Consider the following 72089-nt stretch of genomic DNA (forward strand, 5'->3'; position numbering starts at 1 on the left):
GTGAATGGAATTAATAACACATGTTATTTAAGTCATATTTGTTGATTGAATTGAGTGCAGCATTTAAACCGACTACAAAACTCTGACATTTGCCTAAGTTGCCTCATTATGTAGCAGCCTCTGTGAAACATTAGCATTCAGTCGGAGCCGCGTCAGTATCTGTGTCTCCAGCTGCTGAACGCTGCTCCGTGTTCACTCACCTTGTCTGTCTGCAGCTCTGGTGCGGAGCAGGTGGCAAACACCGGGCTTTTTTTTAAAAAAGGCAGGACACAAGGCGGCTGCTGCTGCTGCTGCTGATGATGATGATGATGATGATGATGATGATGAGAGCAGTGACACCGAACCACAACAGCCGAGTGAAACCAAACAAGGAGGAGAACGAGGAGAGCTAGAGAAGCTTCGTGGAGCTGCAGTCGGGTGATAAGTGTCTGCGTCATTCTATCTGTTCTGGATATAATGAAAAGCATTGACGGGCCCGATGAATATCCTGTAAATACACGCTGAGGATTTACCCCCGATCAGGCAACTTCTTTATATTCTGTCATTTTGCCATTTCAGATGATTTAAATCGTTCTTACCACGTGATCAATAATTGTTTTGATGTATATAGGCTTCAGGTGCTGCCTGTAGTCGTATAGGAAGCAGGGAAACCTCAAAATATCCATTTTTGAAATATGTATGATGTCGTTTATCATATGACGTCATATGATGGGAATAATTTTCCGATAAATATTAGTTTTAGATCTTGGAAAAACTTGTGAGTTATTGCACACACACACACAGACACACACCCACACACATGACTATGCATTAACCATATGCCTTAAAAAAAAGATGGACAGGACGGCTCCCAAAAGGTGGAGCCAAAGCATCTCGACTGCCCCCTGGTGGCCGGCTGCAGTATAGCTCATCAACCTCTGTCTCCTCCATGTTAGTGGATGGGACATAGACCGAAGTCTATGGTAAAAACTGACACTGAGGTCGCGATCTGACACTGAGGTCGCGATCCCCCCCCGATTGCTCCAGCACAGATTCTGACTCTTTGTATCTGGGTTATTTTAGCTTCATCTCTGGACGGTGGGAGGAAGCGGAGTTGACGTAACAAAACACTTAAAACGTCCTTTTTCGTCCATATAAGCTGAGTAAATAATAGCATCGTGTAAAGGATTGATTAAATGTAACTACAGTGCACATAAATAAAGGTATCCAAGCCATCAAAGTCTTTCCAGTACAGCGTGAAGGAGTTTGAAGAATGTGTGCTGGTAATCACCTACAGTATCTGGCTCACAGTTTACGTGTTTATCTAGATCTGTCTTCCCTCCTGATGAAAAGCTCCTTATCTTAATGGCTGCACAGACACATTCACACGCAGCGGACAGTTTATCACCTTCCCCTTCACCCCCTGCTCGCGATTAACAGATTTATCTGTTTTCAAGTGTCTGAACAATGTCTGTTTTTCTAATGCACGGCACATTATAGAAACGCCGCGCTGTTAAATCAACAAGACAAATACCTCCAGACAGGCTGTCTGTCTCTGCTATTAGCCAACACATGAATCACATTTGTTACAGATTATATTGAATTAACCTTGTGTAGTGTTTCATCACTGAGGTCATCTGTGGGGAACTGAGCCCTGATTTATTCCACGGTGCGTCCGCGGCCGTAATGTGGGAAAGGACGGAGGTTGAAGAGGGAGGAGAGGTCACACACAGGCTGTAACAGAGATGCACTGCGGTGATTGTGTTTACATTGATCCACGGCACCTCCACTGTGTTTGTCAGAGTGTGTGAGGATGGTGCAGCTACTGTAAAAAACAAACAAACAGAGAAAGGTTCCTTATCATATTAAAAGGTCCCTGGATTTTAGACAGTGCATCATAAATCTCACACTTGACTCGCTTTCTGATCCAAACGGAGAATTTCTCCCTTTTCCACAGGTTGAAAAATATCATGTACCAGTTCACTGGAAAGCAATTTGGAGCTGAAGAGGCAAACCTGACCTGAAACCTTCCACATCCACACAAATAACAGCTCAGTGTTTCCAGACTGGACCGACACTGTTCCTGCTTTACTGCCGCAATTACAATCTGCTATCAGCTGATTTTGGAGTGATATATCTGTGAGGGGAGCCTATAAAATGTTTAATACTGTTTTCTGATCACTGGTTCAATCACTGATAGAGCACACACACACACACACACACACACACACACACACACACACACACACACACACACACACACACACACACACACACACACACACACACACACACACACACACACACACACACACACACACACACACAGGTACGAGCACATTGAGTCCAGCCCAGAGAAGATTACTTTTCCTTTACTGTGGAAATCAATGAGAGCACTCCATCGCTCAATTTAATGCTCACACCTTCCCAACAAACGAACACACACACACACACACACACACACACACACACACACACACACACTCCGAAAGATGACAGTACGTGGCAGGTAGGCTTACTTGTGATCGTGTTTAGGAAAGAGGATTAGAAATATTCTATTAGTGTTAGAGAATTAATTAATTCACACACACACACACACACACACACACACACACACACACACACACACACACACACACACACACACACACACACACACACACACACACACACACACACACACACACACAAACTCCAATTTCCTCCACTACTCCTTTGACGCAACTTTTTTCTCTATTCTGCTCCATCACTTCTTTCATTCTCTGCCCTTTCTCACAGAGTGTGTAGAGGGTCATGTGATATTCCGAAGTCACAGCAGGTCACTGTTGTGTCGTGAGTCTTGAACGTGTGTGTAAGTGTGTGGGTGTGTGTCTGTGTGTGTGTGTCAGAAGCACTGAGCCAGAGTAATGGGTTTGTTCAGCCGTCCGTTGCAGTTGTTTTGCTGTTGAATGATCCAGCAAACTGGTCAGAATCCCCAATTACACACACACACACACACACACACACACACACACACACACACACACACACACACATTCAACTTCCCCCTTTTTCATACAAACATTGAAAACTTACGGGCACAACATGCAAATACAAGTTGCCCCTCACTGTCGCTCGGTGCGTCTCACACAGACCCGTTTGTTCCCTGAGAGGAAGAGGAGCGCTGGAGAGGAACCGCTCCGCGTGATTCACATTCCGTCCAGACTCCGAAAGAAGTTTTTAAACACCTCCGTCTCTAAGCTGCATACAGAGTCTCCCCTCGTCCGCTGTGCAGCTGCAGCGGCGAGGAGGTGAATGGAAACAGGCACATCCAGGGTCTCGTCCCTGTGATAACAACTGAGAGAGACAGACAACGCTGGAATCATACTAAACACGGGGACCACAACCTGCTGCAGGAGTCAATGAAACTCAATAGATGATTAAAAAGTACTGAAATCAAACTTTTTCATCACTTTTTCCTGAGTAAACACTGAAATCATAAATTGCCAACGATGTCTAAATATAGAAACATGAATCAAATATCTCTGAAGTTAATTGAACGATGTACATTCTTTCAGTTTTTGAGATGTGCTCATTTTCCTCTACTCCTCTCCTCTCTTGTGCCACCGTGTATAATCAACCCGTTTCCCCCCTGCACGTCACGTGATGATGTCATGACGAGAGTAAAACATAATGAGGTAGAATGTTCAAACTTGTTGTGGTTTTTATTTTGGATCGATTTGAACAGGATCATGAAAACAATAATCATCCAGGGAGGTGGGTTTTCAGAGGCTTATTTATGAATCTTGGTGTCATGATTTATTTCACTATCAATTATCGATTGATGGTGAAAAGTTGCTGCGTCAACAAAAGCAAAACACAACAATGTGCGATGAAAAGCAAAGTTAAATATTAAAACACGATGCACGTGAACAATGTGCGTTCAAGTGCAGGGATGGAAAACTACTGTTCGTCAACATGTTTTATGAAACAAACATTAGATCCACGTTTCCATTGTTTTTGTCCATTTGAAGTTGGACTTGTGTTCTTTTAATTACTTTACTTCGTCGTGACACAAATCTCAATATTTTCACAACAGAGATAGAAACAAGCAGTCATGTTGTTGTTATTTCGCCGGATGTTTGATTAAATTCTGTTGTCAAGATGGGAACTTAATTAGTTCTTAAACCCAGGAAACACTTAAAACCCTTCTAACATCAATCAGTGTCTAATGCTCCTCGGTTGCTTTCACACTTTTCTTTTATTTCAAATAACTCCCATTAGCAGACACAGTGGCTGATTCTAACTGGGGAATATCTGTGTAAAAAAAAAAAAAAAACTGAGCAGGACTTGTGACCAGAGGCGTCTCGCTCTCTTTCTGTTCCGCAGCAACTTTTTTAATGAATTTGAGCCCATTTACACTTTTTAACGCCTCTTTTATCTGCATAAGATCCACATGAGATTCATCCACATTCAGCTTCAGCCCAGATTCTAGAACATGTGCCCTGACGGAGGTGGTGAGCAGCAGTGGAGGGAAACATGACTTCAAGTCTGAGTCGTGTCCTGATCTCCCCTTTTATTTTAAACACCCTGGGACGTACGACACACAAACAAACACGTGAAAGGTCAGAAGTAAAGTACAGGTTGTCATCAGATCAAGAGGCTTAGACACCAAACTATACATCACATGTAAACGAAGGATTCATTTAAACTTAAGAATCAAATTAGAGCAGAAGAAACAGAATCAGACACGGTGATGTTGAGATTGAAACAGATGTGTTTCGATGTGAGATTTGAACCAATGGGCGGGGGCGGTGCTGTAGTGGCTTCCTCACAGCAACAAGGTTCCCGGTTCAAGTCCCAGCTTGGACACAACCCTTCTCTGTGGAGTTTACATGTCCCCCCCCGTGTCTGTTCAGATATTTTTAATTAAAAACCCACCTGTTCAGTCTGGCTTTTTTCTGGTTGTATTGTTTATATAAATATATATTTGTGTCAATTATATTTAGCTTATTCTATTTTGTTTTACTAAAATGTTACTGTTACTTACATATATTTCCTATAACTTTCTTTTATTGTTGTCTTTTCTATTATAGATTACGTTTGTTTTGCACTACTCACTAAATCTAACTCAGTTTTATGTCATTCTATGTTTTGCCAGTGACCTGAAAAAAGCATTTTCCATTTAACCCCGGCCACGTTGACGCATCGCTAACAAACCAGACAGATTCATGATCACTTCACTTCACAACCTGCTCCGTAGAGTGCATTGGTTTTTCCATGAACACTTGTTCAAGTTTAAGGCCTCAGTGCATCGTGGTCGTCGGCAGGATGAGATTCAAGTGTCAGTCTCTACAGACGCAGCTCCGGTGGAAAGAGGTAAAAGCTTGGGAGACGAAAGCCAGCGCCTAGCAACCCGTTCCCCGACACGTCTCCGCGCTCAGCGTCATCACAGACTCTCCAGTGACGACCGAGACGCTGCACAACATCTCGCTTGGCCTCAGAGTGCCACTCTGCACACTGCTCCAGTAATGATCCCCGATCTGGAGGAATAACAGCGGAGGAAAAAAAACTAATCCAGGCCTTTACGTTTGTGGCAACAAGTGCACAGCGCACATTACAAAGCTATTAAGAGTTTTAATTACTTATTAATTTGAATTGATGGACAAGATATGGTGTTATCGTGTTCCCCAGAGGTTATAACAGTCCGTCAGAGTTATTCCATCATCTCCCGCTGGTGTGATATTAATTCCCAGAGGAGGGAAGGTCATGTAACGTTTTATTCAAGGTGATTATGTGTCTGAATTAACTCCGTGTCTCTTCCTGATTAATAGTTGGGGAGTGTATTACAATTGCAGTGTGCGTTTTCCCTTGTGTGCGCGTGTGTGTGTGTGTAAGCCCGTCTGAGGAGGTGTTGACTTGTTTGTTTCTGATGTAGATGAGTAGGTGTTACATTAAATACATTCCCCGCTTCACTCACTTTGTGTCTCAGCTCCACTCAGACATGTCACTACATATTACATCCTGTGTGTGTGTGTGTGTGTACGTGTGTAATGGAAATCAGAAAGGGGAAAGTCTCTCGCAGGTATCTCGGTTTTCATCTGGAAAAAAAAATAAGATTAATGTGCAGAAAAAAGACACATTCAGCAAATGTGTCTCTGATCCTGTTCACATTAATCCAGGTTAAGACACGATGACAGACACAGAAAAATACAACACAACACATTTTAAAGTGATACTGAATTTATATCTTTGAGCTTTTAAATAAGTTTTTTGATTGTTTAAATTCACATTTGTTATCAAATTTATAAAAATATCTACATTTATAGATCGTAAAACGCCACCTAGTGTTTCAAACAATGCTAACGGGGCTAACACTTATGTAGAGTCAATATGTATATTTGAAAAAGTACACACTCTTTCACAGATTGTGTATCTGGAAAGCTGCAAACATTTTGCTAGACCCCTAAACCCCCATCAGGCCTTCACTCAGAGACCTGTCCACACCTCTGAGTGTGCAGATACACACATTGTTGTACTTGTGTGTACCTGCGGTTCTCACACACACAACGCAAGTCAACACAACCTGCTCAGATTTGCCCGATCTCCTCTGCTAAAGACTGAAGTGACAACAATGGCTGCATTGTACTTGAGCAGTGAGCTCTAAATGCATGTTTTGATTTTCCAGGGACATTTTGGTCAAAACTTAGAGGTGAAGTTAAACTTTGGCTCCTTCATGGAATAACTTCAACTGCACCTTTATCTCACTGCAAATATCTCACAGGGTTTCTCATGCAGAATGTGTTATTTGTGCTCATTAGTCAATTCACTGTAAATTACAACATGGCTGACAACGTACAAGAAGACCTTCGAACCTTGAAACACTCGTCACGCGATCGTCGTCAAACCTCTTGATTTATGTTCAAATTTGCAGCCGACTGGTTTATGGACTTCTGTGAAAGCCGGTTCAAGGCTCGATTGGAAGGTAGAAATTAAAAAGCCCCTCACTCCGGAGATAATGTGCGTCGCCGGGGCCAAGGTGACCTTCCATCATTCCTGCAGACCGGTGCAGACTCCACTCCGCGATGTTGAAAACCAGTCGTCACGGCCAAAACAGGATTATAATTGGGCTCTAAATCGTGTGATGTGTTCCGAGCTTCAAACAGAAACAAATCTTGCGGACCCGTTCTTCCCTTCTCTCTCGCGCTGCTCGCGGCTGAGAGGCAGCGACGGATAAACATCGTCTCGCAGACATAAACAGGAGAGAGCCACAGAAACAGGTGCTTGTGTTTGGCGTTTGTTTTGTCTGTTCGCTGGTTTAACAGGAAATTTACCAAAACCCCCGTCGACAGATTTCAGTGACATTTGGTGGAGAGCCGGGCCCGAGAGGAACGGATTGTTTGTTTTGGTTCATCTCCAGATCCAATGTGTCCAATTACAAAGAACATAACTCCTGAATTAATCCACGACATCTGACGATAAACAGAAGAATCTGTCTGTTTGCACAACTGCTCGTCTCTTTGAATACTCACCTGTGGGTGTGGAGGAGGAGCAGTGTCGACTGTCACGTGTTTTATTGATGAGTGGTTCTCCAGGAAAACTTCAAACATCACTTTTCCTAATGAATCACTTGATGGAAAAAGGCGGAACGGCACCACGAGGGGAGCGAAGCACCCGGACACGGGTTTGTTTTCACTGTGCAACACTGGATTTAGTCTATTTGTTTATTTAACAACGGCCGTGCTCAACACAGCCGCGGAGCCGGAGTCTGGTCCCTGGGCAGCGGAATATAAAAGAGAATAAAGTGCAATACGACAATTAACAGCAAACAACAAACAGAATCCACAAACAGCGCATCGCATGTAAAACATCATTAAAATATACATGACGCCGTCTCTATGTTAGAAAAACGCTTCCAGTGGATCAGTGATCACATGACGGATTCGCCTTGAAAGATTTACAGAAAAATAAGTGTTTTAAGTATTTATTGTTTATGGTGTTCATGGTGTTCATGGTGTTCATGGTGTTTATGTTCTATACACGTCCACTGATTGTGTGATTGTTCTTCTGGCTGCACGACAAACTTCCCCTCGGGGACAGTAAAGACAGCTTGACCTCGACGTCCACGTCGTTCAAACATTACACGGTCGGAGGTGAAGACTACGATCGATCCTGTGAGCCACTTCTTCTCCTTCTCCTCTTGTTTCACACTGTCGCAGCTGTTCAGAAAGTCCCAACTATCCCATTGTGCAACATGTTTACTGTTCCAGGTCACATGCACTGCAAATCTGAGAGCACGGCTTATTAACTCTGCACATTTACACTTCTAAATTTTTCAGCACTTCTGTACATGCAGTGTTTCTGTGGAGGCCAATTTGGACGATGCTCTCAAGGAGGCTGCAAACTGGACGTAGACAATCAGCCTCTGCGGGAAGGGAGGGAACATCTACATGCAAAAAATAGCATCTGTGTGTCCGCTACTCACGAGATGCACAAACAACATGCACGTACGCACACACGAGACAGGGTGCACAAAATGAAGCAGAAAGCACACGAGGAGTGCAGACCCGAGAGGTAATTAGAGGATGTACGAGAGCTCTTAAGGCCGATTCATGGTTCTGTGCCAAAGCTACGTCGTAGGTACGCACGGGGCCCACGTCGTTGTGAGCATTCATGGTTGTGTGTAGGTCTGTGTGTGTGTGTGTGTAGGTCTGTGTGTGTGTGTGTGTGTGTGTGTGTGTGTGTGTGTGTGTGTCTGAAACCTTCCCTGTCACTTTTGTTCTTCTCACGCGGACTTTCTTTCTGTTTGCAAAAACACAAAGTTGTGTCTCAGAGGTTATGCTTGTATTAGAAAGGGCTGAGGAATAGTAACTTTTTCCACTGCGGCTCTGGAGCTGAACCCAGACAATGAACAGAGCTTCAGTGTCTTTAATGAACGAGTGGGGGAATTAGCTGGAATCTGTGGTGACGTTGAAACACACAGAGAGAAAAGCTCTGTTCAAACAGACGGACTTTGAAAATGAAAACTTGATTTGCTGAAGCAAGTCGGCCTCTTACTGTATTAACACAGAGCAGAGAGACAAACGCTTTCACAACTGTAGAGTATTCTTGAAGATGCATATGCATACAAACATATTTATATCCAAAACCACTGCATATTTCCATTTAAAGATCTGAATCAGGTGTCATATCTCATATAATATCTCAAGGGTCAGGAGATGATTAAAGAAAGAACTCCTCAAATTCTGATTCTCGTTTTTCGTGACCTTTTCATAAACTTTGCTTTTTTTTCTCCTGACAAAATTAGAGATAATTCAACCTCATCAGGCCTCCAGCAGTTTTTTCATATGAACCAATTTGAGAGATTAGGAGTGAAACACTTCAAACCTGTGATGAGGTGGCGTGATTTCATTTTAGTCAGGAAGAGATCTGCTTTGATAGAGACACAGCATGTTTACATTTAATAGAAACCAGGATCTTTACCGGACCTTTAACACCGAGGGATTTTGTTGCAGAACCTGAATCGCAGACACGAATCTGGGCCTCGTGTGCTTCGGTCCATCTGCGCCAACCTCAGTGACCTTCTGACGACTCCAACACGGGTCGTTAGCGTTTATTCACTCAGAGAAACGCTGCCTCCGAACATGATCCAGTCACCGATTACGTCTGTTCTCACAAAGTCACCGTAAAAGAGTCATTTGTTCTACAGTATATAAATACAGTTTATAGGAGACAAGGTGGTTTTTATATTGTTGAACAAAGACACAAATCTGCGAATAAAAGTTACAAACACAACGTTCGCCGGGTTCAATATGTTGATAAAGGTGTTATTGGTGGAATATGATTTACAAGAACCTGGTCACGTGTTCTGTTTAACGCTCAGTTGGGATTCACAAGCGACTGAGGCAGCTCAGAAGCTCTGAAAACCAAACGACGTTTTGGCGAAGCTGATCGTCGTCTGGTGAGAAAAAGGTTACACGTCCATTTATCCCCAAAAATAGAAGAGTGGACACTTTGAATGAAACAGCTCAGTCATTATAAACTCACCCTGATTTATTCCTCGGAGCAACTTTTTTACTTCCACTTCTTTTCTCCAAACAGCTTCAGCAACAGCATCGTGCGGTCACGTCACCGAGCGAGTTACTTACAGGATATTATGTCTCACACACACTTATGGCAGAAAGCTGGGATGTGACCCCAGGGGTTAACTCGCCATTTTCCAGGTGTTCCTACAAAACTTAAACAACTCTGACATGTGGGAGACTGAAAAACGGCTGATTCCCCCCCCCCCCCCCCTGAGCTGAGGGGTTTCTTCACAGCTGTGTGTGTGTGTGTGTGTGTGTGTGTGTGTGTGTGTGTGTGTGTGTGTGTGTGTGTGTGTGTGTAGGAGCATATTTAGCCAAGCCTGCAGAGACAAATTGTTTTATGGAAATGTACGTGACCTTGTTTGCTGAGCAATGTCAGCCATTAACACACTACTGCTACTCCAGCAACGTTTTCCATTTACACGTCCAATCTTTTAAAAAAAGAAAGAAGAAGAAGTTCTCTCCCGCCTCCTGGTTTTTTATTTTTAAGTTAATCAACACCACCTGGACATGTGTGAAAATGTATTTGCCCTCGATATTATTAAATCTAACCGAACCGTGCTGATAATTGGGTTCAGCTGCAGTAACACGCAGACGGGCCTGGATACCAGCTTCCATCAGCGATCATCATTAAACCTTTTTCTGCAATGAGGAGATAAAATAACCAGCAAGAGAAACGCCACAGTGAAAGAAAATTCAAGAGAGACGAGGAAGAAGGTCAATGAGACACATGAATCTAGGAAGTGGACAAACACAACACTCTGTCATGTTTGCTTCTCATTTCAAACCAGTGTTCACTGTCGTCTCCATCCTTAAGCTCATGCTCAGTACTGTAACCATGGCGATGAAGGTCCTCTGACCTGAAGGAAGTACTTATACCCAAACTACGTACTTATACCCAAACCTGATCCTGTAGGTTTTTATAACCAAACCAACATGTGACTGTGACATGTGCTGACCCTCACCCAGCAATGTTTGAGGAGAAGCTTCTCTGGGTCGTATCAGAAGGTGGAGACAAAATATCTGCCCGTTCAGGGGTGTGTGTGTGTGTGTGTGTGTGTGTGTGTGTGTGTGTGTGTGTGTGTGTGTGTGTGTGTGTGTGTGTGTGTGTGTGTGTGTGTGTGTGTGTGAACGGCACTTTTCAGTTTGCTCACTCGAGTTTTCAAGTAGCTGACATTATCTCTTAATAGATTTTATTCTGAACTTCAGTTTTGTCTCTTGTAAACTGAGTGAGCATCTCTCACAAGCACCGAACAAGAGAGTTTCAAGTCAATACGGATGATTTTATGATTAACGTGCACTTTATAAATATTTATATGTCTTTTAGAATCATTTAGAATTATTTTCTTGATAAATAAAATTCTGATTAAAAACTGTATTTTGTGTTTAATCAGGTGACAAGTTTTTAAATCAAAATTAGACCTCTCAGTTTGAGATGTATACATCTTGGCTCTTTTTATACAAATGCACACAAAACACAAACTTTCATGCTCCTATTATTTCTGTGTAAACATCCAAACATCAACCTGCATCAGCCTAAAACCACTCACTCTCTGGTTTGTGTGTTAAACCTCCTCCTCTCTTAACTTAAGGCTGCAGCGAAAAGACCAAGGAGGACGACTTTCAGATCCTCTGAACGTCAGCTCCACCTCCCGGGCCTCGGCCTCAGATCATCCTACAAGATCTCTCTGTGTCTAAATTGTGCGTGTGCATGTACGTGCATGCTCCTCCTTCCTGTTTGGAGAGCAATCTAACGTTATCCACAAGCAGCAACCTTCTGTCCAATTAGATCCCCCCCCCCCCCCCCCCCCCCCCCCCCCCCCCCCCCCCCCCCCCCCCCGTCTTACTGTGCATCATTCCAGCTGCTGTCGTCTCCGCTCTGCTTTGCATTTAAATTACTAAAAAACCTTTCCACCATGTTTGTCAGTACTCAAACTATGGACACACACACACACACACACACACACACACACACATTGAACGACGGAGCATAAACTGTTGACGAAACACACACGGTACTTATTGTGTGTGATATCGCAGCAGAGACTATGATTCCTAACAAAGTCCTCATAAAGAAAAGAAATCTCTCACTTCACAACTGTCGACAACCTCTGATCTGCTGAGTGTGTTTGTGACATTACAGAGAATCAAACCGACAATAACTCTTTTTGCTGATTTTGTCTCAGAGGACGACTTTACAGGGAAACTAACAATTGTGACAACAAGGAGCCTAATTCTGTGCGAGAGAAGGTGATGTTTATTGGGATCACAAGTGTTCTCATCAGGGAAATAGCTGCTTCTCGGAGAAGAACAACAAGCAAGTGTTACATTATTCTCCTGGTCTGGACTGAAACAATTTTTTATAAAAAATGTCTAATAACGACCAGTTTCTGTGTTCTATACTTTGTTGACTCGTACAGGAACGCTGGATAATCCATATAATTACATCATCTTAAATGCTTTGCAGCAGCGTCGTGATTGTTGTGTTCATTTGAATGTCCAACAACATTTTAAACCACTTTCAGAACATTTTATATAACAACAGACTGCAAAACAAACAAAAACACATCACTGAAAGTTATCACATTGTGCATCAGATGGGCTGCACACAAAATGTACACAAATATTTGAAATCAAATATTATTCATAAATATCTGCAATACTACTCCAAAATACAATTACAGTAAATTAAATGAAAGTTTTGAAGTCAACTTTTTTTTGCCTTGTAGTTACAGCCCCTTGCCTGTGGGGGTGCTGCAGCCCCTTCAGCCTCCAGCATCCTCGCTAGCTTGTTTACATTTTCCAAAATGTTTCCAACAACGTTTTCCTTCCACTGTGGATTTTAATCGAAGACAACAACTCCCTCGATTCAACACTGCTTCACGACGTCATCAAACTAGGTCTTTTGTTACTGTGTTGATTGAGCGACCCCTAGTGGCCGAGGTTACATATCGTACATTTAAACGCTTTTGTGGATTTCTTCATTTAGACTTGTTTTGATATGAGTCGATTTTTTTTTACCTGTCTTTCAGTTGTTTGGACTTTGAGCTTATTGATTCCTGTTTTAGTTTTAAATTATTTACCTTGTGTGTCTTTGCTTGATTTACTTCCCGGTCCTACTTCCTAACTTCCTGATTTACTTACTACAGTTTTTCCCGCTCCTGTGATTTCCTGCACCGACCAGATTGTGTTTCACCTCTGCACATTGTCCTCGTACCTCGTATTTAGTATTTATTCTGTGTTTAGCCCTGAGGTGGTTTCAGTGTTTGCATTGCATTTCAGTTCCCCTGCTTCTCTGCCTCCAACAAAGACTCTAAGTTAGTCTTATTTTAATTAAACTCACTGTTGTTTCCACCAAGCGAGTCTCAAGTGTTGATCCTGTGGTTTTTTTAATAAGCAATGCAGTGTGGCAGTACATTTATGATTGTACTGCATGTTTAAGTTTAAGTAAAATTTTTACTCAGATTGAATTTCCTCTTTGTAAATCGAACTCTTCCACTTTCAGCTCGAGCTGTGACACCGCGATGGAAACTGTGGTTTTCTTTGGATCAGCAGCAGCGGGTAATTCCAGCAGTCGATGTTTGTATGGGAGTTGCGAAGGTTAAGGCTAAATGAGATTTACTGAGTGTTGCTCTAAGGTCATCAATAGTCAGTCAATCAGCGAAGGCAAACAAAACCCAAATAGGGAGAAAGCAAAGAGGCGAATACAGAAAAAAAACAGACAGAAATAATGAGAAGGAAGAAGAGAGGATTGAACTCTGCAGCTACAGCAGACAACTTGGCAGAGGAAGACAGAATAAAGCTGCGTTCATGTCACATCTTTTAAATCACGAGCAGGCGAGTGGAAGAAACTTCCACATCAGTCTCAGTGTTGTAATTTTGACTCATGGGCTCGTACGTTTCTGTTCTCGTGTAGTTAGGATGTCTCCAACTTGGCAAAAACAAACTACAACAAGATTCTACAACATCTTGTTCCTGAAAATGTCTGAAGCAAGTGACTCTGAGGTTTGCGTTCTAACCCAGTCTCATCTCAAAACGTGTAATAGCTACGTTGGTCCACTGGGCAAAACGTAATTTGAGAGGCCAAATTGTGCGATGCCTACGTTTTTGTCTGCCCATAGTTTTGCATCGGCCTGTGCCCACGTCACGTGACTCTTAAATTCCGAAAACATGTCCGACATTCTTTGTATTTTCAGATTAAAATGTCATTTTATAAACATAGTTTGGGCATTTAAATACATTTTGACAACATTTCTAGGGAGAAACGTGCTCTTTACTTTCACAATCTTCAGCCAGTTCACGCTCATGCTCGTTATTTTATCAGTCATCACGAATGTCTTTTCAGATCTCGCCAGAAAATTGTAGGACTGCAACGTTTTTACCGTCGCTACGGTGGTTGCTATGGACGCTGCCATCCCATAAACCCACATGTAATATGTGTTTTTACCAGTTGAGGTGGTGTTCACGTGAGGCTGCAGCACTTTGTCACAGGCTTGTGTTTGCACCTTGATGTTACTTTTCAAGGCTAAATTTGACTTCAACCATTTCATGACTCACTCTTCTTCTGTTCTGCTTATTTATCTTTTTATATCCCATTAATATTTGCCTGCCGTTCTACACAAGCTGCTTTAAAATAACTTTTTCTTTTCTATGATTAATACCTAGTTTAATGTGTCTTTCACACAAATCAAATAGCTGCTTATCTCATGAAAACACACGAACACACACACACACACACACACACACACACACACACAGGTAAGTTTGTGTAAAAGCAGAGTTGTTCACTTGTGAAAAAAAAAGATCGAATCCGAAGTGCTTCTTCAGGAGAGAAAAGAACACACACAGACACGTGCACAAATATCCCGCTTCAATAAGTAAGTGGCTAATCGCAGAAAATAGAAAAGAATAATCTCTCTGCTATTTACTATTGACACAGTTGTGAACATGAAAGCCCGACTTGACACACATACACACATGCAGAGAGAGAGAGAGAGAGAGAGAGAGAGAGAGAGAGAGAGAGAGAGAGAGAGAGAGAGAGAGAGAGAGAGAGAGAGAGAGACAGAGAGAGAGAGAGAGAGAGAGAGAGAGAGAGAGACGGAGAGAGAGAGAGAGAGAGAGAGAGAGAGAGAGAGAGAGAGACGGAGAGAGAGAGAGAGAGAGAGACCGAGAGAGAGAGAGAGAGAGAGAGAGAGAGAGAGAGAGAGAGAGAGAATGATGTTTTCTTGTTTTGCTGCTCGCACCCTCTCATTTTCATGCTGTTTTTATTCTGACTCATCAAGAATTCTGTCAGAAGTCGTCTTTGAAGACTTTGGCTCAGCACCGTGCTCTCTTGTCCTGGTTTTGTTGATATTTTTCTTTCTAAATGTTAATTTGATGCTTATGTGTGTGTGTGTGTGTGTGTGTGTGTGTGTGTGTGTGTGTGTGTGTGTGTGTGTGTGTGTGTGTGTGAGTGTGTGTGTGTGTGTGTCTGGAGTCCTCAGGGTGGCGTTTGCAAATAAAGCCTGAAGCTGCCTGACAACAGTCGTCGTGATGCTCCGGCACTAATTAACTAATTAAAAACACAGAAAGAGGAAAGCAGAGCGTGGTGAGTGGACACACTGACTCACTGACAGACAGACAGACAGACAGACAGACAGACAGACAGACAGACAGACAGACAAAGTTACAGCGCTGGTTTGCAGAGTGTAAAAGTTTCCATGTCGGCTCTTTCAAAGTAAACTGGTGCAAACACTGCAGCCTATATTCCAAAGTTATTACATGTGCCAGACAAATTGACTTAATACTTGTTATTATTTCCAACATGTAGATGGGGATCAGACCAGTGGATTAATAAGCGGCTTGGAGAGTCACGTCAGGAGTTTTGACTTCACCTGGTAAAAAAGTTGTGTTGCAAAGAAGCCGTTTGATGAAACACAGTTTTCTGATGTCAGATAACAAGACGTCTGCGCGCGACTATTTCTGTAACACTTCAAAACCCCCCACGATCAAACATCACCCTGTCATTGGGCGGCTGTGCAGGGGCGAGAGACACGTTCTACTTAACACTCCGGCTCTCTCTCTCTCTCTCTCTCTCTCTCTCTCTCTCTCTCTCTCTCTCTCTCTCTCTCTCTCTCTCTCTCTTTTCATTTCTGTCACTTTCCATGAAAACAACAGTTTTTGAGCGCTACCTCATAATTTTCCTCGTGCAGAGACGATGTGCATCTTTGTCTTTGAAGCTGTTATGAACCCCCCCCCCCCCCCCAGTGAACTGTGGGTTCATGCACACGTGATCTCCTTCATGCACGGCTCACAGCTTTGTTCTGGATATTTCAGCCCTTTTCACACCTGCAGATTAACGGTTGTCACACCACGGAGGCTGTGAAAGCTCAATTTCAGAGCAATAGTTAACCTATTGCTGACTTCAACGGGTTCTATAGGAAGACACCAGCGTCATTAGAAGAAGCCAAAGGCCACTATTCTCACCTATGACACTGTAAGACTCATAGGTTAGCAACAGCCCTGACAGTTACTCGTTGATTAACTCACATACATCCCAATCAGTGTTGAATATAGAATATGATAATCACGAATAATTCAAATCTCTATTTTAGGGGTTGAAAATGGGGACAGTTTGGTGGTGAACTTCAGAAACTGGGACGTTTTTAGTGTTTTGCTGATGTTTTGTCGGGACTCAGCTTCACACGGGGACGATCCGGGACAAACGGGGACATCTGGTCACTGCGCGGTCACACGTTCAACAAACACAACTTCATAACTTCTAACTTTTTCCCCAACTCCCTCCTGCAAACTCGTGCTTCCAGCAGCGGGAGTCCTCCTCCTGATATATTATCAGTCTTTGAATGTGTTTCTTTCTCTGTTTGTTTGCCTCCCCTGACAGAAGCGGATATAAAAAAAAAACAATCTCTTTCAAAAAAGACCTCTCACGTCCTCACACCTGCATATTAACATTCACCATGGGACTTTAAATTGTAATTAAAGTGTAAAGGCTCCGGTGTAAATACGTCTGATATGCAGTTTACACCATATTCTGACATAAAGGGGAGGAGGATAGAGAATGGATGAATGTATTGTGATTGCAGCGTTTGGTCTTGACCATTATGTCCACTCAGAATAACAAGTTGTTATAATAGATTTTCATGAGGACAATAGAACAGTTAGTTCACAGGAAGTGGACATAGGGTGAACTCCGCCGGGGGTGGACACAAGAAATCAGTCACACTAATACATTTATATAACTAAACTCAATATATCACTAAAACAGAACTTTCATTCATTCAAAGATTAAAACCTGGTTTATCTGATGAGGTTTTTGTTATTGATGTTTGATTAATTAATTTCATTCATGTAATATTTTATTTAAACAGATCTTTCCCTGCGTGTTTAACAATTCATTTTCACAGGTGACTTGAATACACAAAATATAAATATCACATAGAACCACAACTTAGACGTCAGCAAATACATTTCTGTAAAATTCTTCTTGTTGGATTTTTTGAAAGTATATTTTTGCAGATAAACACGCTCAAGTCTCAGCTGTCAATCATTATATTTCACCTCGTTTTTATAGCACAATACGACTCATTGAAACCATCTCACTAGAAAAATCAACACGAGTTTGATGAACTACCTAAAGTGACAGAAACCGTCTTTAACAAAAAAATGTATTTGACGTGTACTCTGTCCCATCTGCTAACATGGAAGAGGCGGCTTTCATGTCCTATTCTACAGGCAGCCACTAGGGGGCGATCAAGAGGCTATGGCTTCCCACTTTCCCATTTCTCACTAATGCATCAGTAACAGTGATATTTACTGAAACATTTGAATCATCATGTTTGATTAGAATCCAGACACCACACACCCTCACCACGTTTCCATGTGGTGTCACCTGTGCTGCGTTTCCTCACATTAGGATAATTTGCCTCATCGGGAGACGACGTGTTATGTCACTCGCTAAAAAAATCCATGTTTGTTCACATTTTAATTTTCCTCTAATGACAGTCTCCTCTGTTCAAATGTCATCAAATATGAAATAAAGGTGGAGCAAACGAGGTCCTGAGTTGTTCTGGAGCTTTCGACCACATCACATGATCCTTGACAGCAGGTGGGAAACATGACGGAGGAGCCACATAAACAAAATGGAGGTTTTTTTAAAAGCTGGACTTGTGCTGATGAAGAAGAGGAGAGATGAGTGAGAACGTAACATCTGCAGGCGGCTGGTGTGACTTCTATAAAGCAGGATTTTCCAAATTGTTAACTAAATGTTTTTAATGAGTGTGATTTGAAGTCGGTGTGGTCACGACGCGCCTGTGTGTGTGTGTGTGTGTGTGTGTGTGTGTGTGTGTGTGTGTGTGTGTGTGTGTGTGTGTGTGTGTGTGTGTGTCTGCAGGGTTAAGATCATCTGTGAAGATAATCACTTAAGACCGGCCTGAAATTGGGTCGTTTTTTGTGTGATTATCAGGAGGCAAATTGGGTTCAAGATCGACCTGCTGATCCCCGAGTGTGTGACAGGCAATAACGATCAGTGGGAAGAGACACTTTATTTGCATTTCTACCCAAAAATACTTTCAGCCACTTCACTGCTCTGACTCGAAAGTTAGTGGTTAATAGTGTCTGATGGTGATTTAATGTCTTGAATATAAAGCGTTGAGTTGAAGTGATTCATCCATTTGTCGAGTCAACGGCTGATAGAAAAATAATCGGCAGCTCTTTTGCTAATATATTAATCGTTTAATTCGTTTTTCAAGCACAAATGTTCTTTTAAAAGTCACATTTGCAGATTTCAGCCACTTTTTGCTGCTTCTTCTCTGTCAAACATCAAAGTAAATTGAATTCTGAGTTATTCTTTTGAGACTCGGTGAAATAAAACAAGATATGAATGTGTCACCTACAGTTTAGGAAAAGTTTGAGAAGTTTTTTAATAATTCTTCCAAAAATATAAAATCAGATTAATCATTTGGTCGCTCACATCCCTTCAAGAATAACCAGTATAGATAATGGGTCATAAGCTGGAGTCTTAACATCCGATTTGTCTGATAAGTAAAAACATTTTGAATGTTCGTACTTTTTATATCGTCACGTTTTATCCTATTGCTCAAAAGTTTGGCAGTTTTCATCCCTAACATGTTTGTGTCTTTGCTGTGTATGTGTGTGTGTGCGTGCGTGCGTGTGCGTGTGTGTGTGTGTGTAGCCTGGCCGGCGACAGACACCAGTAACAGACATGTAGGTCAGAGACGGGTGTGTTTTGGTTACTTGCACAGATGCATTGTGTGTGTTCATTCATGCAGGAAAGCTGAAGTCTTTGCAGGGTAGACAGGGGAAAGAGGTCATATGTGTTTTAATATGTGGCACATACACACAGAAACAGACACACACACACACACACACACACACACACACACACACACACACACACACACACACACACACACACACACACACACACACACACACACACACACACACACACACACACGTCTCGACAATGCACACAAAGAATGCTCTCGCAGCGTTATTAAAGACGAGTATTAGGCTGTCACAGAGGAGACGTTTGCAGGGGAAAAGCGAAAAACTCATTTGTTCAGCTCAAGAATGAAAATGTCAGATTGCTTAATGAAAACAAATACCGTCACATTTCATCCATATAAATACATACTGCCACAGCACATACAGTATTTAGAGAGTGCAACCAGCGCACACACACACACGTGTGCACGTGAACGCACACACATGCAGGACAAGCTGAGCAGCGAGCAGCCACATTAGAGAACCATTGTTCTCTGCGAGCTTAGATGTGTGAGGAGAGCTTCCGTGCAAACTGGGGAGAGTAAATTAACATTTGCATAGATTATGTCATTTGGAAATAATTTTCTACACCTTCACTGGTTATATATCAGGTTATATATCAGGTTATATATCAGGTTAGGGCAGCACAACCTGTGGAGCTCGTCTCTGTGGGAATCTGCAGCGTCAGAGATTTGAAAGTAGATTTCCTGTCAAAAAGCCACCGAAAGAAAAACTGATAAGACGTCATAGATGTTCTCCGGCTCAGCTATGTTCTTTTTTTAAGAACTGTTGATACGCTTACTGTTTTTTAAAAGGAATTGTGACTGCTGCAAATGTGACTTTTCTCACTAGGTTTTTATGGAAAATGCAGCGTTGCAGTTCAAACTCATGATGTGCAACACGAGACACCAGAGCCACAGCAAACACACAAGATAATTACACCACCGATATTTCATAAAAGGTCACTTAATTCCAGTACTTAATATGTTATATAAAGACAAGAACCATGCAAATGCGAGGTTTAAATGAGCAATATGTTTTATTAAAAGCAGTGAGACGGCCGTGAGGGCAAACTCTAGTGAAATAATGTCTTTCAGAAGGAAGTTACAGTTATCAGCAAGGTTCCCTCCAGGACTGATGGGGTCACTGGGTCTGAAAATATTACTGAATTAAAAAAGGAGAAACCTCTTCAGTGATATTTTTAAATTGTATTGAGAGTATTCGGTGTATGTTTCTAAAAGTGCAGGTGAGTAGACCTGGTGAAGAGGCCAGATATCAGCAGAACGATGGGTTATACTCACAGGACCTCAGTGTTTTACTGTTTGTTACTGATGATGCACGTTGCCTGACTCCGTGCTGCTGTCGTGTTAGTGACAGATATTAAAGAACAAAACTGGAAAAGATATCCAGGAGGGAAAATTAGAGACCACTTGCTCTCGCTGGTATAATTTCCAAAGTACTAGAACCACTAATAACCACTGACAATCAATTTGGTTATAAGAACAAACTGCAAATTTTAAGTGAAATCAGGAAAAAACTTAGACAAACACAAGGCTCAAAGTTTCTTTTGCTTAATTTCAGGTTTTGGCAACTCTGTTCAACAGGTGTGAACTAGACAGCATTCGTTTAATTTATTATTCATTAAACTTTGCTGCTTTCACCTGTAAAATCCAACAAACCCTCAGAGTGGTTATCGTCTTCACAGTGATCAGTTTTATTTTTATTTTGGTTAATCGGAGGCAACACAAACTAAAGTTCAGATCACGATCATGGTCCAAACAAAGCAACAACTCACCAGCCATCTTAAATCTCACTACTCCCAGTTTTAGCTCTTTACTTTTGCATCTTTTGACTTATAGGTATCAGGGAGTCTGTTTGTCCTTCCCTTTCCTGGCCTGTTGATAACTGTGTGATCTCTAATTTGCTTTATATTGATTGATACCGACCACAGGAAGACACCCAGGCACTTTAATGTGGATCAGAATAAAGAAATAAAAACAAAAAAATGATGCTGCAAAAAGATCCTCAACCTCACTCATTCAAGTACCAGACGAACACCTGAGTTGTAATCCAGGATTAGTGCGATTGAGATCTTTTCCTCGGATGTGTGTGTTAAACGATTAAAGCCAGACTTTTCACAGAGGAGGGAAGATGATCAATTCAACAGGCGAGAGCTGCAAAAAACAAAAAAACTGCTAGTGGAGCAGAGCGAATTTGTTAATGTGCTCGTCTCTTGTTCTTTCATGCAAAACCAGTGTTTGCTCCTCCAGTGAGAGAGGCAGGAGGAAGAGGAGGAGGAAGAGGAGGAGGAAGAGGAGGGGACCGAAATGTAATGAAACTAAAGGAAAAGATGACAGAGGACTGCTCTGTGCAGCCACTGATAGAACCTGGATGAATGACAAAGAGTTGTAATTAATAAAGTCAAAGGATAATCAGGAGCCTGCATGCACACGTACTTGGACATGCAGGCTTTGCTCGCTCTGTGTCAAGCTGCACGCACTCACTCACACACACACACACACACACACACACACACACACACACACACACACAGACACACACAGTGAGTATATCGCTCTGCACAGCCGAGAACCAGAGGCTGCTGCGGCGTGATGGAGAAGCCGAGAACAAATACAAAGTGAGGGAGCACCTAATGAAGATTTTAAATGAGGACGATCCTGTGAAAATATGATAACCCCTCTCTCCTCACCCACTGTGTCCCTCCCCGCTCTAATGCCGCCACTTCTTCATCGCCCCCCCCCCCCCTCCCCCCGCCGCTCCCCTCCTCCCTCTCTGTGTGTCCTGAACCCCATAAACTCTGTATTATTTTAATTAGGATTTGTACACTCCAACACTTTAATTTTCTCTTACTTATTTCCCCCAGAAATCTCAGTTTTATTAGTTATCAAACCATTCCAGAGCCAAACTCATAATTACACTCAGTCCCCGGGGGATTGAGTGGACGTGTGTGAATGTGTGTCTGTGTGTGTGTGTGTGTGTGTGTGTGTGTGTGTGTGTGTGTGTGTGTGTGTGTGTGTGTGTGTGTGTGTGTGTGTGTGTGTGACGGGGTTTATCTAAACTTGGGAGGACTCACCAGAAAACCTAACAGCACATAGTCTCAGAACCTCACTGAGAAAACAGCAGATTGTCGAGATGAAGAGTAAAAGGTTAATTTTCCAATGTAAAAAATGTAGGATTGTGTTACGGGTAATGAATGTGACTCTTAAGAATATAACACAACCTCTGTGTGTGTGTGTGTGTGTGTGTGTGTGTGTGTGTGTGTGTGTGTGTGTGTGTGTGTGTCTGTGTGTGTGTGTGTGTGTGTGTGTCTGTGTGTGTGTGTACGAGGTTTTTCCTCTCTTTAAATTCATCGTTTGGTTAAATCTTAGAGCGACGGGTAATGTTATTTACCTGTTGTAATTGGTTTTCCCAAATGGCAGCTTCCCTCATCACACACACACACACACACACACACACACACACACACACACAGACAAACACACACACACATACACATGCACACGCACACGCACGTACGCACGCACACACGCACACACACAATTGAAGGTTAAGACAATGAAAATGCTATTTCAGATAGTGGAGGCACAAAGTCAACATTCTTTTCTCACACAGACTTGGACGTGTGTGTGTGTGTGTGTCTGTGTGTGTGTGTGTGTGTGTCTGTGTGTGTGTGTGTGTGTCTGCGTGTGTGTGTGTGTGTGTCTGTGTGTGTGGTGAGCAGAGCAGTGAATTACTGATGAAGAAAAACAAAGTGAGTGAATGAATCGATCACACAGACTCACCCACAGTGTCACAAACACAAACGTTGTGCAAAAAATCATGATCTGTTTGCTTTTGAGCTCACAATTATCTCAACTGAATCTTAACAGATGGAAAGTGTGTGTGTGTGTGTGTGTGTGTGTGTGTCTGTGTGTGTGTGTGCGTCTGTCTGTGTCTGAGGAGCCAGATGTTCTCTCCAAGGTGAAAATAAACCTGTCATTTGTCCGTCTCACTTTCCGTCTTTCCCCCTATTCATCACCTCCCGCTCACCTCCCCGTGATCCACGTTATCGTCCCCGTGCGTCTCTCGCCGTCTCCTCCACGTTAACTCGTGCCGCAGCAACCTGAAGGTCACGAAAACAACATTCTCAGCTTGTCTGGATGAGCCAGGAAAAAAAACGTGAGAGGATGAGGTGTTGAATTCAGTCAAAAAACACTGGATCACAACCAAGCGTCAGCGGTTAAAAGTCAAACCAACATATAAAAAAGTAATTCCACTGAAATACACAGTAAAACTATTGAAAACGGACGTTTTGTTTCAGCCGAACCAGCAAAATCTTCATCTCTGTACATTCTCACTGATTTTAGAAACAAATATAATACGTTTGACCTTCTATTCACACTGAATCTTCACAAACGGATCCTTTTCACACGAGACATTTTGACACGTCCCGGTGGTGAAAGCACAGGAGCATCGAACTAAATCACTGCGGGACTATTTGGCTGCTTCAGGTTCAGGCTCCTGGTTCTGTGCGAGTGACGTGGCTGAAGTGGATTTCAACAGGTCCTTTGTCCATTTGAATGACGAGTCAAATGTCTGCTCTAGTTACACTGGGACAAACGGCTGGAAGTTCTGTAATGTAGCATTGAAATGTGATTAAAACAATGTGTAAGTCAGATACAGCAGCAATATTAAAAGAAGCAGATATATTTTATAAGTCTTCAGATGAGATGAGACGAGATCTATTGAATCGAAATAAGTAAAAAGACTCGAGCAGGAAGGTCACGGAGTCGTGGAGTTATAAGATTGTATCGTTTAAATGCATTATTTTTTGTCTTTATCATTGTTTTACTCCATATGCATTCGTCATTCCATCATTTGTTGAGTGCTAATTGTTCAAAACGCTCAAAGAGATCATGTGTACGAAGGTTTTTCACTATTCATGCAAACAACTGCAGCAGAAATGTAAAAGAAACTAAATCAAAATGCAGCGTTTTCACACACAAAGTGATTTTATTACTTGTTCAAAACAACGAGTTTTTTTCCACATGATATATGAAGATATGTAAAGTTATTAAAAACACAACATGCTCCCTGGCTGATGTAACTCCACCGTGTCCGACTCTTAACCGTCTGCTTTTAAATTTCCGACCTTTCCCATCAAATGGAGTCGGGTCGATGCCGATCGAGCACGTTCCGCACGCGGCCTCGTTGCCCTTGAGCAGGTCTAATCAGTCAAAGTAAGAAAGAGCCGTGTGGTTTGTGCGTCTGTCAGTGAACACACATAATGGAGCTGACACACTTTAACAAATGTCTCCGTCTGAACAAGGAGAAAACAGCTAAATTGACCCAAATTCAAAGTTATTCCTGGAAAAGGCCTCAGTGTGAGAGGTCCCGTCATTAAGGCCCATGTAATATTAAAGACCCTGCTTTCAATCCGTCTGCCTGAGTAGACGTCTGCTCCGATTCACGTCTGCCGGAGCCACGCTGGGGTCACCTGAGGTCAAAGGTCACTCCCTAGCGCCCACTATAGTTATACTGTAGAGAGAGAGGGCAGCGGGAACAACCCGACCCGTCTCTTAAATGTAAATACGAGCAGTTCGTCTCGTCCCAGCACAAACTGAGACAAACATTAGTTGTTGGGGTTGAGTACTTTACTCTAAAAAACTGATTCTTCTGATGTTGCCTCTTTAAAAACACAGTTTGTCACAGAAGAGCAACGACTCACGAGATGTGTCGGGTCGGAAAGGATCCACCTGATGGAGGTTGCATTTCTCGGGGGTTGGAAGAACGCAGTTATCGGAGGAGCTTTTGAATTGTGACAGTCTAAGTCGTGCTGCTGATGTCTTGTATCACACTGAGCATTTTTCATGAACACAAAATATCCAGGGACAGCTGCAACCTCCAGTTCTTTTCAATCCGTGGGGTTTTTCAGTTTGCTGCCTTTTTATTGTGTCACATTTGAAATTAAATATTTAAACATATATAATCATCAGAAAAAGGAGAATACGTGCAATAAGTCACTAAGAGTTACTGGAGTTGTTCAGGAGTAGATGTGACACAGGAAGTGCCATTAAATACCCACACATCTAAAAATAAAATAATTTAAAAGTCTAATCTAGTTTAATATGTGAACTTTGGATTGAAGGCGTAACGCACCCACACACGTGTTTGTCTGCTCGGGTTCATGGAGCTTTACTGGGGATATGTAACAGGATTTTGTCACATGACGTGTTTGGGTGGAAGTGATATCACAAAGTGACGAGTCCGTGAGCTGGAGACCTTGAGACGTTTTTTTCAAAGCAGATGTTTTTGACTTGTTGTGGCAGGAGAAGCGGTAATGAAACAGATTTAATGAAGTGCACGCACAACAGCAGGACCTTGGAACTCGCTCCTCTGAACGAGATGCATTTGTTGTTAATGTTCTCAAGTCCACCTGCACTGTCTCAGAGCCCAGGGTGACATCCCTGAATTGCCTGATTTGTCTCAACCCTCAGCACATTCAGTTTAAAGTGAAATAAAACAGAGAGAGCTGCCAATTCTCATTCTGGATAAACTTGAACGAGCCTTTTTTTGGAAATGGATTTTTGCTTGATAATGAATTTAACAGATAACGTTGATCGTTGAAGATGAATTTTTTCTGACAGACTAGTGATTAACAGCACTGACTCACACCTCTACTGTCGATACACATTTTGGGAGATAGGAGGCATTCAAACGAAGGGTTCAAACATTTTTATTATTTCATGCTCTTGCAAAGCATTTTTCAATCCGATGTGATAAAACTCAACACATAAACATAAATCTATCAGGATTTCCACATCAAAGTCCACTGGAGCAGGATGAAGTATCGGATGGCGGTAACGCACCTCGACGTTGGTTTCCACAATAAACCAAACCAAGTAGAAGAAGAAGAGGAAGATGAAGTATGTGTCTCGTTAGACAATCCAATCAATTAAAGCAAATTCATAGTCCTCGTGATGTAAATGTCATCATGACCACTAGGGGATGCACAGTCCCCGTCCGTCCGTCATGTTTGTTTGGACTTTTCTCTAAAGCTAATGAAGATACATATTGTTTCCCCACTGAATCCACAGCAGCACCAGCTTGAAATAGACATGTGTCCTCACTATTTAAGACTCCTGAGGACAGAGTGAAATCCAAACCAGTGGAAAAGCAAGAAAACACCATAATGTACATGTCAGTGGTTCCCAGTATCCACAAGGGATTCAGACACTTCTCCGAACCCACACTTTGACGTTGTGTTTTCACCTCTGTTCATTTTCTTGTTTGTTGGTTTGTTTCTGGGGGGGGTGAAGTGTTTGAGTCCACAAAACACTTTGTGAGTTTCAGGGGTAAAAAGTGTTGCAGCCAAATCTAATAGAAATGGGGACAACTTCTTAAAACGTAGAAAAACAACAGAAAAAAAACACAACATGCCTCCGTACTGCTCCTGTCGCGACATCCATGTGTCCCCGACATTCAAATTCGACTGGAAACGGCCTCATTTACACCATGTTTTAAGAATTTTCACTTGAACTATTCCTTTAAGATTGAAGCGTATGATGTTTTTTTTGACACTTCACTGATTTCCTCATGATTTAAGGATCTTGATTGGGTGCGATTTGGTTTGGGTCCAAATAAAAATCTGGATCTATTGAATTAAATGTGGTGTCATAAGGGGGTCGAGGATTTAATTAGTTTTTTCCATTTGTCAACCTTTAGCTTTCCTCTGCACTGAAGATTATGATTTCGCCTTTATGGATTTTTGCTCGTCTCTAAGGGTTGAGTGACTTTACGGAGGCCTCGGCGGAGGCCATGCGCTCGACTGAGGGCTGTTCCGCTAATTCTGCACGAAACTTTCTTTGTGTAGCGTCATGAAAATCTTCAAAAGAGAGAGAGCAGCTGTCCAGAAAGTGCGAGCTTTTTGTCCCGGTTGTAAACTCATCACACGGAGACTAAACGCCACAGTGTTCGGAGGGAGATTGATTCGGTCGGACAGGGCGTCGTATGACCCAGTTCCTTTGAAGCGGCTCCGTCCTGCACTAACAGGTGCAACAAAACTAATAAGACTGTGATGGAGATTTCAAACGGGCGAAGTCCACGAAGCCTGAAAACAGGTCTGATCAGTCAAATTAAGTGGAAACACCTGCGCACGTGTGCCACCGCCGTGTGGGGAATTTAAATGTGGCTCTATTGAAATCTTTGCTTACCTTTCGGTCCCCTCGTCTGTCATTGTTGTTTGTATGCAGCGGGGGAAACAAGGCTTTTCTGCTCTAATAAACTCCCGTTTTTTGAGTTGCAGCCTGTTAATCAATCCCCGTCACTGAGTCTTTTCTTTCCCTCCCGCTCGCGAGGGTGCAGGAATCTCCTCGCACCAATTAGATGAACAAAGTGAGTCTGCATTTCCATTACAGCTTGTTTCCTAAGAAATGCTGCACATCACTTTCTCCCCGAGCAAATCACATCTCCTTTCACTTTCTTTAAAAACGACCCTTTGTCTTCCTTCTCAAACCGCTTCACGCTTTGCACGACAGCTGCAGAGCCACAGAGAAAATTGCACGTTGACTGTACCGGGTTCAACTGTGCATTGCTGATTTCTTCCTTTCTTTTTCGACTTGCTTATTATTTCAGCCGTACAGGAGGCGAAGCTCACTCTGCTGTTTCATCCAGACTAATTCACTCTGAATGAGAGTGGCAGCTAAATGCCTCGAGTGTAAAATAGAAAAACGTTGGGTTGCAGACAGGAAAAAGCCGGTGGGTGGCGCGGTGTTGAAACGCAGCGTGTGGACGTGAGGAGTCGGACACAGCCTCAGCTCCACGGTGAGCAAACACTGGGACCTCGGAAAACAAAAACCAGGAAAACTACTCAAGGTTCGGTTTGCAGAATTATATCGTTAATTATAACATCAACGAATTGACGTAATCGTTACAGTGATCAGCAGCAGGCACGATTGAGAGATTGTAATTAATGAGTGTTTTCGTTATCGTTATTTTTAGCTTTCAGAGCAATTCATTCATCGTTTTGTCCATAAAATGTCAGAATATTGTGGAAGATGTCCTCACACTGTCTCAGAGCCCAGGTTGACATCTTTAAATGGCTTGATTTGTGCCACCAGCAGTCGACACGCTCAACATAAACGGTTTAAAGTGAAATAAAACAGAGAAAGCTGCCAATTCTCGTTTTGGACAAACTTGAACAAGCACATTTTTTTAATGGATTTTTGCTTGATGATGAATTTAACACATTAGGTTGATAAGTTTGTCATTAAAGATAAATTCTTCTCTACTGTCAATAAAACCCTTTTGGAGATAGGAGGCATTTCACACATTTTCATTATAGTTAATATTTCCATGCTCTTGCAAAACATTTTTCAATCCGATATGATCAAACTCAACTCACAAAATAAATCTATCAGGATTTCCACATCAAAGTCCACTGGAGCAGGATGAAGGATCTGATGCAGCTTGGCGTTGGTTTCCACCCAACGAGGAAGAAGAGGAAGAGGAAGATGAAGAATCTGGGTTGTTACACAATCCGATCAATTACAGCAAATTCATAAGTTTCTTTACTGGAATAGAATGTGGGATCAGGTTTGTATATGTGGAACTTATTTGTTGTTGTATAAACAGAAACACACACAAAATACACACAAAATAAGACAAAAATATAACTAAGGATAAAAAAAAGAACCCACTACACTACCTCCCCCGTCGAGGCCCCCGACCTCGACAGAACATCACTGCTGAAGGTTCTTCAGGTTCACTGAGAGCCAGACTTGTCTGCAGCTGTCCACAACTCTCGGTATGAACCTTCCAGCCACTTGGGGACAGAGCAACAGAACACGGATCACACTTTGAGTCGATGTGGAGGAATAATGTGACGTCCGGCGTCTACGGGGGAAATGTTAGCGTTCATGTGGATCCATGTTTCTGGCCACCTGGTGAAACATCTAATATTCTTCCTCTCTCAGCGAACTCCTCACTGCTTCTCTCTAAATGCTCCATTATGTTCGCTGTGTGGCCGTTAACGTCGTCTCTCCGCTGTTCGCTGACGAGCAGCCAGTCTTTGGAGCTCTCGTCAAAAAAAGCTATAGCGACGAGCGCGGCGAGTTCCAGGCTGTGAAACCGAAACAATGAGCTGAAACTTTATAAAAACCCTCTCGGAGCCGAAGGGAAACCGCAGAGCGGCGAGTTAATTATCCCCGGGTTCATCACCCTTTCACATTAGATCTCATTATAAAAAGATATTAATTTCAGCTATTTTAACTTGGTGAAAACTGTGAAATTAAGAGCCGTGGTGTAACGAAGTGAACTGGACTTTAACGAGGCAGAAGAAGTCCGATTTAAACACTAACACAAAGTGGCACATCCCGCACCGCGGCTGCCGCACAGCTCACTGGGCCTCGTCTTCCTGACACCGGCCGGGGAGAGCAGCTCTGCCATTAGAGACGGGAGAGAAGAGGCGTGATGCGCTGACTGAAGTGTGGGCCTGTCAATCACTGGGAGCGGCTGTATTTTGGCATTTGAGTCAGGTGCAGAAAAGTGTGTTTGTTGCCAGAGCAGCTGGAGTCAGACAGGCTTCCAGACAGCGCGCCTGAATAACAATACTCCATCAGAGGAAAGTGGGAATAACATGGAGGAGGATGAGAGGAGGAGACAGGGTTCAGGACGGAGCCGCGGTCACGACTGTGATGACAAACACAAAGGTGACGTTTATCACCGAGGTCTTAAAAGATCTTCCTCCGCCTCCTCTGTTCGAGTACACGCACACACACACACACACACACACACACACACACACACACACAGAGGTTTGTGCAAGATTGTAATATTTAGGTGAAAGGATCTATTGGCAGAAATTGATTATAAAATAATCCTAGTGATGTTTTCACTACTGTTTCATCTAATTGTACAAATTGTTGTCAAGTTTTTTACAGTAGCCCAGACTGGACAAAAATATGGGCTATACAAATAACATTTGATTGATTGATTGATTGATTGATTGATTGATTGATTGATTGGCCATGAAGGGGCCCTTAATTCACACAGAGGGGCCACGTATATGTCCAACATCAATGCACGACTCCTCGTTTAGGAAGGGGCCCATTTAAGTAATTCCTTGTTAACTGTTAGCTCTGGTTTGAGCAAAGCCACACGTCATTGAATGTATTTTGAAAATTGTTCCTTGTTCAAGCTCAATGTGCACGTCGAAAAAAAGTTCAGATAACAAAAATAAAATAAACACCAGGGCCCCCCGGCCCCACCCCTGGATCCGCCCCTGCTACAGGTGCGGAAAAGGTCCTAAAGAGGTAACAAAAATAAGTACACACACACACACACACTGGGGCATTATCACACTGAAACATGGGGGCCTTCACACACATGCATCCTCCAGTCATGTAAAGCAGTGAATGTTGAATATTAGTGGAGCAGACTCCAGTGATGCCCATTAGTGAGTCTGTCTGTGTGTGTGTGTGTTTGTGTGTGTGTGTGTGTCTGTGACTGTTGTTCCAGGCCTGATGAAAAGGCTTTTAGGCTAATTACATGAAAAGAGTGTGTTGCTATCTAGATTAGTTTTAATCTCGTGCTTACGTCATTCCCCTCCACACACACACACACACACACACACACACACACAGAAATAATATATGCAGACTCACACTGCACCGGCTCGACTGGCTGTTGCTGCCATCGCTGGATTTTTAAATTAGTCTCTTTAACAGAATAACTTGTTCTTGTGTGTGTGTGTGTGTGTGTGTGTGTGTGTGTGTGTGTGTGTGTGTGTGTGTGTGTGTGTGTCATCACGTCTTCCCTCGACACCAAACTTGAGAGTCAATAAAGAACATGATGTTCTGAGCGTGACTCTCCTGGTTCGTCGCTGATACCTCGTGTGCTGACACTGCAGTTCATTCAGCGTCTCACTTCCTGCTCTGTTTTAATTGATGGACTAAAAAGGGAGAAGAGGAGGAGAAGGGGGAGGATGAGGAGGAGGAGAAGGAGGAGGAGACGCCATGTTTTTGTTCCTCCTTGTTGTCAAATCTAATGTAACAGCTCCCTCTGTCCAGGAGGAGGCAGAACTGCAAGACCTCGTTCCTCCTTCACCTAAACTGTGTGAATTTATTATATAGACACAAAATTACATATTTGTCTGATGGGGATTTAAAATACAAACAACACCGACTCTTGATAATTAGGTAAAACTTCAATCATTTAATTTACCAGTTTTGAGTTGTGTTATTTTAGCTGAGATCTAAACCCTTGACTTTTACTTTCAACCAAAGGAAAAACTGTCCTCTTTAGTATTTAATTAATTAATATAACTGTTATAATTGTTAGCTATTGTTATTATTATTTACAAAATAATTCAAAACAAAATAGACCACACAAAAATCATAAAGAGCACATGAAATAAATAGCTTTTTTATTCAAATTTAAAGTAATTAACTTGTTGTTAAAATTTCTGAACATTTGTGCATTTAGGGGAAAAGAGAAAATACTTTTAATATTTCAGATATTCATGAATAATAAATGAAACAAACATGATAATCATCACATTTACAAATGAGTACTAATACTGCTAATAAATACTTTATAACATATTTAACAGAAAGTTTAAAATTGACTAAAATGTATTATATTATCATTATAACTATAATCATGGGGAACCTCTAATAGATTCAGATGATCTCAGTGTTCTAGAGGGAACATAGAACACAGAACATAGAACACAGTTAAACATAGAACATAGAACACAGAACATAGAACACAGGTAAACATAGAACATAGAACCCAGTTAAACATAGAACATAGAACCCAGTAAACTAGAGTCAGACTCTCAGTCCATTCAGAACCTTGTGATATGGTTCATGTCAAATTGTGAAACAAAGAAATAAATAATTTATACGCTAACAAACAAGTTTTGTTTGGATTAATACTTTCAGTCTGTTGGTTCTATAGCGCCCCCTGACGGTGAGCTCCAGTAGTGCGACCCCCCACATCCACCCTTATCAGTCTGACCGTCCCATCGCCCCCTCCTCTCTCTCTCTCTCTCTCTCTCTCTTCCTCCCCCTTTCCCTCCCTCCTCTCTCTCTCTCCCCCCCTTGCCTCCTCTCTCTCTCTCTCTACCCCTCCCTCATGTCTCTCTCTCTCTCTTTCTTTCTGTTTCTCTCTCTCCTCTCTCTCCCCCCTTCTCTCTATCCCTCTCTCTCTCTCCCCCTTTCTGTCTCTCTCCCTTTCCCCCCTCTGTCTCTCTCTTTCCCTCCCTCCCTCTTCTCCCCCTTCTCTCTCCTCTCTCCCCCCCTTTCTGTCTCTCTCCCTCTTCTCCTCCCCTCTCTCTCTATCTCTCTCCCTCTCTCACCCTCCCTCCTCTCTCTCTGTCCCCCCCCCCCTTCCTCTCTCCTCTTTCTCTCCCTCTCTCTCTCTCTCTCTCTCTCTCCCTCTCTCTCTCTCTCTCTCTCTCTCTCTCTCTCTCTCTCCCTCTCTCTCTCCCTCCCTCCCTCCCTCTCTCTCCCTCTCTCTCTCTCCCTCTCCCTCTCTCTCTCCCTCCCTCCCTCCCTCTCCCTCTCTCTCTCTCTCTCTCTCTCTCTCTCTCTCTCTCCACCCCCCCCCCCCCCTCTCTGTGGCCAAGTTCACAACCCTCTGTCAGTGTGTAGTCGTGAGTCACAGTGGGTGTGTGTCCCACAGTGAGTGTGTGTGGTACAGTTGTAGTGGTTGTGTAGTAGTTGTGTGGATGGACGGACTCACTTCACTTCTACTTCTCATCTTGTTTTCCGGACAACAAACTGGGACCAGTGGAACTTCTCCCCGCTGCTGTGGTTTGTGTCCTCCTCTGGATCCCGTGGCTCTGAACCAAGATGGACACGGTTCGTCTTGTCGGAGACTAGATAACTTCTGGATGTTTCTTCGTTCCTCCGTGTGACCGCCAGCTGGATGTAGCCGCTCTGGGTCCTTTCCACCCGGGACCACGCATCCTAGAATGAACATTCACCCCGCGGAGGTTTCTTCCGTGAACTTTTTCCCAGTTTGAAAAAAAAAAAAAAAAAAGAAAAGTATTTTCCCACGACCCGCCATGTCGGGAGTGGTCCGCAGCCTGAGCCGCTGCCTGCTGCCGGCCGACGCCAGCCGGGAGCCGGGCGGCAGCAAGGAGAGGAGCCGGGAGAGGGACGCGGCGCAGGAGCGGGAGGCGCGGCGCAGGAGCCGGGAGATCGACGCGATGCTCGCCCGGGAGAGGAGAGCCGTGCGGCGGCTGGTGAAGATCCTGCTGCTCGGGGCCGGGGAGAGCGGAAAGTCCACATTCCTCAAGCAGATGCGCATCATCAACGGGCAAGAGTTCGACCAGAAGGCGCTGCTGGACTTCCGGGACACCATCTATGAGAACATACTGAAGGTAAGTGCCAAGGCTCCATGGGAAATAAAAAAGAGTGGCAGAGGCCTGACAGCAAACTTCACAACTCAAAGTTTAGTTTGATTGTAATCTGTCAACACGTGGTTTCATTTTACTCCTTTGACAAACTTCCTTGAAACACACACTGAGGTTTGTTGACATGTTCTTATCCTGAGGTGTGAGTGTTGTGTTTCCATGTAGGACATTTGGTCTGGTCCTCACAAGTTCACAGGGTTATTTGAGGGTCAAGACCTGGGTGTAGGGTTAGAATCAGGTTTAGACCTTTAGTTGTGATGGTTAAGGTTATAGCGTAAAGCCATCGTATCTACGCTGTAGCTCCGACATAGCCAACGTGTAGACGTGTACCCTACGCACAACCCTACGTCGGACCCTAACGTACGCCTCCCCAACGCAGACCAATCAACGCGGACCAATCATAGCTGTGATTGGTTCTGTGATTTCCGGAATCTCCTGCTTCGCCACCGCCATTTTGGAATTGACTTGAAGGAACGGACACGGACGAAAGGTGGACCAAGCGGAAGAGCGATTTAAGAGAAAGTAATTGCTCTTCTACATCCATCAGCTCCAACATGATAACACTCGTCATTGTTCTGAGGTAAACGGAGACGCCAGAGAATTTGTAAATAAGCGGACCGGGAAACTGGAAAAACGCAGTAGCATAGAAACTCTACGGCCGCTAGCTATTATGCGTGTAATGACAGAGCAACGCACACATACCTACGCACAACTATGGATGCTCACAATGGCGTAGCCCCCTGTTCGTACCTACGGCGTAACACAGATGCAAACATTGGGCCTAAAGGGCTAGGGAATGCATTATGTCAATGAGTGTCCTCACAACTATAGAGAGACAAGTGTTTGTGTGTGTGTGTGTTTTTGTGTGTGTGTGTGTGTGAGCTCCCCCTTTGTTTGCTGTCATGGCCGGGCCTCCTTCACCAGCTAACAATACCAGACTATTCCTAAGGGATGAGCACATCCGCCCTGAGTGCCACACAGCCCAGACTAGGATGATAAGAGCCTGGACCTCTGCACAGCTGAAGCAGTGTGTGCACGACCCTGCCCCAAATACCAGCATACAGGGACGGTCCTGTCAGAGACCCCCCCGCCCCCAACATACCCTGACACACCACCACCATCTAAACACAATGTAAGACACGTAGGGGCAGATCGAAGCAGCAAAACCAAGCAAGTAAATGTACTTGTTTTGACACATGAGAGAAAGAAGTATGTGTATTTGTAGTATGATATAAAATATTAACCTGATAGTAAAGGCCTCTAATTCCTTCACCCACCCAGTCACCATTTAGCATCCTGACAAACTTCTATCTCATAAACAACATCACACACAGTATTAGCTAAAAGTTATGTCATCAACAATCAATCACTTAATTGATTTTCCAATTAATCCAGAAATTATTTAGTCCATACGTGATTTGTTGTTTTTCTCTTTTGAGGACTTCAAAATATAAAAGTGTTTACATTTAAATCAAGTAAACAGGGAGACGCACCAAACAACAAACAGATGATTCTTTCCATCTCTGACTCTCAGTTATTTTCTGGACTAACTGATGTAAGAAAAGTGTGAAACTTGATATTTTCAGTTCCCTGTTGACGTCTTGCTTTTTAGTTTGAGAAAAACCCGTCAGAAACCCAAAGATTGTCAGTTTCCTGTCAGAGACGATAAAGAAATGCAGCAAATCTTCATGTTCAACAAGCTGGAACCAGTGACTGGCCTCTGTGCTTGATGAATAATTAAGATCAATCCACTCTCCAATTACTGCCAATTAGTTTCCTGTCAATTGACTGATAGTTTCCCCCTTTAGTTTGACCCTAAGTGGCTTAGAGCAGCGTTTGGGTTTTGCAGCCTTAGACCCACCAGCAGACTGTAAGTCGACCTATCGATTCACTGCTAATTACTGTAATATAAAATAACGTATAACATCAAATTTAAACTATTTTTGGCAACTATACGCCCGGAGCTGAAGACCCAGTAATTAGTGATAATGAATAACACATAAAAATGGACTTCTCACTATTTCACCTCATAAACTGAGCGTGGTTCCATTAAAAACTGCTGGATTAGTCTGACTGGGTTAGATTGACTGGGTTAGATTGACTGGGTTAGTCTGACTGGGTTAGTCTGACGGGGTTAGTCTGACTGGGTTAGATTGACTGGGTTAGTCTGACGGGGTTAGTTTGAATAAGTTAGTTTGAACAAGTTAGTTTGAACAAGTTAGTTTGAACAAGTTAGTTTGAATAGGTTTATCTGAGTTAAATTGACTGGGTTAAATTGACTGGTTTAGTTTGGGTCATTGATGGAGGATCAGCTTCACCTGCCTGGTGTGGCGAACACCCCCCCTCCCTCCCCCAACATCCTCCCACAACCTCCCCCTTCCTTCCCGGGAGCCTGTAATGACAGAGAAGGACAAGCAGGGAGGAAGGAGGGATGAGGCTGACAGAGGACACACAGGTGTGTGGGTGTGGCTCGGCTCAGGAAAATGAATGACAGAGGCTGAGTTCAGGTGTGGTCCTGCTCCTCCAGCCTCAGTAATTATAGCTCCGCTCTAATCCTCGTCCAAGTGGAAGCGTTCACTTCCCACGAATCAAAGTAAAACCAAACCACCGCTGGTTCTAATGTTGGAGGAAAAATCACAGCCAGCGGCAAATCAATCAGTCAGGCTGCACACAACATACAGTGTATAGGTCGTGAGCTACTATAGGAAACAGCTTTAAGCTCAAGAAGGGACCAATGTGTACAACTTTGAGGAGCTTATTGGATTTGACTTGTTCCATTAAGCTGTTTTTTCTTTATCTGTCCTTCTCTGATTGTCTTTATTTATCTGTTATAATTGTTTTCCTGCTCGTCCGAGCTTTTTGGCCCGACCCCATCAATCATGGGTGAAGTCACAAGTTCACAGTTGTTCACAGAAATTTGTCTGTGTCTCACGCAATTGGTTCAGTTTGTTGATTTTTGTGTTTCAACGGAATTCTTTTAACTTTCCCTGTAAAACCAAGACTGTGTCAGCTCCTATTCTTTGTTTGTTGCAACTAAAAAGTTCAATTCAAATGTGACTAACACAGCGTCGCTCAGTTCAATACGCTCTGCTTGATGGTTAATGATACGTCAACAAACTTTACATAGAAATTACTGCGTCCGTTAATGCGTCAGTTCACAAACTTTATAACTCTTCTCTACCTCTTCTTGTTGACTACACAACTTAGCATTTAACTGTATTCTTTTATTCAGTGGTTCTAAAACGAACGTCCGTGGGACACTACCAGGGGGAACGTGAGAAATTTCCAGATTCATCCATTTGTATTCAAAACAATACACGTTTAACATCTTTCTAAGACATTTCTCTCGTGTTGTTCTTTCACATAACTAAGTAGAAATGTTTGAAGGTTATGTCAAATTACTGGAAATTATATACAGACAACCTCTCCTGTAATTGACACTTACAATACATGTTCACACAAGTCTAAGATAAATCTGTTTCATACATTTCATACATTTTTATCAGTAAAGCAAAGCTCCTCATTTACGCTGTCGAAACGCCAGAACTCAGAGTATTTGGCATCTTTGTGAACTTTGGGATCTCCACGGGAAATGAAAAGTTCTGTACATATTGAAGAGTTTATCCACTCGCGTAACATTTGTCTGTTACAGCACAAAAGAAACACTGATCCGTTTGATCACTGATCTGATTTAATGTCTTGTATTACTGGGAGAAGAGCAGAGCAGCATCACTGCAGGAAGACAGCTGCTGCATAATTACAAAAAAGTGATGAATCAGACAGACTCTCTAAACCAGCTTCTGTAGGAAATGACACCACTGACCACTTCATGAGGAATAAGAATTCAAGCGGTCAGCGCAGACGTCAGGTTTTCATGTCGGGTCAGTGACCCATAAGACAAATACCGAGAGGCTGGCCTGTTGTCCAAATGTGCTCCTCCGAATGTTGTGGCCTTGAACAGCTGATGGTACAGTTTAGGGCGGAGGTCGGGTTCAATTGAAGCCATTTAGCTTTGTGAAATATTCCCTGTACACGAGTGTGTCTGGTTGTTATCTATGAGCTCCACCTGCTGCAGACGTCAAACACAGCGACAGGTCCAGTAGACGTTTCCCAGACAGAGACGGTGTTTCTTTTCAGAGGCTGCATCCTGTGAACGGACGCAGGACACAAAATGGAGAACCAGGCCAAAGCTGGAAGCCAAAATTAAACTTTCAGTCAGAGAATAAAGAGTTGAAGTACCAGGATTAAACATTACGAGTTGTGAAATTTCACTATACAAATAGATAATAATCGAGCAGAATAAAGGTAATTTTAGACGTCTGTATAAAAACCATGTATCCAAAGCAACAACAAAAAGGACAGTTTATGCACGAATTCCATCATTTCCTGTTTTTTTTATCTGTCATTTTCTATTGACTGATAACAACCGGAATGCAATTACCCACTAATCACAACTAATTCTGCAAACATTATTGTTTTCCTTCTTAAAAACAGTCGTTCTCTCTTTACAGGTGTTTTAAAGGTTTAAAACAAATTGTAAATAGTCTGAAACTGCTGCACTTACACTGGAAGAAAAAGTTCTGAAACATTGAAAGTTGAGTTTTGAAAGAGCGAATCTTTATTTTGACATTTTGCGGATGTACACTTACATTCCTGTTTGCCGTCTGTTATTTCAGAGTTGGGTTTTCACCTTTCAGAGATTTGTCCACGTGATTTTCAAGCTTGCAAATCACGTGATTTTTGGCAGTGTTGTCCTTCAGCCCTGATCTGAAACTCCAGAAGCTTATCGTCCGAAGCTACTTTCACATTACTACGTTTTCTTTTGAATACTCAAACACGGATACGCCTGGAGATGCCGCTGGCCCCGTTTTAGTTGGAAACTCTGGAGTTTTTGCTGACTGGGTCTTTTCCGTCTGGATGTAGCCTTCATTATTGGTCACATGACCCCAGAAGAAAACAACTCCCAGTGTAGAACACCACACGGAGAGTCAATTACAAGTGTTGCTGACTCTGTTGTCTATGCTAACAGCTGTTGTGCAGTTAAATTCTGTCTTTTACACGTGATATGTGATACGTGCTTCCCTGCCTGTGAGTGTGGACGGGGATTCAAACTGATACGGAGCCAGAACGCTCATGTGGACAGATGTTGTTTTAGTTTTAAAAAAATGTAGACGTGTGGTTGTAGCCTGAAGAAAAGTTGGGATCTTGGCAACAGGGCTTCAAAAGCTCTTTCATTAGATTTGAAGCTTTCAAACCTTCCAAAGGCTTTTTTAAGTTTCAGAAAGTGGCATCATATACATCCCATGCATGTGCCATCTCCAGATTATGCTGTATAAATAAAAAAACATCACCTAAATGCTCCACTGTTAAAGATCTCTCAGCTCACACGAGAGAACGTGACGGATACTCTGATTCGCTTTATTCCAAATTTGGGCAAGAAAAAAAGGCAGCATTTCTCGGCAGAGTGTGGAGGAGGATTTGAAACGGGGCCGACCTGGTCAGCTTGATATGGCGCCGTCGTATTATTTGGTGAAGAAATGTAAACTCCAGGGGAACGCTCACTATCTGCAGGCTTGTTACCGGCAGAGGAGACACAGGCAGGAAGAGACACAGACCAGGACAAAGTGGATTATGCAACAAACACTCACATTAGTGTATTGACAGGACTCGTGTTGGTTTTCAGACGGAAGAACTTGCAGATGAGTAGAGTCGTGACTGGATGTGACTCAAGGCTCCCGCACAGTGACTCGCTGTTTGTAATTTTCGCCACCAACACGCTGCCGCTGCTGGATGTGCATGTGTGTCAGATTATGGTTGCGTGTGCGTAACACTCGTCACAGTCTGGGATTTCCTCGGGTTGTTTAGGTCGTCTGTCGTCTTTTCTCTCAAAGAAAATAAAGTCGTAAAAAATGAGGGATCGGACTTAAAAAACCTGCCACAGCACTTCGTCACAAAGGGGCATGGCAGGCAGACCACCCACACACACACACACACACACACACACACACACACACACACACACACAAAATTGCGTGCCACAAACTAATTACATTGGTGAGAAATTTACTGTCACATTTTCTTTTTTCTTCTTTTATGTTTTTACGCCTTTGAGGAGGAAAGGACCAGAAGTTTTTGCTTTCGGGTTTTTTCTTTATTTCTCTAAAGTTAAAATGTGAAGTACGACTGTTGATGTTGTGTAAAAGTTCCTGGATGAGACATTAAACTATAAACATAAACTTGACCTGACTTGAATATTGCACAAGAGATAGGTCAGCTGGTCATGAGTCACTGATAGACACACATCTCCTCACCTTCACTGACCTAGAAAACACTTTACAGTTGACAGATAATGTTTGCAGCCGTGTCCTCTGTGGCATCAATTAATCAATAAAATAGACAATCTAACAAACAACTTTATTGACCCAGTTCATTTTGGACCTTTACGTGATATGAATTTGAGACAGAGGCTGAAAAGAGGAGCCGCAGCAATCGACAGTTTGAGGAGAGTGACACCAGATTTCAATTATGCAGCTGAATATGAGCATAGGAGTGTTTTTAAAGTCGTAAAAGTAGACACGGAGAAAACAGTATCAAAGATCAACAAACAACTGAGCGGGGAATGAATATTAAAAAGTATCAATAGTACAAAGTACAAATAAGAACTGTCGCTAAATGTCTAACAAAACACGTGAGTTCCACAAAGGAGACGCAGATACAAATCACTGGATATATCTGTGTGTGTGTGTGTGTGTGTGTGTGTGTGTGTGTGTGTGTGTGTGTGTGTGTGTGTGTGTGTGTGTGTGTGTGTGTGTGTGTTTGTGTGTTGGCAACTTTGTTCAGTCAGCAGGAGACCCCCCACACAGATCAATCCTCCAGCTTTTCTTCAGAAAACCACCAGCAGCCACTCGTCCGTGTGTGTGTGTGTGTGTGTGTGTGTGTGTGTGTGTGTGTGTGTGTGTGTGTGTGTGTGTGTGTGTGTGTGTGTGTGTGTGTGTGTGTGTGTGTCTCAGAGACATGTGCTCCCCTGTTAAAGCTCCTCCATGTTTACTAGTGAAGCTCCGACACAGTGTTGATGTTTTCACATGCAGCGTGAGTTTTTTTTTTTAAAAATCAGTGTGGTTTGAAGCCGTCTCACCACTTCACTGCGTCCAGACGTGTGATGTGCGACTTTGTGTGTCTCTGCAGGGAATGCGTGTGCTGGTGGACGCCCGCGACAAGCTGGGCATCAGCTGGCAGAGCTGCGAGAACGAGAAGCAAGGCATGCTGGTGATGTCGTGGGAGGGGCGTGTGGGCGCCTCGGGGGTGGAGCCCGGCGAGTTTCAACTGTACGTGACGGCACTGAGCGCGCTGTGGGCCGACGCCGGCATAGAGGAGGCCTACACACGGCGGGCCGAGTTCCAACTGGTGAGTAGATCGGAGGGGCGGCTCCCAGTTCATTCTCCCATGTTCCCTGTGTTAGATGAGCTGAAGTATTCATCCTTTATTGACTCCACCTTCCACTCGATGATATCTATTTAGCAAAATGAGAAACTGTAAAGTGATTTTTAAGCAACACACAAGCTTTGTTTGCCTCTTTTTGTTTTATTTTTCAGAAGTTTTGATGAAATCTCTTGTGACTTTTCTGCCTGTGTGTTGGTGACCGTGCACTCCCAGTTGCAACATGTGGTTTTAGGGATGTAATATGATGGTGGTTGTGGTGGATGAGCTGTTGTAACTGGTGATCTGCTGATTGCTGTGACAATGAGAAATCATTGTTCTTCCACGAATTCATAATAATGTGGAAAAACAAAAACTTATTTATGTCATAACCTGGAATCGTTCTGTATCAAAACGTCCAACATCGTTTCTCAAACCACTGAACAATTTATCATTTGTCCAATAAAATCGACCGATATGAGCCTTTCACAGACATATTGGTATTAGTCTTTATGTTTGTGGACATGCGCTGATATGAAAACTTTCATTTGATGGAATAAACAAAAATAGTATATATGTTTGCATAATAAGTCATTAAAATAATATAGTTTTCAAGATCTTTGTATTCTTTTTATTATAGTCATTTTCAGTAAAGTTTGTGGTAAAACTGTTTAATATCAGGCCTCAGTTACATTTGTGTTTGATAACAACAACTTAGGAATCATTGCCAAATATCTTTTTAATACATATATTGGTAGAAACATCAGTATCGACTTTTTTGTAGATATATATAATATATCTATATAAATATTTGTAGATGAATAATGATCTAGTCAAGCAAACACTAGAGGAGTAAATGTCTCGGATCATATATTATCCAGAAAAATGTGTTTTTCTGTTTTCCAATCAACTTCTCAGTGGCCTTCGTGACCTTGAAGAGTTGGAGACAAAAAAACATTTCCAGTCATCCTCCCATGGACGTCTGCACCAAGAGTCACGTTTACTCAGAGATTAGTCACCGACATGATACGTCTCATTGAACCCGTCACGAAGCCAACGAACGAGCTATGAACAAGCAGGACTTAACGAAGTTATCAGTTTGAAAATCTAATAATGACTTTTTTCCGTGTTGCTGTGATGGAAAATGGGATTTCTCATGAAAAGTTGTTTTTTTTCCTTTAAAACAAACCAAACAACGTCCTGGAACCAAGACGCAGCTGTTCCCCTTCATTCCTCTCAATCTGAACGCTGAATCGTGCCAAAAAATGAACCCTTAATAAAATACCCTGCACTGTGTCTATTTTCGTAGTGAGGAATAAAAGTTCCCGAAACAATTCCTCGTCCCTTCGGGGGTCGAGAGCAGCAGCTATCTTCATGGTAACTGATTTACCACAGCCGGTTTTCTCAGGGCTAATAATCTCCAGTCTGCTGTAAACTTCAGAAGAGCTAACTGGATAAAAGGGAGAAATGTTTTACCTGCACTGCGCCGAGTGAAGCCTGAGGAAGTATTTATTGTTCTTCTGAGTATCTTACCTCTCTCCTTTTACTGTCGGGCAACTTTCCAAAAGCTGTCATTATTATTTTTCTCTTGACTGGGAGCGGAGCCGCTGAAGTGGAGCCCTGCAGAGCTGCATCGGCCACGCTACGCTGCACCGATTTGAAACGCCTCGTAGATTTCGGTCTAATTATTTTTTCCTTTTAACCCTAATATTGTGATCTATACCAGGGGGTTCCGCTTGGATTCCTGTCCGTCTGTTTTATAAATAGTCTCGTTGATAAGACTGGAAATACTGCAGTATTTCTTGTTATTGAAATGTATTGGAATGTATTTTAAAAGGGTTTGATAAAATCCGATCAGAAGTTTGGAGAAGAGAGGAGACCTGACCTGCACACACAAGGATTTTATTTGCCATATTGACGCTTCCAGCACAAAGTTCTTCCTCAAACTTCTGACAAACACAGAGTCTCCCTCTTAAATACCCACAATCCATGTTAACCAACACAACACAACACAACATGAAGGATAAAGATGAAAATACATTGAGCAGTTTATGCGTAATCCTGCTAACTACCAAACAAACATTTAGAGAACCACGCAGGACTCATGATGGAGGATGATGTTCTGATTTTAAAGTTTCATTTAAGCATTTAGAAGTTAAAAGTGGCCATTGTGTATATCCAGATAAGTTCAAGTAAGTTCAAGTATAGAGATGTCGTGTTTGGCCTTTAGAAAAGTGCACAGCCACTGAACTGTGGGGTTTAAAAAAAAATCAAAAACAGCTCAGAATTTATTTGTTTAACGCATTTCAAACAAAGTAGAACCTCCGAGCTCTTTACTCACAGCGCAGCGGCACATTCACTCGTCTCAATCCCTGAGCGGCTGGAGAACCACTTGCTGTGTACAAATGTGCTGTGAAGGGGCCAGACAGACTGTTAACGACACAGAATGTCATGAATAATCACTTAACCATATTGTCAACATGGCGAATGTCTCACAGCAGCTGGTCTTGTTGTCTGTGCGTGTCTGTCTGTGTGTGTGTGTGTGTGTGTGTGTGTCTGTGAGGGCTCCGGCTGCCCGTCTGTCTGTTGTTTGTTTGTTGAAAGCGACACTGCAGCTATTCTGTCCTCTCCAAGCTCTAAGTTTGACCTTTGACCTTGTTGCACATTTATCAGTGACGACACTATCTGGAGTCAGACGGGAGCCACTTCCGCCTCCCTCTCACTTAACATACTGTATGTGTGTGTGTGTGTGTGTGTGTGTGTGTGTGTGTGTGTGTGTGTGCGTGTGTGTGAGAGATGTCAGTGCACAGCTCTGGGTCAGAGTGCCTTGTCTTATCTGGAGTCATTGTGTGATAAACCTAGTATGCGACAGCGGCACAGGCCTGGACACATCACTCTGCCTCTGAAGGATCACATTCAATATTCTGTACTTATTCTAAATCCCAGGAAAAGAACAAAACCAACAATGAATTGAACGAGTGTGTACGAGGGTGCGTGTGTGTGTGTGTGTGTGTGTGTGTGTGTGTGTGCATGTGTGTGTGTGTGTGAGAGCCTGATTTTATTCCTCTGAGCTCCACTGTTGAACAAAAAAAATATTAAAACCACATCAGTGAGTCACAGAGTTGCACTGGGTGACAGTTTATTTTAATTCAGCGCACATACACACACACACAGACACACACACGCACGCACGCACGCACGCACGCACACACACACACACACGCCATCTGTAAACACCCTGGAGCAGAGGAACGTGTGGTAAGTCTCACTGATTTTGCTCATGTAGAGGGAGAATCTTCCTGGAGCTTTACAAACTTTTTACATAGATTATTCTACACACTTGTCTGAAAGTTGAAATGGTCATAGAGACATAAAGCAGCTCCCTGTGAGTCAGTGGTTCACTTAACAGCAAAACAGTTCAGGGTTCCATTTAACGACTGTAAATAAAGATGGACAACATGAGAGCTCCCAGAAAGTGAAACCAAAATGTTTCGACCGCCCCCTGATAGCTGCAGTTTAGGTGATAAACCCCGATCCTCCGTGTTACCAGACAGGACGTGGACCGAGCTAAAGAATTAAAATACACATGAAATAAATTGAGTTGGGTTTTCATGACAGGAGGTTATGTTTTCACCCCGTCTCTCCGTCTGTTAGTTGTGGTTTGTTTGAAAGTAAGATGACGCAGAAAACCACAGGACGAATTAACAAGAAACAGGGTTGAAGGACGGAGGATTGGCTCAGGGAGGAAGATTTCTTCTTTACTTTGTTTAATATTGTGAGATAAAGGCATTTTTTTTACAACATTTTCCTTGATTTGTCAGAGAATGATTCATGGATCTTGATGAAAACATATTTCTTCTATTGGGTTTCATAAGGGGGCTGTTGAGAGCCATATCTTGTTACGTGATGCTATAAAAATGGGGGGGGGGAAATGTCCTGTGTGTATCGGCGGGAACTCGATACCTCGTCTCCATCCCTTGATCGTTACTGTGCAGACTCCTAATGTCGTCTCCTGGGCAAGAAGGCTGTGACGCTATAGGAGACAGTGGGGATGGGTCGTCCATCTTTATTTACAGTCTATGGTTTCAACCCACCGGCCGACCAGGGTGAGACCAGTGTGAGTCCAACGACATGCAGCCTCTTGTTAATATGAGTGTGAGTGGTTGTGTGTCCTGCGATGGACTGGTGACCTGTCCAGAGTATAGTCTCTCCCAGTTTAGGGTTGACTCGTCCCAGTGACCCTCAACAGATGATCTGTATGGATAATTGATAGATTGGTTATGTATCGGTTAACACATCTAACTGTTTGGATGTCCAACTTACACACTGCATTCATAAGAAACCTTTATATGTATATATCGTTTCGTCCATAGCACGACTCTGTGTCTGCAGAGGTAAATGAATATTAGAAAAATGTCCTGAAGAGGTTTAAAGGCTGTTTGTAATGATCTCTCTCGTAACCAGCCACTGGTTTAACAAAAACAAAACCACATAAACAAATCTTCGGTTGTTTGCTTCTACACCTCGTGCGAAAATCCGACAGCGATCCACTGCCACAAATACGTAAACAAAGCATGCGTAGATGAGCCCAGATTAACGGGCAGCTGCTCAGCGAGCTGGCCAGTTTCCCAGGTTGTAGATCTTTGTGCAGTTAATGAGCAGGGTAATGTGAACCCAGGGGTTATAGCATCTCTGTTTGCTCTTTGTTCAGGGTTATGTTAAAATGTTTGACTTCATTTGGAAATAAAATAAGGAAGCCCCAATATACGCTATCGTGAAAGGCGCCTTGAGCAACGTCAGCGTGACCCAGAGTCCGAATTAACACAATTATGAGAATAAGACCTGAGAAAACAACAGAAATTCCCTTGTGGCTCCGTGACTGAAAATAGAAGTGAAAAAAAAGCACTATGTTCCTGTTTGGTTTCTATTTTCTAAAAAAAACTACAGTATCCAGCTGTTCTCGGAAATTACTTCACCACTTATACCCTGGGACCCCCTTCAGATTCACATGGGGATTCTTTCACAATAAGTAGAATATAGAGAATCACCAGCCTCATTCTCTCTAAGCAAGAAAAACAAAGTCTTCTGTGGATAAAATATGCTGAGTTAGACACTCTCTCTTCTTCTTCCCCCTTTTTTCGCTCTCGGAGAGGTTTTCCGGGGATACCACAGTCAGCTTTTCCCAGGCACAGCTGGAGCGGAGCCACGGGCAGACAGAGGGAGAGGGAGGAGCGACAGAAAAACAGAGAGCGTCCGATGAGACGGAGAGAGGAAGGGAGTGGAAAGTTAGAGATGAGCCGGAGGGGGGGATGGGGAGGCTGTTTTCAGACGTGCACTGAAGTCCAAATAAGACATCGAACGCAGATGTCCGATGTCAGTTGCTCCGAATGTTTCCCGGAACTTTGCCGGCCAGCCCCCCCCCCCCGGTAAAATGTTCTGAGTGAGCCCACGTGAGATCTTGGTGCTGTAAACAAAACAAAGTGAATCCTGCAGCAGAGTATAGACGTCATGTTCTGCCTCCTTCATGCCCGGTTCCTACACGGTCTCTATTTACAGGATGGAATCACAACGCAGATATTCTGTGCCTCAACTCCCTCTCTACCTGGCTGTGGCAGCACGTCGCGTTAGCCGAGAGTTAGCTGGTGACGCGACAACAAAAAGCTGAACAGTCGAAAAGGTGTTGGAAAACGATTTTATTGTAAAGGGAGGAAGACGAGAAACTTAAAGAAGCATCTGGAGACACACAGATACATTTGAAAGCAGAGAGATGCTCGGTGTTTGACGACTTGCGTGACCTCGTGGCGAGCACATCAGCCGACAGTGGTCGTCCCTGGCCGCGGCGATGGGGCGACAATTGATGACGAGTTTGGAGCTGAAGTATTTTTCTGTATTCAGCACTGAAACTGTTATTTAGGGTTAAATTATGTAGTTGGGTTAGGTTTTTATTTATTATGTGATTTTGTTATGTCAATTTGTTGAGAGCTTTGCACTTATTTATATTTGTATATTTAAGTTAAGTATACTTCAAACTGTTAACAGTACACTTCAAATTTTCCCTAGCAACTAAAAAATGTCGTTTAGAGCTTTTTTAATCAGAAAAACGTTTTGGCTCTGACACGGTTCGGGCATCGATACCCAACCCTCGTCTGAACGCCTCCGACCTGCGTCTCATCCACACATCTACCGGACTTCATGTCTGAAAGCAGACTGAGGCCGAGAGGCAGAGAGAAAACGGAGCGAAGGACAAGCGGAGACAGAAAAATAAACCGACAGTGAGCACATGTGAGCGTTTTGTTTACTTGCCAGGCATCGCTGTGTTCCCAGCACCACACCCAGATAACACATAGTTGGATAAAGGACATAAACACCAAACCCTCCTCTGTGCTTGACAAAAACAAGGCTGTATATCAAGCTGTGATGCTCAACTGTGGCTGTTGTCTTCAGCGGCGCAGACATCCTGAGCAAAGGAGGCACAAGTTCAGACTTTGTGAAACTCCGAAGCCCAACAAGGACGTGAACACATGCACGGACACATGCTCTCAGTCCATATGTCTGAGGGGATGAGATTTCAACCTGTAAGTCTGTCAGACAGGAGCTGTACTTCCCTGATTTAACTATCTTATTTTATCTGCGAGTGTTCTCTGTCTCTGGGTTCGGGTGTGGCAGCATCCTCATGTACGCAGGGGTAGAGAGCAGATCCAGCACTGTGCAGATTTTCTACTTTCACTTCAGGAACTCCATTTTATTTTATTTTAGTGTAAACGCTTGCTCCACATTTCAAGAAGTATTTTAAAGCTCTCAGCAGATTGTGATTAGTTATACAGAATAAAATCAACAAGGAGTTCATGATGTACTTTTTATCTCAACACTCACCCTCTGCCCGTTTGTTTGTTTGTAAGATTACACAAGATTACACAAAAACAACTGCACAGATTTCTCGGAGGAAGGATGATTCAGTGAAGATCCCATTAAAGTTTGACATAGACGGGAATCAGGGGCCGGATCCAGGATTCTTCTTTCACTTTCTTTACCATTGTGAGATGGAGTTTTTCAACATTTTAACCATTTTGTGAGGCAATTAAAGTATCATTTGGGTTTCCTACAACTTGAGTCTCATTTTCATATCAGTTGTGACCAAAGAAACTTCTGAGTTACACAACTGCTGGTAGTGCTGGTTTCTTTACGTAAAATGTTGATATTTTCCCTTGTTTTAACATAAATTAAACAAAAGTTAAAGAGATAAAATTCTAATGCAATTAAAAAAACAACTAAGAAATGGAAAGCATATTTTCTTTTTAGTTAAATGAATCAGATGACAACAGGAAATCAAGGATTCTGTGAGTGATATGTTAGATTTAAATAATAAACCATTGAAATCCAGCAGCTATCCATAGATCTATCTATTTATTTAATATATTTGAACACTGGATTATTGTTCAGAGTGAAAATTTGAAACAAGTTGAAGATGTCACATTTGACTCTGGGAAACTGTGATGGGCATAAATAAAACATTAACCAATGGATGAATGATTAGATATCCCCCTGGATTATTACTCATCCTGCTGTGAGTTAATATTTCATTGTGGTCCACAGTGAAAGACTTCAGTGGTCGAACTTTAGAGGCACACCCAGTCACACACACACACACACACACACACACACACACACATTGCAAGTGACTACCTGTGCCTACACACACACATGCATGCAGCCATGCACACGCACACAAACATACAACGCAGAATGTGAGCTTATTCAGGTCTGTGCCGTAATAAAGCCCCTAATCTGCCCATTCAAGCCATGAATGGAGACATTCCTCCTGCCTTATTCAGCGCACACACACACACACACACACACACACACACACACACACACACAAGCTGTATTTTTTAGTTTTACTACTTGTGGATTTGCATTACAAGGCACTAAAACTCATCCTTGAATAAAAATAATTTATTTTGATATTTCGTCTAATGCTTCCACTGAATGAATGATCAGGCTGTTTCATTTCTGCTGATGGTTAGTTTCTGTGTCAGTGGAAAAGATCTGTGTGTGTGTGTGTGTGTGTGTGTGTGTGTGTGTGTGTGTGTGTGTGTGTGTGTGTGTCCGCTCACATACGTCTGTGTCTGCGTGCCCCCTCATCTCTGGGAATTCCCCTCTCCCTGCTCTTCCCTCCGACCCGCCCCTTGTCCTGTTCTCGTCCCGCTGAACCAATCCCAGCGTCTGGCTTTGTTTCCTGCTGCAGTGACACTGTGGGTCAGCGGCGGGGTCACGGGGTCGTGTCTCACCCGCACGGGGGGGTCACGTTTCCTGGTCGTTACACAACACACTGTGTCGGCGACGACAGTGATTAATTTAACAGCCACATCAAAAAGGTTTGGTCAAAGTGACAGAAAGTGAAAATCTGCTGCCGGGAAAAAGTTTGAAGATGAACAATGCTGTATTGTAGTGAGGCCTGTGTGTGTGTGGGGTGGGGGGTTGTGTGTGTGTGTGTGTGTGTGTGTGTGTGTGTGTGTGTGTGTGTGTGTGTGAGTGTGATGGTGCTGCTAAAATGACTTTGTAACTCGGTTCTGTCTGACTCGCTAATCCCTCCCTCCCTCCCCCAGGCCTCTCCCCACCATTTTCACACACACAGCTGTTTCCTGTTGAGTGTGTGTGTGTGTGTGTGTGTGTGTGTGTGTTGGAGAGTGAGAGGGAGGAAGAACAAGATTCAATTTTAAACTATTTTCAGGAATCCAATATTTCAGTTTTTTATGTGTTCTGTATCAATACGGACTGAAGGTTGAGTTTCGGGAAGTTGCTACCATTGTTTGTCCCCCTTTTATACGAATGACGTAAACCCGACACCACATCAAACTACTCTGCGCTTTAGAAAACTGAACCCTCCCAAGTTTTTCCTCCGTTCCAGGCTCCTGCTACTTCCACAGAATCAATTAGCAGCCTCTCAAAACTTCCCTTGAGCTGTGTAATCCATTACAGCGACGATCAGCCTGCACTTAAACCACATTACCACTCAACAACAGTGTGGCATTGACATGAATGAAGGCAGACTTTATGTTCACTGTGATGGACGACAACTCAAGTTTCAAGAGTCAGCTAATTTATTTTCCTGCTGTAGGAAAATGAAATGAACTCGGTTGATGTCTGTAAGTGGCTGTAATTGATATTTTCATAAAAACGCGGCTGCAGAACTCAAAGCGACATTGTGAGCGGGTGGTTTATGGCGAAGAAGCCACGGAGAATTATCGCCGCTCGGCTTGTGCACAGCTTTATAGAGACTTTCAGCTCGTTGTTCGTCTGCCTGTCAGAAAGTTTACTGTGATGGTTCGTTCTCACTGCTTCCCTCAGTGTCACAGCAGTGAGATGTTTTCAGTTGAAAAATCTTTAAAAACCCACTGTAAACTACGTGGTCATCACCAAACCGCAGACAGACACAGGCAGCAAAGACACAGGGAACAAAGAGGAGCTGGTAGAGACAGATTCTTCCCTCAGGAGTCGGTGGAGACCAAACACAGAGCGGACAAGAGGGTGAATACTGGGTTTAGACTATTCACACAAAACACAAACAGCACAAACCTCCAGCAAGGCCGAATAATCTGACACGTGATTGTCTACTTCTTTTTAAGACAGAAAGAAGTCGTCTGATTATCTAAATTGTGTATTTGTCATAAAACACAATTAAAGAATGTGAAAAAAGTTCTTATCCACCCCTAAATGTTGTGGTTTCTTACCAGACTCAGGACCCGTTCCTCCATCAAGTCTGCAGAAAATCATTCAAGTTGTTTTTTCACCAGTGAAAACATTAACACACAGGAAGAGGTAGTGACTGATAATAATTCCCTGTATAATATCGAATGTACCCGTTGCTTTGTTTTCGGTCTCCACCAGTCCTGAGAGAAATATGTGTTTCTTTGTGTGTCTGCCACTGATTTGGGTTAATCAGAGCTTTTTGTTCTATTGAATAACTAGAATGTTACTCAGTAGAAAACATACTGTACCAACACTAGTCTCCTTGAATTCAACCAAGCTGCACCAGATCACACACACTTATAGATATAAGTCTCCTAAATATGCCTGATTATTTTCATCAAGATCCATGAATTGTTGCCTGGGAAATATCATTTGCATGCCCGTCTATTTTGGCGTCTTTTGTATTCAGTGTTTTGTTCTTCGCTCTCTGTGCTGCTGTTACACAATACTGTATTTCCCAATTTGGGATCAATAAAGTACATCGATCTATTAGTTTTTAAGTAATCCTGCTGACAAACAAACACACACAACCTCCCCGGTGGTGATAACAACGGCTGCTGTTGGAACCAAGCTGGACCAGCGTGAAGTTTGAGGTCCAGGAATATGATATCGATAGAGATGTTGATAAATGCAGCTTTAATGCCTGTTTACGGCGTCACAGACCCACGTCAGTGTAACTTAATGTGATTAGCGACAACACTGATAAGAACGTGGCTCATACAAACAGAGAGACTGTTATGATTCAGTGTCATAACTTGCGTCTCTCTCCGGCTCGTGGTTTTACATTCAGAACACTGATACGGATCAGGCCTGCCCATTAAAAGAAGCGTCGCAGTATGTTAGAAATTATATGATACGATTGGTATGATTATGCTCGGTCACATGTTTTCTGTTGCACTGACTGATGTCTTATTAAATCACTGACCACAGTCTAACAGCTTCTACGACATGAGGGGGAAATGAGGAGAAAACACACAAAAAAAATGAAACTGTTGTGATGATCAGATTCAGCTCTTCAACTTGGTAATTTGTCTTTTAAAACTTTGTTCATGTGAAACAGGACGACTCAGCTGTGATTTCTTTCTCTTCCTGTCTGCAGAGTGAGTCGGTGAAATACTTCCTGGATAACTTGGACCGGATTGGACAACCGGTGAGTCAAAGTGACTTGTCATATCTTGAAGGAAACAATCTTTTTAAACCTTCCAGAACTTTCACATCCACAATCACCTATATAAACACACCAGAGGAAAGAAAAACTGAAAAAACAGACAATGTTTATCCCCAATCCTCAGAACTATAGGCCAAGCAAGCAGGACATTCTGTTTGCGAGGAAGGCGACTAAAGGAATCGTCGAGCACGACTTTGTCATCAAGAAGATTCCTTTCAAGATGGTGGACGTCGGAGGGCAGAGGTCTCAGAGGCAGAAGTGGTTTCAGTGTTTTGACGGGATCACATCCATACTCTTCATGGTTTCGTCCTCCGAGTACGACCAGGTACCCCTTCCAGCACACACACGCACACACGCACACACACACACACACTTCTGGTCATGTAACATTGACGTGGTGGTTTTAAGGGGTTAGTCAGACAGTCCGATCATTATTCTCCTGAGTTTTACAGATACAAAATGGACAAGAAACATCAGAGAGACGCTAGATTTGAGATTTACACAAAGCTCTCTTTGTGGTCGGCTGAGGGAACTTGATTGTGGTTCTAGTTCACATCAACAAGTCATATGATGACGACTAAATCCTTAATTTGTGCAGAGAAAACCCAAAAAATAACACAAGACCGTGTGTGTGTGTGTGTGTGTGTGTGTGTGTGTGTGTGTGTGTGTGTGTGTGTGTGTGTGTGTGTGTGTGATTCCAGGTCTTGATGGAGGATCGAAGGACAAACCGTCTGGTGGAGAGCATGAACATTTTCGAGACGATCGTCAACAACAAGCTCTTCCTCAACGTGTCCATCATCCTCTTCCTGAACAAAACCGACCTGCTGGTGGAAAAGATTCGCACAGTGGACATCCGCAAGAACTTTCCTGAGTTCAGAGGAGACCATCGCAGGCTAGAGGACGTTCAGGTACGCCCACACAACCGGGTCACTCCCATGTTCAATACATTTTGTGTTCCCATTGTCTTATTTTCCCAATTTCTTATGTTTCCACGCTCACACGTTCCTACGGTCTTATGTTCCTATATCGTCCTATAACGTCTCATATCTCTAACATCCTATTTGCCCAACGTTCCTACGTTCCGAAAATCATATCTTTACGACACTCTATGTTCCCAATGTCTTATGTTCTCATAGTCCTGTGTTCCCCATTTCTGTAGCACGTAACGGGAAGTTGAAAACTTTCCCCAGTTCTGTATTTGCTCATGATGAAATCGGTTATTCTTGGAACTCGTGAAAAGGGTTTTCTGTTCCGCGGGACGACTGCGTGGTTCTCAGTATAATAGGCCGGCACTTGATAGAACCTTTCGGCTTATTAGGGTTTGGGTTCAGACCAGGAAATTGGGGTTAGGGGGTCAATATTATTGTTTTAAAAAATAATTTAATATTGATGAAATATTTTAACCTCAAATGGGTCAAATGTCAAAAGTAGAAAAGGTGGCACACAAAGCAATCACAGCCTGTAGAGCTTCATATTTTATTGAAATGTCATTGTTGAACGCACCACCGTGGGAGAGTTCGGAATATAACCTTCTCTGATGAGATCTACCTCTTCAGGATGTTTCACTCGACATCGCCACCAGACAACGGGCCTAAGTTGTACTTTTTAAACTTTACAGCGTTTGTGCTCTTGTGGTCCTGCTGTTGGTTGTACTGTGTTTAGATTACACTCGGCTCTCTGTCCCGTTACTTGCCCTTTGTAGCTAAGCGAGTTTATTCAAAGCTGATCTTGGATCTAATTCAAAGGTCAGCTGTACCTACATCGTTGCTTTGATATTGTGTAGAAGCGACTTGCTGTTAAAACTGTTCACAGACAAAAAGCTGAAGTGTGTTGAAGGAAAGTCATTTTAATAAAATGTGAAGCTCTTTAGTCGTTGATCGCTGTGATGCTTTGTCACCTCTTTCTACTTTTGAACAAACCAGGCTACTTCCACATTAACACTTTCAGTTTTAAAGCGCGTCACTGTCGCTACGATTACGTCCAACAAGTTTGGAAATGACGCTGGTTCTGCTTCAGATTGAAAACTCTGAGGCTGCGTTTCAGTCTTAAACTGAGGCAGAAAGAAATGACGACACAATCACCTGCATTCGCTTCCTGCTTGTTTCTCATTGGTTACGATAGCGGTGAAGGCAAAGCGTTGCTAACACTTACGGTCAGAAAACAATTCCACCTTGTCATCAGTCCAAGAAAAGAAATCCTTTGCTCGAGCTTTTCACCGTAGCTGTTCCCTATTTATAATCTTTTCTGCAATTAAGCAACCGACTGCAAATCGACTTCCTCTTTCCACACATGGCCGGTGCACGTGAGGTGACTTCTGACGCTGAGCTTGCTTTTCTTTATGAAGGCTGTTTTTTCATCAACACTTTTACATTCACTGTTGTAAACTGTCACCTGTAAATTTGCTAATAGTTGGGGGTGTTGGGAAACTTGCATATTATCACTACTGCTATGTGGAAGTAAATACTCTGAATATGAAGTTGTAATGTGTCCATGTCAACAGCATATTAGAAACCCTGCTATCCATAGATTTGGCCATGTGTGCTTTCTCCACGAGAAATCCCTGATTACAGAAACAGGGCCTCTTGTATCTGTGCCACTTCCCTGCGGAAAGCTGACTTTAACTCAGTTACTTAACCGTCCCCGCTCTGCTCCTTCCAGGCGTTTCTGGTGCAGTCATTCAGTCGTAAAAGGAGGAACCGAGGGAAGCCGCTGTTCCACCACTTCACTACGGCGGTGGACACGGAAAACATTCGCTTTGTCTTCCACGCCGTCAAGGACACCATCCTGCAGGAAAACCTCAAAGATATCATGCTGCAGTGACCTTCACGCTGCAGACGACGGCTTCTCTGACTGTGAACTGTGAAGGCAGACGTGAATCAGGCCTGAGTCTGACACATGAACCTGTGGAGTTGACCCTCGGTGAGGATCTAACTGAACTCTGAACCTGTGGAACCATCAAGTGGACGTCGGCCCCCTGTGGACAAACTGTGAGGGTCACAGAGACCCTTTGTGTAACCTGTACAAATGTGTGTATCGCTGGAAAGACAGTCACCTTCTCCTACTCGTAGCACTCAAGTGTTCTTAATATACATGTTGAGAAATGTATAGAAAAGAAGAGAGAAACAAGAGAAAAGCCCCGACTACATGACATGAGCACTGAAAGTGGGTTTTCTCGGATGTAAATAATGACAAACCCTGTCACTAAACCAAGTCAGACTGACGGAACGATCGAGCTGTGGAAGCAACAACCAGGAGTTCATGAACGTAACGAGGAGGAAAGAAAGAACCTAATGTACATGTGACGGAGGGGAAGAGGGTTTGTGCTCGTACCAGTCATATGCTGCGTTATCTGATAAGGTTGCACACGTGTTCCGGTCAATGATCTTTAACCGAGGGAAAGACGTGAATGTGTCTTGTGCTCTCTGTTCTCTCCTCATCTCCCCTCCGCTACTCTCCTCTCTCCTCATCCCACCATCACACAAGAGATGAACAGCTGCAGATAACAAGTTGTACCGCTCTTTCTTTTTTTTTTCCTATGCCTCTCCTCGTCTCTCTGGCACAATGGTCAGATTGTTCGTCTCCTCCCTCTCCAGCTGAAACAGTAGACGGTCAAATTAGAGAGTCGTCTTGGTTTAAAGAAACACACACACACACACACACACACGAATTATGGTTAATCTCTATCCTGATGTCTTTCTCCTGTTTCCCACCATCATCCCATTATATATGTTCCACAACAGCCGAGACTTGACCCCAGGAAGATCGTAAGCATCCCCCTTTTGTCTTTTGTCCGGTAAACACAAAGGGAACAACAGAAAACGACAGGATTGAACTGTCGATGACTTTATCCCCATGTTTCTGGCACAGTTTGGGACTTTTGGATTCTCTCCTGACTGTAACAGTCGGGGTGAGAAGTCCACAGCGAGCGAAGGAAACGAGCCAAGACTGAGTCAAAACACATGGAAGTCATCTCATTTATGCAGATGATGATACACAGTCAGATCCTTTTCTCTATTATCTGATAGTTTCCGTATCAGGGACACGTGAGTCATAACGTGTGAGTCCCCAAAAAGTCTTTCCTTATATCTAAAGTTGATTAATCAGACTGAAATATCAATAACTATCATTTTGATCATCAATGAATAATAAGTCATTACTCAGTAAACATTTGCAGGTCCCAGCCTCTCAGGCATTTATTTTAATTTCATCTAATTAGTCAGAAGACGTCACTTTTGGCTCTTTCACTGTTTTCCAACACATTTTAAAGCTGCACTCGTGAATATTTGAATTTTACCAATGACAAAATGACTTAGTATGAAGCACACAGTGTTGATTTCCACAGTCATCAGAGGATTTCAGCTTCTTCCAGCTCTTTGTTTTGGTTTGATGTGGGTCAGCGTCGCTGCTTTTGAAGAGTTTCCAGCGCCAGAAGGCCCCTGATTTAAAAAAAAACTACGACAAACTCACTGTATAAACAAAACAGCCGGTAGACAGGGGAGGATTTAGAGGCCTGATATTTCCTTCAGGAGTTGGTGGAGACCAAAAAGAGAGGAAAAGGAGAGCAGAGAGTCGAGTTAGATTCATCACATGACCAAGAACACGGCAGTAAACGAACTGTTGGCAAGTTTATCGACTTCAAAAGTTCGGTGGTGTGTTCACAGCTTGTTGCGATCCCCCCCCCCGAGCGACAAAAACTTTAAAAGCAAGTCATCGAAAAAAGTACCAGCAGATTAACCACTATTGATCATAATCACTATTTGCAGCCTTATTTATGCCTGTTGAAAAGTTAGCATTCGCTGGTAATGTAGCGTAGAGAATAATACATTTTTAAAAAGCACTGTTGCTATGGTTACTTGCAGTTTTACGAACCTTGTGCACTGATTTCTTACCGGTGGTTAAACTGTCGGTTGTTGCCATGTTGGACGTGTTCCTTTTTTTTACGTGATTTTAACGAACCCCTCAGCCAATCAGAAGCCAGTGTTTTCCAGAATATGTTAAATCTGCTCGAACCCCGAATCTTTGGATCCTCGAAATAAGTTCCCGACTAATATGGAGTGATTAGCATTTTTGGTACGCAGCAGCCGCAAGGAAACAGCCGAGTGATAAATCCAAACAGCCCCGAGGGGAACGACTCATGAGCACTTCCACGAGCCTTATTATTATCAAACTGTATCAAACTGTGTCCTGTGTCTGTTTTGTGTGTGTTCATGGGGACTTGTGGCCCGTTGGAGCACGTTTTCACTTCCTGTACATAGTATTCTGTAAGTATTTGCCTGACACTGTGTGTTAACCTTACAATACAAACACCACTCGGTCGAACAGTATCACTGTCACTGTAAACGTTGCTGTAAAACGTGTGTCGTTAACTAACCTACCTTTTTCCACTCACGCGCAACTTTTTTTTGTTTTTTGTAAGTGTCGTCATTGCACTGGATGTATCCAAGAGAAAAAGAAAAAAAAAAAAAAAACGACCAGAGAGGAAGAAGGAAAGAAAACAAGAGAGAGGCAGAGAAACAAATAAACAGACTTTGAAAGTGGAGCAGGATGAAGAGAGAGGGACGTCTTCGGCTGTTCTGTTTTGTTTCCCACTGCCTTGGCTCTGTGCTCTGTGGTGAAATACACTGCCTTTTGCTGACATGCTGTTTCTTTATTTTCTCAGTGTTTGGCGTCTGTGTGTGTTTGATTGTGCGTGTGGTAAAGCAAGAGGTCGGGACCCTTTGGAGCTGGAGAGGGGGAAAAAAGAGCGAGAGAGGAGGAGGAGGATGGTGGGGGGGGGGAACAGAGGAGTTTAAAAAACTATTTGGAGTTCAAGATGTGGTGTGAGAAAAAAAATGAATTCAAATATGTCCCGGGGCGGTTTAATCAGTATTTATGAACACAAGCAAAAAGCCGGAAAGCGAGAGAGTCGAGGCTCCTGATCAGTGATGTCATACTGGTGTTCAGCCTGCAGGCAAACCCTGGGCCTTCATTCCACATCATGTAATATGAAGCTCATCAGGCCGCCGGGCGTGAGAGGAGCTGGAGTCGGGTCAGATCTCCGTCACCCAGCGGAGTCTGACCTTGCTTTGACTTTTAATCAGACGAGCCTCCGATATGTAACGTGGGGGGGGGCGACACATGGACCCGGGTTGTTTCACAAATCACTGCTTCAACGTGGATCTATTTACACAGGAAGTGAGGAGAATGTAATTTAAGGCCTGAACACACACACACACACACACGGCACAAACACGTGGCAGCCTGCCTGCGAGATCCCTGTAACCAAAGAGAAAAAGACAGAAATTATCCTGTGGATGGGGGGGTACAGATCAGAGGGGGGGGGGGGGGGGGAACCAGACAAAAGGAGGAAGAGGGAATACAAGAAAAAGTACGAGGAAGGAGGGAGGGAGGGGAGGGAGGTGGTGGAGGGGGGGGTGTCATGTTTCCTCTGTTGAGTCCACTTCCTGTCCTGATCCCAAAATGGAGAGACTGTAAGAACGACATCCCTTCGCCTGTTTTTCACCGCCCCCCCCCCTCCCGTCCTACACACACACACACACCACACACACACATCAGAGAAACCCAAACCAGTGGCATCCTACAAAAGAGATGAGAGGGAAGAAACGCAGCAGCAGAAAAAAACATATCCCCAGTGGTGTGTGAGACATGAGGAAGTGTTGGTTTACAGAGGAGCAGGACATTTTGTCCTCGTGTTGCACTTTGAACAAGTGGGTCACGTGCACTGTGAGTGTGTGCACGTCTTGTGTTAAACTACATGAAATACAGTTTAATGGTTGAACACTCGTATGGGGGGATTTATTTCAGATTTGAATAGATTATTATTACATGAGATCGGCCGAGGCCCCCGAAATCCAGCCGCACCAAATTAAACACCCTCTGAAGTATCCGTTCTCTTAATGTGACCTTTTCTTTTTTTAATCAAGATCAGATAAAAAATTCTGAGGGAAATCAGCGAAAATGTCAATTGGATTCAGCCCCTGATTCTGATCCCGGCAGAGTTTAATGGATCCTTCCCTGTCCCATGATGAGGCAATAAAAGTCTTTATTGTCCCCGAGGGGCAGTTTGGATCCAACTATTTACGTAAAAGTTAGTGCCAATAGAAGAGCCAACACTCTTCCTCCATCACATCCTTCTGCCAAGTTTCATGGTAATTCATGCAGACATATTTGCATAATCGTGCTCACGAGAACAGTCACCAAACCACACCCACTAACCAGCTGTTAACGCTCAGTAAACCTCTACCTGGTCAAATGAAGATCCTGTCAGCACCTCAGTAACCACAGAGCAACACAGCACTCAGTAGTAAACTCACACTTACAAAACAGTGTTTTTAAGTCAATTTGCTTAAAATGATATAATAGAGAATCAGTCTGTTGACTACACTGATGCACACAGACCTGACTAGCAAGCACATTCATCAGTACTGCAGTGTGTGTGTGTGTGTGTGTGTGTGTGTGTGTGTGTGTGTGTGTGAGAATTCGGTCTCATGACTCTGGTTAAGCTGATGTTTCCCTAAGGCTGTTTTGATTGGGCCTACAGCTGAACTCTGATATTTAATAATGAGCCAAGTACTCCCTGTGTCCACAAACGTGTCCACACACACGCACACACACACACACACACACACACAGGAACTGACCAAACCAATGCATCATGCAGCCCAATATAAACAACTGGTGGTTCATTAGTGGACGATCTGGCCGTGACACATCTCTGGGCCCTGGGCCGTCACGTCATTAGACCTCTTCTGTTTTGGTTCACGCTGACAGTGGAATTAACTCAGCGACGCCTGAAGCCTTATCTGCTCTGCTGGACGTGTTTTCTTTTCAGACGCAGCTTGTTTGTTTATGAACACAACAGATAAACAAACACACATGGAGAGAAAATGAGAAACACAACGAGGCCACAGATGCAGACGTGACAGTAGAAAAAAAAACTACCTCAGGCCTCAATTAAAGTGAACATATGGAAATGAATCACTTTTCCATATTTACATTTTTAAACCAGTTAGGAGGAGATGTAAAGGCAGGTGTCTCCCTCTGCTGGCACACGGGGAGTAATGCATCGCTAATTGACTAATGTTTCATGTCTTGTAAATAATAAAAAAGGTCTGAAGTCGCTCAGCGTTTGTCAGATACTGAGCTTTCAAATATCTCTGGCATAGTAAGTTGTTTTTGTGGCAAAAACACACAGATGAATAACACGTTCTCGCACAAAAACAACTCTCGTTCTGAACATTTACAGACTTTGGGTGAATTAACCGTTCAGAGGTTTGTCTGTTTCTTTTAACGAGGCCTGTTAAACCGGCAGAGTTGTGTTAAAGCTGCTGTTTTATGATGAAAAATAAAAACAGGCTGATATTTCAAACATGAATCCTCAGGCCTCTTGAGCGAGTTGTCTTCAAAGTAAAAGCATAGAGTTGGTTTTTTTGTTAGTGATGCTTTATAATCGAGCTAAATAACAAGAGTTTTTATTTTGAAAACTTGTGAGCTCGGGTCTGAAGATCGTGTTGGATTTGTAGATGAAAAACATTGACTAATTAAATCTTCATTGCAGATAAACCAGGCAGGATGAAAGTTTTCAAACTTCACTCTGCACATTAGACTGTTGATAAAAAGCTCAGCACACAAACAATACAAAGTGTGAGTATATTGTGAAAGTGTTTGAGGACGACTCACTACTGACAACAGATAATTGTGAAGTCGCTCCGGAGCAAGAGGTGAGGTAACGGAGGAAGTAAATCTTTAGAGATGTAGACTTTGCTCCACTTCACTTGCATGTGATGAAATGTGGCGCAGGTCATGTTCAGGTGTTGTTCCGTGGATCATCGGAGGTCTTGAAGCTACAACTGCGTGATTTGGATGTTCACTGCGGAAATTAACTCTTTCATTTCACAGGGCTGTTCAATCCACAGTGTGAAGCAGAGAACGATGCATTTATATAAAAACACATTGTTCATAGTAAGACGCTTGATTGTAAGAACTTTGCATGTTTTATTGTAGCGTGTACTTATATGCTTTAACGTCTTTTATGCATTTACTTGACTTTAAGCTACATTTTATCTGTGAAATGTGCTATATATGTAGTATTATTATTTGCAGGATCATTACGATAGGTTTTACATTTCCTACTGTCTCAATATGGTCTACAGCTAATTACTGTGTTTCTCTCTGCTGACAAACCACACCAGACCTGGTTGACTTCATTCTTTGGCACACCCAAAGCATCAATTTAATTCACTCATTCACGGAAAGAAAAAGTACAAAAGATTAATTCTTCATCATTCATTCCACCGCAGAACTCGAAACAAACCTTCATCCGGAGATTTCACACGACTCGGCAGCATCGTGTGAAACTGTGAAGGTTTAAAAAAGTTGAAGCAGTGCAGAGACATTCAGGGGGGAGTGATGATCCAATGACACAAACTGCAGCTCGGTTACACGCGTGTAAACCGCACAACATGGAACATACATGTCCGTAACTTCAAATGAAAAGCTGCCACATTTCCCAACAGTTTTTTTTACACAGTGCCAGTGATATTTGAGTATTATCCTTCAGCAGTGCAGTAACAGACACATACATCAAATACATAAAAGCATAACATCAAACATTGTAGTGATTTGGGCAAAGTCCATACGAGCAGCAGGACGGGGAACTGAACATCTGTCTTTTTAAAAAAACAGGGAACGCGAGCTCTTCACCCGCCTGTTGTCGTCCAGTGTTGTGACAGAATTGTTGTGTTTGTTTTTCACCCTCCACAATAATCATATTTCAGTACACTTTTTAAAAAACCAAAGCGTGAAGCTAGAATCTGAGACCTGAGCAACACTGTTTCTCATTTATTTCAAATGTTTATCTTCATAAAAATAAGTGATCATTTCTTTTTATCTACAGACTTTTGCTGCATGTCGCGCCCCCCCCCCCCCCCCCCCCCCCCCCCCCCCCCCCCCCCCCCCCCCCCCCCCCCCCCTCCCCCCCCCCCCCCCCCCCCCCCCCCCCCCCCCCCCCCCCCCCCCCCCCCTCTCATCCTGTTTTCCTGCTGACTATCCACTAAAGGCAAAACATCTATAAAATAGAGTAGTTGAAATAAGTTGTATATATACACATGTAGGATATCAGATACAGTAACAGAGACGGACAGGAAAGGAAAGGGAGGCGATGATATCACAGATGTATTTCAGGGACATTGGTGATTTGGGATAAAACCTGTTATTTTGGGAAACTCTGGAGCCTTTTTCTCCCCTCATTCTAATAAAATATTGCAAAAATTCAACTGTGAATTAAAAAAGAAAAAGACAGAATTGCATCAAAGAGTAAAGATGAAGGAATCTCCGCACAGCCCAAAGTCTTTTATCCAGCACAGAAGTATGTTGTGTTCACTTGAGAAGAAAAAAGTCGGCTGTGTTTTTCCGAATTAACGAGAAAGTTCCAACTCGTGGGAGAAGCTTTCATCTCCATCACTTAAAGGCGCCAACATCTCAACACCAAACCAAATCAAACTGGATCAAACTACACAGGTGGAACATGTCGGCTTCGGAGCTTATTCTCAGCTTGTGATCTCGTTAATTCTGAGGTTTTTCCCCCCAAAGTGAATTCAAAGAACTTCTGCGCTCCTGGATTTGTAGTGATTAAAAAAAACACAAAGCTAAACTATTGCACTAACTCTGAATACAAATATCTGGCAACTGCATTTTAAAGATTTCATATTATATTATTGATGTACAAACCGTGTGCAGACTTTGTGGAGATCTGCATTCTGAGTGGTTTCTAGGTTTAATTTTAAAAATATATCTGCAAAATGGATCTGTAAAACAAATCAAGGTTTATAAAAAAACAAACACTGTAACCGTCCCCTAAACAGTGTGGGCTTTACAAAAGCAATACATGGCACTGTCAGCGATTTCCTTGCTCACCAAAAGGTACATGGACGCCATGTGCGTGTGGAGTCCGGAGAGCAGAGTCATGTTAAAGTTGCTTGGCGCTGGGGGGCAGGTAGTAGAGTGAAACGGCCTCTCGTGGGCGCAGATGCTCAGGGCGGCGTGCGTGTGCATCAGTAACCGTGGAAACCGTGAGGTGAAGTAGCTGATGAAGCCTTCAGGCAGCTCGCCGAGCGTCTCCTGCACCTCAGGCGGCAACTCGTGGTAGTGATGTTTCTGGAACAATTACAACGCGGAGAGTCAAGAGCAGAGGGGGTGTGTCGCACGCTGCTGCTTTCAGACACCAGGCATTTTACGGAGGTTTTCCCAGAGGGGAAGTATAGGAGAACATTTCCTGGAAGTATTCGTGCCGTGTTGATGACGTTTCTAACACGCGACAGTTGCGGAAGAATACAACATATCAATGGAGGAAAATTAGGAAGACAACGAGATTCAAGAGCTTTTGGAGATCAGGCTGATGTTGGTGTTGATGTGCTGTAAACAAACATGTGCAGAGTTTATACATCATGTCCCGCCTCCCGCGCTCTACCCAGACTCCGCCTATCGCCTGAACATCTCCTGTTGTTGTGAACTCCTGCTGGTTCTTCTTATTCGAGAGGCAAACCACAGAAAATGCCCAGAGCTGAGTGTGTGACTGACCTTATTCCTCATGGCTCTCAGCAGGTCTCGCACCAAGTTTCCTTTATACGTCCTGAATCGCCGCAAATCTGAAACGTGCAAGAGAAAATGAGCCAGTGACGGGTTTTCGTTATCCTGCACAGTGAAGTGAAGACGTGTGGTCATGTTTTGTTTGTGCCCTGTCTGAAGAGGAGGCCCAGAGATGTGCATCCTCCAGTTGGCTCGGACCACGGCTCTGCCTGCAGTCTCCAGTCTGACCACGATGGGACTGTCCGCCGCTTCCTTCTCTATGCGATCACTCACATCCTTCACACACACAGAAAATTAAATGTCTATTTAACAGCAAGAAAGAAACAAGAACTTTTAAAAGGGCCTGAAGGAGACACTGAACACACCTGGAAGAAGAGCAGCTGCTTCCTAAACTCCAGAAGAACGGATGCTTCAGCACGCAGGCGGTGGACGGACGAGACTCGGCCTCGGCACCGATCATCTGCTCGATCAGATCCTGTGCTATGACGTTATCTGATTGGACAGCGATATAATAATTGTTTTCAGGTTAGTCAAGTATAATTTTACGTGCGTTACATTACAATCTTGCAGATGTTTGAGATAATAACCGTCGTATCTGTAGAATTTGGTGCGTAGCTTCGATGCAAATGTGTGAATGATGTGTTTTTAATAAATGCTGTAAACATAAGGGACAAGCAGAGGAAGACACACGCAGACACGCCGCCCTCACCGTGTATATCCTCCATAAAACGTGAGAGGGAATATTCTCCTGCCAGGATGTTGACCTGTCGTCTCAGCGCGTCGCCGAAAGGGTGCTGCCCCCTGCTGATCACGTAGTAAAACACACATCCGGCCGAGAACACGTCCACCGCTGCCGTCTGAAGAGAAACCAAAACTGTGTCAGGACAAATTTCTTGACAAATTTACACCAAACGTGATGGAGGGATGGATTATGGGCCACAGGAGAACCTGTAAAGTATTGGTGTGGATCTGGCTTAAGGGGCAAATGTTTATCATTTTAAAGAAAGAGCACGTTTCTGCATTTTCATCAATTCCCCAGGAAACGGAGTACGGATCTTGATGTTAAAAAAACCAAGATATTTAGGTAATTATTTGTAAAACAATAAGAAGTAAGTTTCAAACTGTCAATTTTTTAATCTGCAGGAGTTCTGTCTGACTGTGGCCAGTTATACAAATTGCCTGAATCAGTTCTGAGACTCAAAGACAAACCACTTTACCCTGTAATATGCATCTTACTGGTTTATTTCCAGGCGTATCCCGCAGTACTTCAGGAGCTATCCACCCTTCAGTTCCCGGAATCCCCGACCGCATAGAAAAGCTGCAGCGACCGTCTGGGATCTTCTTACAGAGACCGAAGTCCGAGATGAGCGCTCGGACTTGACCCAGCGCACTGGGAACCGACAGCAGGATGTTTCTAGGCTTCAGGTCGCGGTGGACTAAAAAGGGAGAGATGATGGAGCGTCATAAAGAGATAAGAGGGGATTCCAGGGGGACACTTGTGTGTTGTTGTGTGTATAAACATGTAAAAACAGTTTGTGTGTTTCTCAGACCTATGTTGAGTGAGTGCAGGTGTGAAAGGCCACACATGGTCTGCTCCAGTAGAGTTATAGGATTCAACTCAGGGAAGCCAGATGGATCCTCCACATACTGCAGAGACACATGTAAAAGCATGTAACTTCTGTCATTAAGTAAGAACTTGTGCTCCGATGAGGGCCTCACGATACTTTGCTCTTTCAGAGACACTCACCTGCTGCAGCGTTGCGGCGCACAGCTCGATGGCGATGTACGTGAAGAGGTGGTCTCTCTCCGTGCAGAAGTATCGGATGACGTTCGGGTGAGTGTCGGACTCTCGCAGGAGCTGCACTTCTCTTTCTGCCACCTCAAAACACTCCGGCAGGATTCGCTTCACCGCCACGTGTCGTTCGTCGAACTGACCCCTGACGTACCGAACACAGAACAATACATTTTCATCGTCTTTACACAATCAGCTATGGTAACAGCACGGTGGTAAACACGTGTGTACACATGACGACGTATACCTGAACACAAAGGTTCCTGCTGTGCCGTGTCCAAGGACGTCAGACGGAGTGAAGGAGATTTTCCCGACCTGCACCTCCTCACTGTTTCCTTCTGAGAGGTCTGAGGAAGACGAAAGATGCAGAGAGAAATGAATCTGAATGGTGAAGGACAGGAGGACATGATTTAATACTCTTTATAAACAGTTGTGTTTAGTTTGTGTTACCTGCTGTGGGATTGTGAGCAGTTGTATCATTTTTGCCGGCGTCTGAGGTGCTGCTGCTCCGAGTGTGAGGGCTCGGTGGGGGGTTGGCCGATGCAGGTGTAGAGTCTGGAAAAAGAAAAAGCGTAGATATTTATTATGTGTGTACAAACAAGTTTTAAATAAAGCTAACCTTCCTCTGTAACCGATTTAATCAAGAAATAAATATTTAATAAATGAGAAAAAAACATTGCATCAACACTACCCAGCACATTTTAATAATATTTCATGTCCTTGGTGCAACGGAGAGAAACATTTTAATAATTTAACTCGCCCGCTAGGTCCTTAAGTAAAGGGACAACAACTTGTTTTATCAGTTGCTCACCACCGGAGAGGTTTGTGTCGGTGGAGAGAGTCGTGTCTGTGGAAACCAAGGTCACCGTCGGGGTGTTTGTCTGCATGTTGGTCTGCAAGCACTGGAGACGAGACTCAAACGCCTCCTCCAGCTGCCTCTGAGCTTTCAGCTGCTGGGCTGCTCGCTGGAAGAAAAAAACCCCCCACACAGATCCCAGATATGGATTACATGTTTAGAAACGTAGCCTCATTTCAACCCTCTGAAGACTAGAGGGTTGAACTAGGGGCACACAGAGAGCCCACCCCCCCTGCTAAGGCCCAACAGTCCCCTTATTAATCACATTTAAATTCACCAGATTTTTATTTTGATCTCGTAAATGTCAGCCCCTTAAATAAGCCAGATTTTTTTCACTAATCTGTGAGAAATCAAGGAAAAATGTTGAAAAACACTTGAACTAAAAAAAAAAAAAACATTTAATGGGTTCTTCTCTGATCAATTTCCAAAACATAAATTCCTTGGCAGAGATAATAAGGATAACTTCTGTTTGTTAAACTTTATAAATGCGGCTAAAAGAAAAACTGGTAGGAGGTAATTCAAATTCAGCTCCTGTCTCTTTCAGTGAGCTTCGGCTTTTGCCTCCTTCTCAATCGACATATTTCCATTCTTCTTCACAGCCTGGGTCTGTTTTCGTGATCTGTGCATAAGTAACACAAACTCACAATAGGGTACGTGAGCGCGAAGGCCAGCCATCCTCCCAGCAGCAGCGTCAGAACAGCCAGCGTCAGGCGGTCCTGAGTCATGTAGACGGGCAGCGCAGCGACCGGCCTCTGAGGCTGCGTCGGCCCCGAAGCGTCCCCGTCCTCCCCTCCTCTGTCACCAGTAGTGTCGCTATGGCCACCACCGACCGTCTGGAACTGAAGGACACAGGGAGAACAAACAACGGAAACGGGATGAGCGCTTTATAACTATGTAAAACTTACTGGACAGCGTTTGTCTGCTTTATTTGTATGTAAAGCAGTTTGTCCATCCAACTGGCTGTTAAAGGGACATTTAGAAGTTTATCACATCACTTCTTTGCTCTCTGGCACAGCCTGAAGTCGGCTGTAATGGAGAGTAACGGCCTAATAAGGGTAACTGCCTGATTCTGGTGATTTACCGACTCTCAGGTGTAAAGTCGGGGATGTGACTCACATATCGCTGGTGGTAGTAGGAGGCAGGGGAGCCGGGGGATCGAGGGGGGATGACCGCCTCCCCAGAATGCTGCAGGCTGACGGGGAAATCCCTCAGCATGGTGGTGTGGGCGACTGGAGGGAGCTCGTGATGACCTGAAACACACAAATACACACACATAATGAATTTATGAGTGTCTGTGATTGTGTTGATAAATATATACGATTGTTTCAGGTCTGACGGGACTTTGCAACGTTTTCTTCGTAAGATAGAGATATGGTTTTTAAATGTATTTCCAGGTATCTAGGTCCATTCCAATACGTTAATAGTTCATAGTGTATGTGTGTGAGTGTGTGTGTGTGTGTGTACCTATTATCAGCCAGTGGTTCTTCCGGCTGTTGGTGGTCCCCGGGGGTAGCGTATGTCGGTGGACGGTATGATCTCACACTCCCTCGCTCTCCGACCGTCACTCCAGCCGTCACAGGACCTTCGATCCGAGCCAGGGTCAGACCCCGAGGCTGCCATGGCAACCAGAACCCCAAAAAAAGCAACCGTTTTTATCATCATTACGAACATTATCCTTACTTTCTCATCTGATACAGTATAATTCAAATTAGTGTTAAAGCTGAATTCAGATATATGATACAAATTGATTGTACGTTTTGAACTCACCACTAAGGAGATTCCATGGTGGACGAGGGAGGTCGAGGCGTAAAGGTGAGTGTCCAACTTTCCAACATAGAGAGTTGGTCTGAAGGAAACAAAAGCTGGTTTAACTCCTCAGCTGAAGAAAGTCAAGTTATCAAGCTTTTCTGTTTGTGTTTCGGTCGAGAGGAAAACTCAGACACTTACAGAAATATAAATCATTAATACTTAATAATCATACTTAATTATAACTCATCAGATATGGGGTTTTCCACAGTCAAACAATTAGCAGTTCACACTGATCACACTTTTTATATATAAAATTGTATTGCTGCAGAAATTCTTGTTTCTGACTGGCAGGTGTTTTCTTAAAATCACAGATAGCTGTCACTCATGAAGTTTCACCCCCATTTTATAACATTAAATAACTATGTAAAACTTACTGGACAATGAACACTTGAACAAAAATCTGTGTGAACGACCTAAACTGACGGAAATAAAGTTTGAGAAAAATCTCTTTGACTCATATTTTGACTTTTGGTTTGTTCCATGCCCATCCACTAACACGGAGGAGGCGGGGTTTATGACCGAGCCACCAGGGAGCAATCAAGATGATTTGACTTCACTTTTTCGGGAGCTGTCATGTCGTCCATCTCTAGTCTATTCTTAGAATACACAGAATAAACAGACACCTCCGCAAGAGATCCAGCCAAGAGTTGAACTTTGACTCACTGCCCCAGATACAGGAAATCAAACTGCAGAACTGGTAGTTCACACTGTCACCAGTCGACTAGTCCAAACCACAGGGTGGACGCACTGCAACAGAGTTTATCTTGTTGGTCAAACTATCCTGAGAGAGAAAACGACAGAGTCTCAGTGCCTCTGCCTCGTCTGTATTAAATGAAGCACTTACACTGGGAGATTGTTCAGCAGGGTTTGTGCTTTCTACCTTTTGATTACAGTTATTATGTATAAGTATCGTTCTGGAAATCAGACATCACTTCAGGACGGAATTTAACAAGTGTCTATTATTTCGTATGCATGTGTGAGTGTGTGTAAATTATAATTCTCTTACACGAGTTGTGTTTTTGCGCTTGCCTGCTCCTTCACAAACTGATAGCTCCACTTCAGCGTGGAGTGTGCGTCCGCGCGGTCGCTGGCAGAGAAGGTGAGGAAGCGCAGCGTTTCCATGGCGAGGGACAGGTGGGGGGCGTGTCTCAGCGAGTCGCCAGAATACAGGTAGACGCCCACGACGGGTGAGCCATAGTTCTGAGTCCACAGGACGTCGCCTAGAAGACAAAAAAAAAAAAAAAGACATTTGAAAAAGACACATGTTCAACAATTATCATCTCTAGGTAATAATATGTTCACATAGTAAAAACCACACACCTCTGCCTACCTGACTCTCTGTCCACTGTCACGACGAGACCGTCCCCACTCGACACAAGATGAGCCATTTCTGAGGGACAACAGAGAGTTAGTGTTGGACAAGCTGGAATAAAACATCACTTTCAACATGTTTCACACGTTCTGGGAGGTTTTATGTTAGTGGTACTTCTAACTAGAACCAGGAAGAGACACAGCATCTCACTTCCAGCTAATCCACTGCACTGGCTACCAGTCAAATTTAGGATTCAGTATAAGTTTAGTTTATTTGTTTTTAAAGAATCATTACCTTTCTTACAAAGTTTTACATTCCCATATCTAAGGTTAAACTGAAGACTCACATGTTTTCTCAGTCTTTGGACTGTCCTTGGTTGCTTTTAATTCACTTTTTAGCTTTTTATTTCATTTTATTTCATTTGTGTACTTCTCTCACTTATGTATGACTTAGGGAAGCTCTTGCTCTTCACAGGCTTCATTCTGTGACAGATTTATCTGGTTATTTATTTGCAAACAATAAAGTAAAAAGCACTAAAAGGGCATAAAACCTCAGCTGAAATCTGTTATTTACATCTTTTGAATGTTTTAAATTCAAATATCAGACTATATATTTAACCGTTATTCATTAAAAAGCTCTTTATCTGGATCTGTACCCAAAAAAACAGCCAGTTCATTCACTCCATATCCAACATGTGTAAGCAAGTGAATAACAAACATGGGAAACAATGGGGATAAAACAGGTCGTTGGAGATAATGAGATAAATTACCAGAGGTCTGAGAGTAAAAGCATCGTATTGGTCTTACAAATGGTGGCACAATAAAAAACTACATACTGTAGTCTTGCTTCTCATCATAAGGAGGAGCTGAGTAATCGTTGTACGTGGCGTTCCATCGCAGCTCCTGCGTCTTCGTGTCGAACATGGTAACAACATATTCTAGGAAAACCAACAGATGAAAAGTCCATAAAAAATAAATTTGTGATTAATGAGAATACTCCAGCCATGTGCATGTGCTGGTGCCACCTACCTGTGCGTCCTATGTAGAGCAGAGGAGAGTTGGGGCAGATGGATTCAGAGGAGGAGGTGGTCAGACTGGTTTGCTTCTCACCGGTCTCAGGATCCACCACGAACCACACATCCTGTTTTTTACCTGCACACGAACAGAAAACTACTGACGGACCAGGATTCTCAAATATTTATATGTCAGGTTTAACTGACACAAAGCCAAACAATGGGCCCCACTATGATGTAATGTACATAAAACAAGTCACACTTTCCTCTGCATATTTGCACAAACACGCAGCCACATAACCTCCCAAACCACACACGCACACACACACACACACACACACACACACACACACACACACACCACACACACACACACACACACACACACACACACACACACACACACACACACACACACACACACACACACACACACACACACACACACACACACACACACACACACACTTTACCTGTATAGAGGACACCATCAGAGCTCCGGCAGGGAGCTGACTGAACCAGCTCTGGGATGGTGAAAGGAAGTTTCTGCAGATACATGAAAACAACAGGAACAACTGATGAAAACAGGCACACAAACTGACACACAAACAAACACACAAACACACACACACACAGTATTCCTCACCATCAGGCCTTCCTTGTGCTTCCCGCCCAGGATGTACAAGCTACCATCATTGGGGTCTGGGAGGAAACCCGGCCTGCAAAGAAAACAACATTCACATGATGATCAGTTGTTTGTAGGAGGGATTTGACTGGAGATCTTCCATCACTACAATATTAATATACACTTTAGAGCATTGTATTAATGTATTAGAGATTATAATAATATTAATTTTATTTGCACAGCACTTTTCAATACAAGTAACAAATCGCTTTAGAAGAAATAATATAAAACTCAATCAGAATAAAATGAAATAATAATAATTAAAACAATACAGATAATAAAATCGGTGATAAAAGCATGTTTATAGAGATGTGTGAGACAGAAAGTGAAAATAATAGAGAGATGAGACTGAGTTGTTCCTATAGTTTCCTTTACCGCCACCATGGAGGTTATGTTTTCACCTCTACTACAAAAAGAAACACGTTCAATTCTGGACAAGGGAATTATTTTCACCTATTTCCCAGAGAATATTGTGAGTTAAAACATGTGTATTTTCAAGGGGACTTGTTAAATAGTAAGTTCACAAAACAAGACATTTGAAAGTTTTAAAAACTCACTGCCTTGTGCACACTGTATATCTTTATTTGCTCAACCATAAAAAAGGTATTGAAGATTGATGTCCAGACCTGTGTGTGTGTGCATATAAGTGAATGTCTATGTGTGTGCTACTCACTCTGAGAGGTAGACAGGCACTTGGATGATGGGGTCTGGAGGAATTCAAGGAAACAATTTGATCAGAAACGAAAAAGAAAACAAACATTAGGGAAATCACACCGATGTCTGTGTATGAACCTTCTCTCAGAGTCCACTTGATCTCCCCTGATTGTTTGGAGACAGCGTGCAGACTACCGTCCAGTGTCGAGACGAACAAGAGGGACTCTGGGAGGGTGACGGACCGGACCCCCCCAACCTGAGGGGTCGCCAGAGAGAGAGAGAGAGAGAGAGCGAGAGAG

At 43.2% G+C, this 72089-nt stretch overlaps 2 protein-coding genes and 1 long non-coding RNA gene across 3 annotated transcripts in view; 2 read left to right on the top strand and 1 right to left on the bottom strand.

The window, feature by feature from the left end:
• The first annotated feature begins 32940 nt into the window (after window positions 1–32940).
• gna12a (guanine nucleotide binding protein (G protein) alpha 12a) lies at window positions 32941–55725 on the top strand. The gene is made up of 6 exons (XM_034595109.1): window positions 32941–33717; window positions 40936–41154; window positions 52016–52066; window positions 52209–52409; window positions 52786–52992; window positions 54743–55725. Exons 1-6 carry the CDS (start codon window positions 33400–33402, stop codon window positions 54902–54904), a joined length of 1158 nt encoding a protein of 385 aa, XP_034451000.1. The 5' UTR covers window positions 32941–33399; the 3' UTR covers window positions 54905–55725.
• On the top strand, window positions 42829–43696 carry LOC117767477. The gene is made up of 3 exons (XR_004614892.1): window positions 42829–43285; window positions 43322–43327; window positions 43364–43696. It is a non-coding gene; the product is annotated as an uncharacterized LOC117767477 (long non-coding RNA).
• Window positions 55726–62668: 6943 nt separating the features above from the next.
• The window catches only part of LOC117767372 (serine/threonine-protein kinase/endoribonuclease IRE1-like), an 11940-nt gene continuing 2519 nt past the window's right edge, over window positions 62669–72089 (bottom strand). Inside the window, 27 exon segments of the mRNA XM_034594940.1 lie at window positions 62669–63085; window positions 63088–63238; window positions 63662–63729; window positions 63820–63946; window positions 64036–64058; window positions 64061–64162; window positions 64380–64527; window positions 64907–65106; window positions 65221–65317; window positions 65418–65607; window positions 65710–65809; window positions 65913–66017; window positions 66274–66427; window positions 66963–67157; window positions 67435–67568; window positions 67783–67830; window positions 67833–67862; window positions 67865–67931; window positions 68086–68164; window positions 69134–69347; window positions 69458–69517; window positions 70275–70376; window positions 70468–70590; window positions 70925–70997; window positions 71098–71170; window positions 71810–71843; window positions 71929–72046. Coding sequence (XP_034450831.1) covers window positions 63051–63085; window positions 63088–63238; window positions 63662–63729; window positions 63820–63946; window positions 64036–64058; window positions 64061–64162; window positions 64380–64527; window positions 64907–65106; window positions 65221–65317; window positions 65418–65607; window positions 65710–65809; window positions 65913–66017; window positions 66274–66427; window positions 66963–67157; window positions 67435–67568; window positions 67783–67830; window positions 67833–67862; window positions 67865–67931; window positions 68086–68164; window positions 69134–69347; window positions 69458–69517; window positions 70275–70376; window positions 70468–70590; window positions 70925–70997; window positions 71098–71170; window positions 71810–71843; window positions 71929–72046 — 2850 coding nt within the window. The 3' untranslated portion in view covers window positions 62669–63050.

The sequence above is a fragment of the Hippoglossus hippoglossus genome, chromosome 1 (assembly GCF_009819705.1).
Source record: "Hippoglossus hippoglossus isolate fHipHip1 chromosome 1, fHipHip1.pri, whole genome shotgun sequence".
NCBI lineage: Eukaryota > Metazoa > Chordata > Actinopteri > Pleuronectiformes > Pleuronectidae > Hippoglossus > Hippoglossus hippoglossus.

Excerpts from the sequence above, each read along its gene's own strand:
- gna12a (XM_034595109.1), top strand. The coding sequence starts at position 33,400 with ATGTCGGGAGTGGTCCGCAGCCTGAGCCGCTGCCTGCTGCCGGCCGAC. Across the intron at positions 33,718-40,935 it reads TCTATGAGAACATACTGAAG|GGAATGCGTGTGCTGGTGGA; the intron begins GTAAGTGCCAAG and ends GTGTCTCTGCAG. Across the intron at positions 52,410-52,785 it reads CGTCCTCCGAGTACGACCAG|GTCTTGATGGAGGATCGAAG; the intron begins GTACCCCTTCCA and ends GTGTGATTCCAG.